The sequence below is a fragment of the Crassostrea angulata genome, unplaced genomic scaffold (assembly GCF_025612915.1).
Source record: "Crassostrea angulata isolate pt1a10 unplaced genomic scaffold, ASM2561291v2 HiC_scaffold_321, whole genome shotgun sequence".
Lineage (NCBI taxonomy): Eukaryota > Metazoa > Mollusca > Bivalvia > Ostreida > Ostreidae > Magallana > Magallana angulata.
In genome coordinates this window covers 9,372-81,460 of record NW_026441874.1, presented here as the reverse complement: position 1 = coordinate 81,460, position 72,089 = coordinate 9,372, and the positions used below count along the sequence as shown (strand labels likewise).

The 72,089-nt window shown below is 34.1% G+C and overlaps 3 protein-coding genes and 1 pseudogene across 3 annotated transcripts; 2 read left to right on the top strand and 2 right to left on the bottom strand.

The window, feature by feature from the left end:
- Positions 1–6,403: 6,403 nt before the first annotated feature.
- Positions 6,404–8,182, bottom strand: LOC128170109 (uncharacterized). The gene has a single exon (XM_052836078.1). The coding sequence runs from the start codon at positions 8,180–8,182 to the stop codon at positions 6,404–6,406; it is 1,779 nt and encodes a 592-aa protein (XP_052692038.1).
- Positions 8,183–23,645: 15,463 nt separating this feature from the next.
- LOC128170108 (mitogen-activated protein kinase kinase kinase 20-like) lies at positions 23,646–60,149 on the top strand (the record flags this gene model as incomplete). The annotated part of the gene is made up of 9 exons (XM_052836076.1): positions 23,646–23,804; positions 42,917–43,004; positions 43,612–43,710; positions 44,025–44,090; positions 44,442–44,470; positions 44,734–44,817; positions 44,976–45,029; positions 54,725–54,811; positions 60,020–60,149. Coding segments are annotated over exons 1-9 (790 nt in total), but the record flags the coding sequence as incomplete, so codon positions are not given.
- Positions 47,575–50,078, top strand: LOC128170106 (uncharacterized). The gene is made up of 6 exons (XM_052836075.1): positions 47,575–47,672; positions 47,882–48,001; positions 48,561–48,825; positions 48,979–49,118; positions 49,410–49,607; positions 49,810–50,078. Exons 2-6 carry the CDS (start codon positions 47,953–47,955, stop codon positions 50,031–50,033), a joined length of 876 nt encoding a protein of 291 aa, XP_052692035.1. The 5' UTR covers positions 47,575–47,672; positions 47,882–47,952; the 3' UTR covers positions 50,034–50,078.
- LOC128170107 (uncharacterized) lies at positions 49,979–53,511 on the bottom strand (annotated as a pseudogene).
- Positions 60,150–72,089: the final 11,940 nt, after the last annotated feature.

The window sequence follows — 72,089 nt, the reverse complement described above, 5'->3', positions numbered from 1 at the left end:
TTTCACTTCAACAGAAATCTTCACAAAGAATCTGAGGAACGTTCCTCTTTTCACTTCAACAGAAATTCTGACAATTCATCTGAGGAACGTTCCTCTTTTCACTTCAACAGAAATCTTGACAAGTCATCTGAGGAACGTTCCTCTTTTCACTTCATTATATAAACTGAAATCTTGACAAAGCATCTCATTTCTCATTTCACTTCATCAGAAAGCTACATAAAGCATCTGAGGAACGTACAATCTTTCACAAGTTGATTGTTTACTTTTTACATGAAATCTGTATAAAGCATCCGAGGAACGTTCCTCTTTTTCCTTAAATTGAAATTTTTACACTACATTCGAGGAAAGTTCCTCATTTCATTAAACAAAATGTTTACTTCTCACCCAAGGACCTCAAAACATTTCCTTTTTTAGTATTTTAATCATAACGCAAAATGTGACTAGCAACAATCCTCTTTGTAAAACTAAAAAAAGACAAATTGAAACAACGATTTTGACAAACCATAAGTAAACTAATTAATCATTCTTAAGGAATCTCGGGGGAGAATGTTTCAAACATACATTATGTACGATTTCCTGTGAAAGGTCAACTTATGAGTAAACTATGTGCAAAATATAAAGTAAATTGACCGGACAGTTTATCTGTTTACCACAATCAAATTTTGGTCGTATGTCCGAATCATCCCCAACATTTTATATGGGATTATATAGGAAAAAGGGGGTTATCATTTTCAATTTCATATGTAAGAAAATACAAACACACGATTTTCTTTTAATTTTCAGCAACGGAAGGTTAACACATAGTTAAATTTTTTGCCAAATTAAAATGAAATGGACCGGATACTTTTTATGCTATCCGCCCTCATATTTTGTTCCTATATTAAACGTGCCTTGGCAGCCATTTTACATAGGCTATAGGATTGTATAGAATAAAATGATGTTAAAGGATCAAATTTAATTTTAATTGTAATAGATAAAAAGATACCTTTCCCCTAACACAAAATATGAAAGGATTGCGTATATGTGTTTACTTTTGCAAAATATAATTTCAGTCGCAGCTAGGTTAAGGACGCCCATGGATTACCGTATGAAATAAATACACTAAAAACGGACTTTATTCCAGACAAAGTATACAAACTCATGCAAATATGGCAATGATAAAGTTTATACATCATTATGTTACTACCGATCTCCCCTACTTTTTTCACCGGAACACAGCCACCGCATCAGCTGTTTATCACGTGATACGCTAAAAATAGAGCAGCTACATATGACTTCATTTATTGCAAAAGTTCGACGATATACGAATAAAATATTAAATTGTTGTTTATAGCACTTAAAAGAAAATTAATTCCTTAATCTAAAAAGTGCTGGGAGCAACTATAGCAGTACCAGCAACATGCTTAACTTTAGCATTGATCGTTCAAGTTTAATAAAAATTTTCGATAACCGAGTTAATTCACGTGTCAAATAAATGTTTCGTTTCAAGCAACAACTTGCTCCCAGCACTTTTTACAATCACTGGTATTTGATAAAAATAAAAAAGTTAAACACAATCCTTAAAATTGACGGGATATCGTTGAACTTTTGCAATTTTAGACAAATGTATATGATTTTATGCAAATTAGCCGATTTTCAAACGCACTGATGATCAGGATCAAGGGCAGATAATCTGGCGTTGTGAAGCGCGGAAAATTTAAAGATTTACATTGTTAATCGTTGGTTATTCCTTACCTGCACATTTCATTAACCTTTTAAACCTTACAATTCGTAAAATACACAGGAATATTACCAATTTATTATTTTTTGTTCAGTTTAAACTGAATAGAGTGATAGATTCCTCAATGCACCAGAACAGAATCAGATAACCCCATGCGCGGATCTAAGGTCTGGGGTGGGTGCTAGTTTTCTATAAATGTCTTCCTTATAATTTTAGACTAATTAAAGTGTATATATAACAGGCTAAAGAAAAAAATAAGAAGCCAGATCCACGCGTATGTAGGATCGTTTTTGAAAGGGGGGGCCAGACTCATCCAAAAAACCTTGAAAGGGAGGGCCAGACTCATCCAAAAAACCTTGACAGGCAAAGAAAAAAAATCAATATTTCTTTACATACTCTCAAAACAGTTGGGGGCCAACTCCATGCATATTAATTTCTAATATGTAAATTAAAAAAAAAAAAATTCAGCAATAAAAAGCGGGGGGGGGGGGGGGAGGAACCCCCCCCCCTCCCCCCATCTTAAGCTACGTACCTGCTTCAATCTACCCCTGTTTATTAAATATGTAATTTGATATTGTTATCAAGTGTGTCCATGCGCGGATCTAAAGGAGGGGTAAGAGGAGTCCCAACCCCCCTGGAAAATGAAAAATTATTAAATTTACATACGTCTAGTAAAATCATCGCAAATATGCCTCGGGCACGACCATCCCCCCCCCCCCCCCCCCCCCTTCATCCTTCAGACACCCCCACCCCCCCCTGGAATTTTTTTTGGATCCGCGCATGGTGTCTCTGCCACGATATAAGTTAATCTTGCTTATAACTATAAGAGTATCTCTACCATAAAATCAGAATATTTTTTTCATCATATTAAGATACAGAATTCTTTTAAGGACACACTGAACCTCATATTTGTCAAGATTTTCATAAATAATTGTATATAAAAAATAGTGCATATGATATCAAATGAATTATACAAAATAAAGGCATCAATTTATACTTTTATTAAAAAGCAAAATTTCAAAACTCACAATTGTAATTTTTTTAAACAGCTTAAATTTTGTTTTTAATAATGTCTTCACACATTCAAAATACACCAAAGCATGATGATGAACACCTTTTTATCCATCATGTTTATGCATTATCAGGTTATTTTTTTTATTAAATAGTCTGTAGAACACAGGGAATATGTGGGTAGGGAAGACAGGGTAACCTCAAGAGTTGAAACCACAAGAATCGACCCGCAAAACCCATGTCGCCAGGTGGTAGCAGAAGTCCATGTTGGGCTGAAATGTGGGTTTTTAAATGTAAAACCCCTGTTTATAAGATATCCATACTTACCTGCATCAACTATTTGCAATGTGCCCGGGCTCCTACGATCATGCTCGAACATTAAAAACATTAGAGTTATCTGCCCCTACTTGGAACTCTCCTTTACTACTTCCGTTCAGTTTATGTGAGGGACGACACCCTAATTTATCCACCTCCATATAACCTTAGAAGGGGAGGTGGGCGGGGATGCAGGTAAGTATGGATATCTTATAAACAGGGGTTTTACATTTAAAAACCCACAGTTTATTTCAATATCCATACTTACCTGCATCAACTATTTGCAATAAATAGAATTTGTAGAACACAAGACAAGGGAGGAGGGAAGGTTATACAAGTAATTAAATTAATTACTCACCAACTGCTTATTTCCTCCTCTTTTTCTTCGCCCAATGAGCTGTCTCCAACACTGATGCTCTGGCGAAGCTGTCCTCTGAGCCCACATCCTTCAGATAAAAGGTAGTGAAAGTTGTCTCTGAGGCCCAATGTGCTGCTTGAATAATCTCTTGAAGAGAGGCACCATTAAACAAGGCCCATGAGGTAGCAAGACGTCGAGTGTCATGAGCCCTAACATCACCCAATGTCAAATCTGGTGAGTCATTGTAAACCTGCTGAATCAGGGACACAATCCATCTGGAAAGTGTAGACTTAGCTGCCGCTTTGTGCATACCCGATTGGTATGTAATAAAGAGATTTTCAGTCATCTGACGTAAATCTTTAGTCCTCTTTAAATATTCCTCCAAACATCTGCATGGACACAACAACAAGTCCTTCTCATCTGTGGCTAAACGGTTAAATCTAGGAATGAACATAGGCTTCCAAGCCTTGTTTGCCCTCTGAGTCTTTGCTAAAAACTGTAAATCTGGAAGGAGACGTATCCCTGCTCTTTCAATTCGCAAATTATTGGTATTAACTGAAAGAGCCTGAAGTTCACTAACTCTACCTGCTGTTGCCATTGCAAGTAAGAAAACTGTTTTCCAGGTAAGATATTTCAAATTACATGCTGCTAATGGCTCGAATGGAGATTCGCATAAAGCTAACAAGACGGACGGCAAGTCCCAGTTAGGTAATAAAGGTTTAACACATGGGTTACTATTAAAAATGCCTTTTATCAAGCTTGAAAGGTCTGTGTTAGAACTGACTGATCTTCCTCTCCATCCTGCATGAACAGTAGCTATGGCTGCTCTATACCCGGCTACAGTATTTGCCTTGCAACCTCTCTCTTCATGCAAATAAATGAAAAAATTAGCTAACTCTTCTACAGAGGCTGAATATGGACAAATATGCCGTCTATTACACCAGCTTCTGTAAATTGCAATTCTTGCTTGGTACATCCTCTGTGTTGAGGCTCTTCTTGCCTGTTTAATGTACTCCTTAGCTTTTGAAGAAAACTTTCTCTTACTGGAGGAAGACTGGAAATTTTCCATACCACCAGATTTAGAGACTCGGGATCGGCATGCCTTATCTGACCCTTCTTTTGAGTCAGCATGTCTTCCGTGATTGGTAGTTTTCTTGGAATGTCTACCAGAAGATCCAACAGGATTGGATACCATGACTGTCTTGGAGAGTGTGGAGCAACCAACACCAGCAAACATGGCTCCTTCCGCACTTTCTGTAATACCTGGGGTATCAATACTGGCGGGGGAAACGCATATGCAAACATTCCTTTCCAAGGTACACTGAGTGCATCTACTGCCCAAGCCAACTGATCCGGAAAGGGGGAGCAGAACACTGGCAACTTCTTGTTCTCCCTCGTTGCAAACAGGTCTATGTTCGGAGTGGAGAACCTCAGAAAAATCTGGTTCACTAACTCTTGTTTCAGACTCCACTCTGTTATCCGAACTCCCTGTCGACCCCTTGACAGATCGTCTGCTAACACATTCTTTTTCCCTGGTATGTGAGCAGCTCGTATTACAATCTTCCTGATTTTGCACCAGTTGAATAGCTCCCAAACCAGGCAACACAGTTGAAAGGGCTTTGTTCCCCCTTCCCTGTTGACATATGACACGACTGTCGAGTTGTCGCATCTCAACAAAACTCTCTTGTTCAGTAGTATGCTTTCGAAATGAATCAGAGCTAATTGAACTGCTCGCATTTCTAACCAGTTTATGTGGCAATCTCTCTCCCTGGTACTCCAGACACCCGAGATCTGATGATCTTCCAGGTGAGCTCCCCAGCCTTGTGTTGAAGCATCTGTCCACAATGTCACACTGTGTGGCTGCTTCTCTTGTAGGGACACTCCCTGAAAAATGTTCTCTGCTTGTCTCCACCATTCCAGATGGTGCAGTAATGTATCCTTCACTGGTATAGACTGCATTAAACTGTCTTTGTGTGGGCGCCAAAAAGACAACAGGTAAAACTGTATTGGGCGCATATGTAATCTGGCAAAAGGGGTCAAATCGATGACTGATGCCATTAACCCCAGTAGTCGTAAAACCTTCTGAGCTACCACACACTTCATTTCTGAAATAGTAGCTATCTCCTCTACTATTTTCTGAAACCTCTCCTCTGAAGGAAGGACCAGACCCCTTCTTGTGTTGAACACTGACCCCAGATAAAGTACAACTTGTGACGGGTTCATGTTCGACTTCTGTACATTGACAATAAGACCCAAATTCTGGATTAACTGAAGGGTCTCTTCTAATTGCCTCAACAGTAATGTCCTGTCTTGACTCTTGATCAGCCAATCGTCCAAGTACATGAAAACTTGAATCTGCCTCTTTCTGAGGTAACTCCCAATAACTGCCATCAGTTTGGTAAAAATTCTCGGCGCTATTGCCAACCCGAATGGCATTGCCTTGAATTGGTAATGCTGACCCTGCCAACAGAATCTCAGAAATTTGCGATCTGCTGGAAACATGGCTACGTGAAGGTAAGCATCCTTTAGATCTAGAGATAGTGCCCAATCTCCGGGGTCTATGGCTCTCACTATGCTTCTTAATATCTCCATTTTGAAATGAGGTACTTTTAGGTATGTATTCAGAACTCTGAGATTCAGAATAGGTCGAAATCCTCCGTCCTTCTTTGGGACTAGGAAGAAAGTGCTGTAAAATCCCTGGCCTATCTGGTCTGACGGGACTGGTTCTATTGCATTTTTTTCTAATAAGCTTAGAACCTCTTCTGATATAAATTGTTGCTTCTTTGCATCTATTATAACTGTAGTTCTTGTTCCGCTTTCTGCCGGTAACTCTTTGAACTGAAGACGAAGTCCTTCCTGGACAATGTTCAATACCCATTTGTCGTTGGTAATCATTTTCCAACTGTCCACAACATTTGGTAATCTTGCCCCTACCTGGGGAGAAACCCTGGCTAACTTCCTGGTTTGCCTGCAAAGTTCTACTGGCAGTGATTCCGTACTTAATACTTGGGGGCTCGAAACCCCAACTGATTATTATCAGACTTCTTCGGAGCTGCTGCTGACTTGTCATGATAATTATTTCTCTTCTTAAAGTTCCTGTTTTCAGTACCCTTACTGCCTGTTCTCTTAGGAACCTTAGATGCACTTGCTTCATTCAGTCTTGCATCTCCTCTCTGATCAAACTTGCGCTTCTTGGAAGCTGCATAATTATCCTTACCCCTTAAATGTTGGGTCTCTTTCGCATCTCTTATGTTTTCTGCACTAGAATGCAATACATCAAAATACTTTCCGAGGAAAAGATCAGAGCCAATTGTTGACAAATTCTGTAACTTTGACTCAGTAGCCTTATTCTTGAAGGCCATGTCCTGCAAATACAGACTTCGTCTGGCTCCTACGGCTGTTACAATAACTCTCGATGTTACATCAGCCATTGAATTAAACAACTGCACAAGAGCTTGCAAAGCCTCAGTCTTATCTTCATCAGACTGAACTGTATCCAAGTAAGACGTAATCATTGATCCGTAAGATATTTGTCTTAACAACAGTCTCGCACTCATATCTACCTTGCGAAACTCTGAATTATAAGCAGCATTATGCTTGTCGCTAAATCTGAAACGACCCTTGGCATTTCCTGTCTGACCCTTACCCGACTGAGTCTTGCCATCTGTAATGCCCTCTTCAATATTAGAGTCGAGACTTGGCACTTTACAGAATTTTGCAAAATGATCAGCTGCTACGGCATATTTTTCATCATCTCTAGCTCTGAAAGCACGGATTTTGCCTCTAGTCTGCCCTTCTTTATCTACATTCATGAAGGCTTGAATAGAAGATCCCTCCAACGGAGGCCTAATCTTAGAAGACTCCTTGTTGCACTGTAAATGTTGCGATACATACGAGGCGTACTCCTGTTCTGGCTTATCGGCCTCTAAAGGAACTTTCAGATCTGATGCCATTTTTGTTATAAAGTTCTTCCAAGAACCTGAGCCTTCTACAGATGCAATTGTAGATTCGGTCTCATCACACTTTTCATTCGACTGAGATCTCGAATCATCCAAGGACTGATCATCATCATCTACAAACTGATCGTCTCTGGCATCTGCAAGATCCAGAACGTCAGGGCTAACTGACCTCGTTTCTCTCTCAAATCTGTTAAACCGTCTGTTACTTGCATTTCTATTTGTATCTGCATTCACAGACTCACCTGTGGTTTTAGAACCAGTAGAAGTCACGCCAGGAGAAACGTTCTGTTGAGTCATGAGCTTTATTCTGCTGTCAATAAAAGCATTAAATGCTTGCTCTGACCAATTCATAAAATTCGGTTGTGCACTCGGAGGTGCTACCGGAACGAATGGCATCTGCGCTTGGCCGTTCAGAGACGTCAATTGAGCAGGATTAATGGACACAAAAGCTGTGTGCGGGTTCCATTGTCCGCTCGGAGGCAAGGACTGAACTTGTGAGGCCCTTATTTGTCCGCTCGGAGGCGGTGTTGGCCGAGTTCTGTCTCCCATGCCGCTCGGAGACGGCGACGACATAATATTCTCACCAACCGTCGGCTGTTCTCTCATCTCGCTAGATGCCGCGGTTTCTCCAGGCTTGTTTGCCTTCGCTAAGGCCTTATCCACCATCTTGGTATACGCGGTCCATCGCCCCGGCGTCCAGGCCTTACAAATTTCACAAGTAAATACTTCGGTACACAATCTGTGACGAAAACACTCTGGGTGATCGTCTATAACGTTCATTTCCCGCGAACACTGTGAACACTTCTTGTAATTATCCATATTTAATACTTTACACGACCGTAGGTTACGAAAAGAACAATAAATAAAATTTATTGTCTGACCACGCAACAAAAAACCGCCAAACATGGCGGTGCCCGAACATAAACTGAACGGAAGTAGTAAAGGAGAGTTCCAAGTAGGGGCAGATAACTCTAATGTTTTTAATGTTCGAGCATGATCGTAGGAGCCCGGGCACATTGCAAATAGTTGATGCAGGTAAGTATGGATATTGAAATAAACTAAAAATTTTAAAAAATCAATTACCGGTAGCTGGGGGAACATATGCATAGCAAATACATGAATATTTGTTACCAAAAAAATACACTGACCATGCAGTGTCATATGTATGAAAACATGCGCGGATCTAGAATGGAGGAAGATTTTACATTGTAAAATTATCGCAAATATGCCTCAGACCACATGAAAGAAAACAATTACCCTTCGGACCTCCTCCCTCCCCCCCCCCCCCTCCCCTTCCTGGAAAAAAATTTCTGGATCTATGCATATGACAAGATGGCAGTACAAAAACCAAACCAAATAGCTTAGGTCTAAACTATTAACAAATATCAAATTGAGAGAGAGAGAGAGAGAGAGAGAGAGAGAGAGTCTGCTTTACTCAAAGCGTGATACATGTAGTAAATATTTAATTTCTTTTGATATACAGTACTATATATCTCTTCTCGAAATAATCTTTGACATTATAATTCCATTAGTTTCATTTTTTTTTTCTATCAATGAATTGTCCATAATGTCACACATAAGCTGATGTATCTGAGCACAGTAACAATTAATCCAACATACACATGTATTTGTTATCTCAAAATTGTTTGTACACAATGTACATGTGCTATGCATGAACACTTTACCGAGAAGTGAATCAATATGTATTTACATAAAGATAAACCATAACTCAAAACAAATAACAATGATTCTGTAAAAAAAAATCCAGAAAAGACTGTATTATGAATATCAGGGAATATAAATACCCAAAAATTCTGACCTTAGGGTAATATATATACATATTAAGTTCTTTTCAATTTAAAAATTTAAAATCTTCTTTTAAGAAAAATACATAAATGAATTCTAGAATAGCATATAAGTTTAATTTACATTGGTTAATTTTTTAAAAAAAGTCTGCTATTGAGGAAATGTATATGTTATTGTATGCATATACATGTGGATAAGGTAGTGAATAATAATAACAAACCAGGTCAGTTTAAAGCTTGTGCCCCTCGAATATTATCTAGCCACTATGCAACCTGGTCTCAAGCGGCCGAGTCTGACCACCACATATGTTAGATTTTACTGGTTGGGGTTTATTATCAGATTATTATGAAGCATAACTGCACATATTTAACACATCAAATATATTAATCATATATTTTTAATGCAGCACATACAAATTGAATATGTAGTACAAATCTTTCTGAACATTTGAATTCATAAATGAAGCTGTGGATGGCAATATGATACAGTATTGTTTTATTAAAATAAAGTAAAGAAATCATGATGCATACATGCACTTGATGATTACATCATTCTACACTTGTGTACCATGGGACCCCACATGTTTATACAGTGTATGCTAGCCTACATGTATTATGGTGTGTATATACAATTATTTCAATACAAACCGGAACTAAGACACACATGTACATACAGTATGTATATATAGCATAATAAAAAATAAGAATTCAAAACAGTTTTACAGATATCTACTGTAAACTATACCAGCAAAATGAATTATATCATCTAAGATCCAAAAATTTACTGAAGTGCAGAACATATGTATAATCACCATGCAAACATGCATATGCACTTTATAGGCCCTAATGAATTCTATGATTGTGTACCCTGGGAACCCCACCTATTTCAAGTGCAATGTTTACAGTGTCTGGTGTGTAGTTCGATACACAAAATAATAGCCTAATAAGAAATAATAATTCAAAACAGCGATGATGTGCAAAACAACACGTGTGTAACGTACATGTATGTACACTGCATGGACTGAAAAGTGCAAATGATTTGAAAAGAAAAGGTCAACACTACCTATTCTGTATTAAAACATACCTTTATTATCTCTCAAACGATGGTTGAGCTGCATTTTCCACTCTCGGCGTCTTGCAGGCCATGCATCTTATGAAAATGTTGACACACCGCTGTCAGCTGTTCGCAACCAAACAAGGCGAGTGAAAGCGCTGTATTGACGCGGATGGTAAGCATTTTAAGAAATAAACACCTTCAGTCACATATTTTCGATACAATATTCTTTAAAATAAAATTCAAAATGATTATTTAAAGCAGTCAATTGATAAATTTTTACAGCGATCGCTTTACTATATCGAAAGTAGGAAAAAGATGAAAACATGAATAATGGGCGGAGCTAACGTCATGAAATGTCACGTGATATTCATGAGGTGAAATCTATGGGAGGCCTTAACCTAGCTGCGGTCTTAATTATTGACGCTGCAATAATTTAATTCCGGTTGTAACACGCTTTCTGATTGGCTAACAGATTATTTTATATTGTATAAAGAATGTTGCCTACGTCATAGTAAAACTAACGTCAAAAACGTATCAATACGCCTGACATTACGTTTGAATTTAGTACAATTCTACGTCATTTTAAAGGTCAAATGGCCGTTTTTATTAACAATGAAGAGTAAAAAATCAAATTATAAGCAATGAATTCAATATTTATTAGTTTTATACGATCATATAAAATGGTTTCAAACAGTTTACGCTGTTTTATAAACCGCTTCGAGGTGGATAACATAGATTTTGAAGATCTAGAACAGGCGAATGATTAAAATACTTCTGAACATTTTTCTAAGGATTCATTTTTCTAAAAATAATTTTTATAAGTAAATTTTAAAAAATAAAAACGTTACAGTGCAGTGATAACCTGAATATTTGAACATTTTACTCTGCATTTGTGGTTTACGACATTAAAACTATTTCCTTTAAGTATTGTGAAATACCCTGTGCAGAGGGCGCAAAATTGTAAACCTGCGACTGACCTTAAGTTTATTGTTTCTATACCCCCCGCAAACAAAGTTTGGGGGGTATATAAGAATCACCTTGTCTGTCCGTCCGACTATCCGTCTGTTCGTCTTCTGTGCAATTGGACTTTAAAAGGTTTTGCTTAAATTAATTGTAAATAATTGATGTGTGATTGTCAACATTTTACTGGAAAATCCTGATTTTATTTTTAATATCTATCATGATGCAAATTGATATGATACATTGCGGTTATTATTATTGCAGGGATGATTTTCACTAAAACCCCTATTGCACATGTAGCTAATAAGCACAATTGAAATTTAGAAAACATGCTAATTATGTCACTTATTAAATAACTTGTTTAACAAGTGTGCAAAACTACTCCTGATGATAGCGGGTTTGCAGCTCATAATTTAACAATTTTAAATATAAAATCAAAAACTTTGTGTCAAGCCGCTGAAACAAAAATATGATGTTGGTTGAGTAATATAAGGTCTAATGAAAAAGGGTGCACACACACACACACATGCCGTAAACTTGAGGTCACAACTCTAAGCACATTATGAGCACTCAGTTGGAGCGCACTCATTTGTTAGTAAAAGTTGTAGGAATGCAGTTACACGCTGCAGGAGCTGAGTAGAAATCCCTTGGTCAACTGTCAAATTTTCACCTTGTAAAAATTTAAAATACAACAGTACAATGTTTTTGAATTTCCCCGCGAACCCACAGCAATTCCAGAAATATAACAGTATCGTGAAACTCTGGGGAATGCAATCTGGTGTGACAGGATATATACATGTACTAGTATTAGTTTGTGTTTTGTTCTATACTATTCATGTTCATGACTGTAGTATGGCTTAGTCTTATTTTAAATTACATCAAAAAATTGTCAAATATTGGAACCCCAACCCCCAAACAAACTCAAATATAAACTGGCCCTCCCCCTCCCCCTTTTACTGTTGAATGATCTATTAAATCAAAATATAATTTGGGTGTCTAAAAACTTTTATAAACTGGTAAAAATGTTATTCTTTAAAAAAAATTACATTACACCTTGCATAATTGACAAATGATCTATTGAGATATGATCAGAGGTCATATTTCTACCTTGGGATCAATAACTAGTATTCATTGACAAGTTAAAATTAATAACAATAAATGATTCAAATTGTAAATGTTTATACTCCACATTCACCCCCCCCCCCCCCCCAATCTAACCTGGTTCTTAAGATTCAGTCTTCTGAATACATTCTTACATGTTTGCAGTAGCAAATTTTGAATCATTTCTTGATTGCTTTTTCTCTCCTGATTCACATTAACATTTTGAGATTGCTTAATTCAATTTTTAGGATTTATAAACAAAATGTTATATGCATGTGTATTCGCCTATTTGGGGCAATTGTAAAGTCTCCTAAACAAAGCAGTGACATCATTAGGCTAGGAACTACCCACATGGATCAAACACTACTGTAACATATGAATAAGATAAAATACTTTATTGGGAGTTGATTATAATCAACTCTCCTATGCACTTACTCAGACAAAGCGAATTAAAGACAACACCTGGGGGTCATTAATGTACTTTACACCATTTGATGCATCATAGTGACATTAGAAGATATTTTGTATTTTCCTGTTTCGTGGGGTCAGAACAGCTAGTCCCATAAGGTCATGACCTACATTGTATTTGATGCATTATAATACATTAAGAAAGAAATACTCCTCCCTTCCTATTATAACTCATATAAACATGATAATTATGTGTCTAGTACACTTACTTACATGTAATACACAAATTTAATAAGAAATTGTTTATACAGGGTCAAGATGGGGTCAACTCAATAGTGCAAGTCTGACAAATGAAAAAAATAACTTTTGCAACTAAAATGACAGAAACTTTACAAATGCGATAGGATAGGTAACGATGATAAGCTTATTTAAATATTAAAGATGATGATACAGTATGCTGTCAAAGGGAGATCACATTTAGAAAGTGAAAGTAGAACTTATGTATGCTAGCATCTCATTATATTGTGCTACTGCTACTACATGTATTATGCTTACCTATATTGGTCAGCATCATAATGATAATCCAATTAAAACACAATAATGAATTCCTTTAGCTGATCTTAACTAATCCTTTTGTGCATATGGAAAACACAGACATGTATGTATACACGCGAACCCATCTAATCGAAGAGCTGGGTAAAACTAGTACCCGCTAATGATACCTGCAGACCTGTGTTGTGTACGTAACTTCAGACAAAGATCAGTTATTTGTAACATGCATGTATTTTTATGACCTATTCTTCAAATCCATTGCACCATTTTATTATGTAAATAACAGCATTAATGTGGTGCAGGGCACCTGCATATTGTGATGTATTACTTCCTATTGAGATAAACAATAAAGTATATTAAATATTAATGAAATATTAACCCCCCCTCCCCCCAAATAATGTTACCTAACATTGAAGCGCAGTGGGTTAGAACGTTTACATGTCTGTAAGAGCATTGGGGTCCAAAGTGTATTTTTGGTAATTTTACAATTGATATAAATGAATTTTCATGGGGGGGGGGGGGGGGGGGTCTGGACCTCTCAATCCCATCTTTTCTCTAAATCTGTGCACACGATGATGTTCATATGTATGCAAACGGAAGCAAATCGAAAACCGGCAACCGCCACGGGGAGGGGGCATAATTTAATTTTTAATTTTGTTTGTAATAATTATATACTAGACCGTTATACTTTCTATGACATGAAATGTTAAGATTATTGATTAACTAAAAATTCACTGCAAACAGTTCAACCCCAAATTGCAAATAAAGTGCTGCTCATGTGTATTATCATATGGGAAGGGATGTCATCCTTCAGTTATGAAAATTATAATTTTTAAATGTATTACCGGAGTTTGCATGTGGTCTTCATTTTTAATTAAACTGGTCCAAAACAGTGTTATTTAGGGGCAAACACTTGGTGCGGGTATTACTGTCTAATGACAGCATCTAGTTTATTTTGTGTTTCTTTTCTTTTCAAGGGTTTTTTGGGGAGGGGTAGGGGTGGTCAGAACACCGACGCCATGTAGCTCCATCTATAACCCCTCACCAAGATCTGAGTGCCCTTCACCAGGGTCTTATACCCAGAACCAGGGTCAGAGAACATTTTACCAGAGTCAGAGTACATATTACCAGGGTCAGAGTAAGTATCACCAGGGTCTGTATACGCATAACCAGATTCAGTATACCCATCACCAGGACACCAGGGTCTTAGAAACTATCACGAGGGTCAATGTATCTTTGTGCTAATCACCAGGGTCTGTTTATCCATTGCCAGAAATCCACGTAACCATCACCAGAGTCGCAATGCGGGTGAGTGTACGTTTCACCAGGGTCTATATGCTATTACCAAGGTCTGTATATTAGTATCTATTAATAGGGTCAGAGGCACATCACCAGCGTCTGTATACCCATATCCAGAATCAGTATACCAATCAACCCGGTCAGTTTACCTATGACCAAGGTTAGTGTAACTGTTACAAGCGTCGGTACATGTATGCGCATAACTAGAGTCAGTATACCCATCACCTGAGTCTCAATACGTATCACAATACAGGTTTTGAGACCCTGGTAAAGGGTACACAGACCCTAGTGATATGTATAATGACTTTGTGATATGCATTAAGACACTGGTGATGGGTCTACTGACTTGGTGATGGGCACACAGACCCTGGTGATACGTACACTGAATCGGTAATAGATATAGACATCCTGATAATCGTAATATTGACCAAGGTTATGGGTATACAGACAATGTTGATACGAACACTGACCCTGATGATACGTACACTGACCCAGGTTATTTGTATGCAGACCCGGGTGTTGGGCACACAGACACTGGTGATACGTACAGTGACCCTGGTGATAGGAAGAGAGACCCTGGCGATGGGAATACTGATCCTGGTTATTGGTGTACAGACCCTGATGTTAGGTACTAAGACCCTGCTGGAAGATTTACAAACATTGGTAATACATATGATACATATTCAGACCCTGATGAAGGGGAAACAGTCATTAAAGATTGGTATAATGACCCTGCTGATAGATTTACAGACCCTGGTGATGGGTACACAGATCTTGTTGATATGTACTCTGATGATAGATTTACAAACTCTGGTAAAACGTACTCTGACCTTGGTGATAGATTAACAGACCCTGACGATCGGTATAACCGTCCAATTTATGGGTGTACAGACCCTGGTGAGGGACACACAGACTCTTTTAGTGGGGATAATGACGCTGGTGATATTTGTTCAGACCCTGATGATAGGTAGTGAGACTCTGGCGATGGGAATACTGATCATGGTTATTGGTGTTCAGACCCTGGTATTCGAAAGCTTTTTAGAGGAACTTCGAACTTATATGTGTGCAATACAAAGGAAAAAGAAAATGAAAGTTTTAAATCATATAGTATAGTAAATAAAAGTGATTAAAATGTTATGTATATTTGGTTTTACACTTAAATATTTAAGCGGACAATAAAAGCAATGCTTCAGGAAAACAACAAGCCCATAGCATCAGAGGGAAAGGTAAGCTCACCCCCCCCCCCCCCCAAACTTGTTCTTGCAGCAAACATTTTTCCTCAATTTACATATGAAAAGTGAACTAACATAACCTTAAAGTTTGTTAGGAGCACATCAAAAATTGAACTGTAAGGGTGGAAATTATCAGTGAAATTGAAGATAAAGGTACACTTAGTCCTCCTACCCCCACTAATTAGGATTTTCAAATTTTTGAGAAGTATATATTTTTTTTGCATGTCAAGAGTTTTTGGATTGGTTTGGCCCCAACCCCCACTTTGCTACAATGATACGCGCCAGAACAAAATATCATGGTTTAATTACAAACCGTATACCAGTAATACAGACTTGGGTTTATATATAAACCAATACTATTTCGTGCATTCTGTGTCGCTCACCAGGTTTTATAGACACCTAAGCTCCGATTCAATTATAAATTCAAGGCTCGGAGGGTGAGTTGATTAATTCATTTTGTCTTTCTTTTTAATTTCTTATCAGGGTCAACTAGATGGATGGGTTGGATTGTCAGGATTCCGACCCCTTGTGGATCCATAATGACCCATCACCAGGGTCTGTATGTTCACAGGTCTTTCTTTTTTTTTTTTTACACATAAGGGTCATTATACGTATCACATCGGTTTTTAAACCTATCACCAGGATCAGTATATCTATCACCAGTGTCATTACGTATCTCCAGGGTCTATGTGCCTATCACCAGAGTCAGTATATCCATCACCAGAGCCTCAATACCTATCAGCAGGGTTAGTGTACGTATCACCTTGGTCTATTTGGCCATCACTAGGGTCTCAATACCTATTACCAGGGTCAGAGTACGTATCACCCGGGTTTGTTTGCCCACCACCAGGGTCTGTATGGCTACATGTACATGTATAACCTTTGTTAGTATACGGATAACCAAGATTTCAATATCTATCATTAGGGTCAGTTTACCTATCACAAGAGTCTGTGTGGCAATTACCAGGGTCAGTAGACCCATCATCAGGGTCTCAATACATATGATCAGGGTCTGTGTGCGTATCCCCAAGGTCTGTTTGGCCATCACTAGGGTTATAACATAACATCCAAGTTATATTGCCTTGTTACGATATATTATACATACATTACATGGCTTCGAGAGCGATGTACCAGAATATTTGCCCCGAGTTGAGAAGAAAACCCTGGAGTGTTATGTCGCCCGATGCCGGAGGCAGAGGGCGACATAACACTTCAGGACTCTCTTGTCACCGAGCGACAAATATTCTGGTATTGTCGACCGAAAAGACATGTAATATCTGTTTAAGAATACATTTACCTCATTAACAAGTGTATTATAGTTATTAATGTATCTTCATATCTTACAACTCAATTATCGTGTAAAATGTCGATCGATGTTTTCAAAAAGATAAATTTTCAAATTAAAAAATTAAGTAAGTTTCTATGAATAGCAGACACTGTCACGACATTAATGTTTTTTTAACTATTGAGGAAATGTTTACGTTTGCTTAGCTAAATTTCGAACTCGACGTAATTAATATGCTAATTATTGCACGCGATGGTTATATAACAGTTTCAAGAGGGCAATATAACCATTTCCTGTGAAATATAACTTTTTACGGGAGGGCAAACTAATTATTTCCTGTGTGATTCAGCAATTTTCAGGGCATAGTAAAAAGTTATCTTATTTATGACTTAACGAGAAAACTTATTCAAAAAAATTATATAAAATATTTTCAATTCTATACCAGACCGGCGTGGAATTTACCGATTTTTTAAATATGACGTAATCTTAAATTTGAAAATAAATCAGCATGTTCTTTATATTAAAGGCATTGATTTTACAAATTTTGCGCAGAAACCCGTACAAATCTGTATTTTCTGGTACTTTTGATGAACTTGCATTGTTATATACTCCTAAAAAAATAAACGCATATAGTTTGTTTGGTAGATACTAATGCAAACAAGATAAAAGCGGTTTTGAGCAGCAGTGGTGACCCTTGGTCGGCCTGACCATGGAAGGTCACGGGTTGACCCATGCTGCCGAAACCTATTCTAAAGATGAGAAATGGTATTCTGGTTTACATTAAAGACCCTCGCTAGAGCTGTCTGATATTCACCTGCCTCTATTCTACTAATAGCATTGTTGTGCTGGGCTTCATTTAGACGTGGCATAATGTGTAAATCCACGGTCAAAAGAAAGAACCGATTGTCACATCGAAAACCCCCGATTTTTAAATGTCCATAGATGCGATTTAACATAAAAAGCATGCGTTGTCGATTTAAATTTGCTTTCCGTGAAAAGTGAGTGAGTACAAATTGGACCAAAATTCAGGACAGTCCTTTTAAATGACCTTTAATCAAAACAATCAGTTTGAATTCTAAAGAGTCTTTTATTATCAATTTTCGGAAAATATGATTTAAACTGCACAGTGTTTAAAAACCATTTTTCAAGAAAAAAAAATAATGCTATGCGTTTCTTTTTTTTGCTTATAAGTCAATACTTGAAAATCAAATTTTGACATAATTATATTAAAAATACCCACAAGAACCAATCTAAACATTATAATAAAAAAAAATTAAAAATGTTTGTGCTCAAATTGTGTTCCTTTAAATATAACGACTTTATACCTCGTAACGTTAATACGACGTTTTTTCTCGTAATAACAACTTTTTATCTCTTTCTATTAACGACTTAATTTTTTAGCATTCCGATTTGACCTCACTAGGATTTCGTACTTAACCCTTAGAGAGGTTCCATTAAACAGGTCAGGTACACTACCTAATATGGATAGCATTATTTAACACCTGACAGTATTTTCGTCAAACATATTCTCCAATCCAGTGAATGAGTTGCAATGCATGACGGTCTACAACGTGTTTACGATTCAACAGACGCACGTGGTTTTTGTCTGTTTTATTCACAATATTTAATTGCTTGCCGGAATTTTTGTACATCTTGATTTTTACTTTAGAAGGCAAAAAAGGAAAGATTACGTACCATTAACTTTGTTCCATGCTCACATTGAAAAATACTGTTGTTTTAGTTGATCAATTGTTGCTTCAAAATGATCAGTATCAAACGACTGACAAATATACACATACAAGTACAAACAGGTTTTGATACATGTAAGAAAAAACTGCACAGTTGTGTATTGGTGACTTTATCATTGTGCACTAGAAATAAATACAGGTAACTGTACATTTTTAACATACGTGAATAGCCACGGTAGTAGAAATGCACAAATATACAAACGCAGAAGCGCAAGCTGTGCAGCATATAGTATTTTGGCCGTTAAACATTCTGATGAATATCCCTGAAGAAAATCCACATACTCGTAAAATTCTCTGAGGAAAGTTGAAAAACCGAACTGATTTCGACTTAATAGACTTAAATGTCATCAATTGTTAGAAAAAATATACATGTCATCACACTTTTTGAGATGCCAGATAAACATAAACTAAAGCATATTTTAGCATTAGAAAAATGTATTTTTTTCTGTTAAAAGTAAAATCTTGTAGGCAGAAATTTGTTTTTCTTGTTTAATTTTAATGTCAACTTTATCAGAAACTAAAATTACAAAAATATTTTAAAATTAATCGTTGGAATAAGAAAAACTATAGCATTTAGACATACAACTGAGAGAAAAGTCAGAAAAAGAGTTATTTCCCCTTTGCATAGATAAAATATATAAAAATTTGGAAATTTAGTATAAAATTAAGTGCGAAAATATCTTTAACCTACCAATATTTCTAATTACATCCATGTGATTATATTCACAAAAAATAAATAAAACTATCTTGCACAATTTTTAAAGAATTCAAAGTTTTACAAAAAAGTGTGACGTCACAGAACACTGGATCTACTTGGGATATCAAGTGAAAAAACGGTACTCGCTGATTCTAATTCTATAGGACGTACCTCTCTTTTGAACAGTGACAATGGGGTATTTAAATAGGTTGATATCAGTAAGTCCTCATATGCAATATTTTTTAAAAGTGAGCATAGAAATTGAAGTTCAGACATAACTCTCCATAATAATTTCATAAATTCTGAAAAATCATTCAAAATGAGTTTCCAAAGGACAATTCAAAATGGTATATTTTTCAATACGCTTTGTAAACACTGAAACTTGTAGTAGCCCACAATGCCTTGCAACTCATTCAACTGATTGGTTTGTCGATAAAAGTAAACAGATGGCTAATTTAGTATGCAAATTTATGCCGACGTCACAAGATATAATGGTCTCGACCTGTTAAACGTAAAGTGATCCCGATCATCAAGCGTCTGAACAATAAAGAGTATCGAAAGTGGAAAACCCTGACTGCAATCCAACTTTAAAGAACTTGAGCCATTAAGTGAAATATATCATCCAAGAGGTAAAGGTTTTTTTTTACTTAATACTTACTTAGTTAACTTATTTTCTTACTCTTCGTAGTAGTGTATATGATTGACAAAATATATTTGGAACATGTACCATGCAGATTTTTGTAACAGTGTTTTTAATTTGAAATGTACACTTTCTCTTTTGACAAATTTTAATGGTTTGAACGAGAGAAGTAAGGGTGTTTGGAATGATATATATATATTACATTTATATATTACATGTAGTGAAAAGGTTTGAACAACAACACCCGTTTGGTGGTTGGTCTACCATTTGCTGGTTAAATGCCTGAATGGTATATCAATTTTACCTACCAAATGGGACACATTTTCCATTCAACTCGGATTAAGTTTTTCTGGAGAAAAAGCGTATCATGTTTACTAAGGTGGCGAGTATACTCTGACATGTTTGCTTCCTTATTACACACACACAAAAAAATTGGCATGTTTTTTTTTTAAAAAAAAAAAAGGCCGAATTGAAATGCAACCCGGAAGTCGATTTCATTCAAGATACAAAATGGCCTCATTCCTCGAACTCTTTTCTTTCGATTTCTATCATCCGGGCAAGTGGAAAACAATTGCAACCAATGAAATCAGTGACCTTACATGGTGTGCGCTCAATATAGGTATGGAGGCCTAATCGTACTTTTATCCAGTAAACTCGCGACAAAAGTAAAGTCGGATTGTGAAAGCAATACCGAAAGTAAAAGGTTTAAAATCATTTTATAGGTTATAGGCAAATCGAATTTCGATATTTAAAATTTTAAGCAAGTTTCTTTGTGAAAAATGATGGGTAGTTGTAATGTAGTCCGGGATATATGTCCCGGAGTTATGTCCCTAGATGTCCCAAATTACTGTTTTGGCAATATTTATTAAACTATTAGGTATTATGAGATTTCTTATATCGGGTATGTAAAGTAACTAGTTAAAAGTATTTTATACGAATTTGGTATTATAAGACATCGTTGTTTGTCTATTATCGCTATTTAGTTTTGCCCAGAGTGTAAATGTAGTCCCGAGAATTCGGCAATAAATTTTGGTTTCCTGTTTTTTTAGCCCGTGTTAACATTACAAAGTAATAAATATTTACAATGAATTTTACTAGTCTATCTTTTAACATAGCTTTTTCATATGAACATATTCATTTTTATCGATAATTTAGATTTTAACTCCTTTTGTACGGTTATCATAGTTTAATCGCAGAACCTTATTTATAAATTCTTCATATATAATTATATATGTGTGTGTGTATGTGTGTGTTCAATCCCGAAGTAAACATAGAAAATCAAACCCAAACAAGTTATGTCATCATTTATCTATTACAGTGAACAGATGGAATATTAGTCCTTGAAAGTTTGATTAAAATTATATCTGTATTACGTGATATTTTTATTCGAGGCGCAGCCAGGTCACATGTTGGTATTTACCGCAAAAGTGGAAATGTATTAAGCTGTCGATTATGATCATTAATTCGACATAATATTATGATATAAGTATTTCCTTGTAATGTATACATTAAGAAACGAACTAGTCAGTATAATTCTATTGTTTCAACTCGCAGTATTAGTTTTTATGCGGTTCGAATTTCCGGTTTGCATTATAATGTAAACATTTTTAGAACGTGTTGCAATTTGTAATTGGAAAAATCATAGTAACATTACACCATTATAACATCACGTTTATTTAATTACCTGTGAACTTTCTTGACAACATTACTATGTTGTTTACCCCTAGACAAGTTAATATTGAGCCAATGTTTTGTAATGTTTACATATTATTATTCTAATAATATGTGTGCCTGCTAAATAAACATGCCGAGCCTCTCCTCTGATCTTTTTTGGGATAACTATATATATATATATATATATATATATATATATATATATATATATATATATATATATATATATATATATATATATATATATATATATATATATATATAAAAGAAAAAAAAGCAACACTAACTGCAAAACAATAATTTGTAAAACGTCTGAAGATTTTTAACAATGAAAGCGCTTATGTTTTGCAGTAAGTGTTGCTTTTTTTCTTATATATATATATATATATATATATATATATATATATATATATATATATATATATATATATATATATATATATGTTATTTTCATTTTCTTACTGTTTTTTTTTTATTTTGTACCAGTCGGTATTGAATAAAGTTGAGTTTTGTTAATTGAAAAAATCTATAAGAAAATATATGAAATTTGCATATAAAAATAAAATAAATTTAACAACAACGAGATTAACCATATTAGATGAGCTTAAAATTATTTATTTAATTGTACTCTGATGTTCCTTGATGTCCCAGTTTAATGTTATAATGTTTATAAATATTAATGTAATTATTCATTCTGTCATTTAAGAAATACATATAATATATCTAAAATTACTGATTTCTAGTAAATGACAGACAAACAAAGCTTAATTATAATTGCTGTAGTTTATTTTGCCTGTCAGTGAATAATTTGTAAATGTACGTAGTCCCGAGAAATCGATCAGCAATAAATTGGATTACTAACAGTTTACCCGGTTTGGATTCTTTTTTGCTTTGCCCCTTATTTCAATATAAACTTCGATGTCCCACAGAAAACGGAGTAAAAGTTGCTTTATCGGTAAATTAAAAAAATTAATCCACGTTAAATGAAAAACAATATTTAAAGAAAATCGTCAGTAAAAAAGTTTTTAATTTTTATGGTTTTTTAATGTTTAGATTGACGACAAATATAAACCGGAAACCGAATATCATTGCTGGTTTCTCGGAACTACATTTACACTCTGAGCGAGAGATATTTTGCGATTAAAAACCAAATAGGCGTTATTACAATGCAGATTTTATGCGGCGTACTTATAATAAATGACCTTACAAAATCCTTGAGAGATATCTCTAATAGCCGATTTTATAGTAAACTATCGGTGATAAAAGTAAAACGGGACATCACGGGACATACCTATATCCTGGACTTCTTTTACACCTACCCAAATAAAATAGAGCGCGAATAGGCCCCCATACCTAAATAAGCGTTTGACGCACACTTGGAGATCAGTTTTGATTAGCTGCAATCGTTTTTCACTTGCCTGGATTTGAGGAATGAGACCATGTCGTACTCAAATGAAATCGATCTTTTTGAAGACATAAACACTTTGTTTATACGCAACTTCCGGGGTGCATTTAATTTCGGCCTTTTTTTAAACGCATGTGCGGAAAAATCGACACATATACTTTTTATAACGAATGTTTAATTATGAAGTAAACATGTCAGAGTATACTCGCCCCAGTAGTAGACATGATGCGCTTTTTCTCCAGAAAAAAACTTTATCCGAGTTGAACTGATATTGAGTCCCATTTGGTATGTAAAATAGGTATACATATACCATTCACTGACAGGCATTTAACCACCAAATGGGACTCAAATCACCAAACGGTGGTCGGTGCTCAACCTGTGAACAATGAACATTAGTTAATGTAACTGTCTAGGTATAAGACAGCATGACTTCAGCTACGTTCTTTGAAATTGCCTTTGATGACCTGGAGTTCTATGAGAGATGTGGAAGGGGGTCATTTGGAAGTGTGAACAGAGCAAAATGGAAGTCAAAAAACATCATCGTGGCTGTGAAAAAGTTACATGTATTAGACAAAGAGGTAAAGTACTTTCGTGTTGTCATGTGATGTCAATAGTCTTGTGTTTCCGATAGTCTTTTTTTGTCGCGCGAATTTACCCCAAAATAACGTATTTTTTAATTACTTACGACATTGGACTAACGGAACCTAGCTTCTTTCATCTTCTTAATCGTTGCAAAGCATGTCTTAAATTCAGAGGTGCTTGAATAAAAGTTCACGAGATTTCCCAGTGATTTGTTCAGTTTTTGTGAAATTTCGAGCGGAAGTATAATTAAGTGTTCGGATGATATTCTCAAAATACGCAAGTACTGGTCGTTTTTAGCTCACCTGAACCGAAGGTTCAAGTGAGCTTTTCTGATCACCCGTGTCCGTCGTCCGTCCGTCCGTCCGTCTGTCTGTCTGTCCGTCCGTCTGTAAACTTTTCACATTTTCGACTTCTTCTCAAAAACCACTGAACCAAATTTAACCAAATTTGGTACAAAGCATCTTATAGAAAGGGGATTATAAATTTCTAAAAATAAAGGGCAAAGCCCCTTTTCAAAAGGGAGATAATTGCGAAACAGTGAGTATAGGGTGCGTGTCGTTAAAAATCTTCTTCTCAAAAACCACTGCACCAGAAATGCCAATTTTTACACAAAAGCTTGTATATATAGTGAAAATTCTAAGTTGTAAAAATCTTGACCCTCGGATTAAAACTGGGGCCCCAGGCGGGGTTCAAAGTTTAACACAGAAATACATAGGAAAATGTTTAAAAAATCTTCTTCTCAAGAACCACTGCACCAGAAATGCCAATAATAACACATAAGCTTGTATAGATAGTGAAAATTCTAAATTGTAAAATTCGTGGCCCCCGGACCAGAATTGGGGCCCCAGACGGGGTTCAAAGTTTAACATGGAAATACATAGGAAAAATGTTTACATGACTTTTGTTCCATTTATTTAACTGCATTGTGCACCAAAAAAACCCAACTAGGTCTCCCTGATTATAGACACTCACTGCATAAGTATATAAGGTTGTTTCATCAAGAAATGACGGATGAATGCGATAAGGTATAAAAATTCACTATATATTATTTTAGTTCATCGCTTACATTTTATTTGGATACCGTGCCCGATGAAAATAAAAATTAATATATAAATTTATTTGTTATCGGGCACGGTCTCAAAGCTAAATATAAGCGATAAATTTATCTTGTGATTTTGTTGCAAGATTGCAGCTAGTTTGGTTGAGCAATATAGATACGGCAGATCAACGCACGTGGTGTGGATTTATTTGTAAACACCCATACCATAGATAATCTTGTTTCACACGGGAAATAAATTTAAAAACAAGTATGTTTTATTATAATTAGTGAAACACTGTTTATGCATTACAAATGATGAACCCGTAAAATATGTTTGAAGAGTGTTAAAAGCAGAAAGAAGATAATTTATTTATGAACTTTGAAATTTCTCCGATTTTTGTAACCATGATGAGTTATGATTCATTGTATTACAAATGCATCACTACGTATTTTATAAGGAAATATACTGAGTATACAATCACATGGTGATGTTGAAATTGCATTTAAAAATATAGTTGCATATTGTGGTATTTATGGACTAATTGTACGTACTACCTAACTCAGACAGCGCGTACAGGTGTCAAATAACAGTATTTCACTGAAGGTTTACGTCAAAGCATGGCTGAGGCAAAATAATTCCCGAATTTTCCTTTGAATTCGGGGCGTTTCCGCACGCGGCAGGAGCTGAATTTTTTATGAGATAAAAAACAATTTGTAAGAGGTCTAACTATTTCAGTTTTGTAATAATGCGAGGTCATTTAAATGTTTGATGCGTGTTGTTTCCGGAAGGGGGGGGGGGTGGGGGTTAAAGGCCCGTTCTTCATTTTCAGGCACATGTGTAACTTGGAGGTAAACAAAGTCTTACGCCTTGCTGGATGCACGTGTGTATTTTGCTAGAAATTTGTAAATGAAGCGTTGTTTAAAAAGATGTCAAGAGGATTTTTTTCCAGAAGTTCGTTTTGAATTTTTAATCTGTATGTAAAGTTGTGCAATTTTGGTTAGAAAATATAGTAAAATTTAATGCTGTAGTGACACCTGCACGGATCTCCGCGGGCTACCTGGGCGAGGACAGATGTGTCCCGGTGCACGGCGAGGGCTATAGTGACCTCTTGTTGATGAACCCATGTTTTATGTGTATTTGTATGTTGTCTGCTTGGCAATAAATACTATAATATGTACGAACTTAGTTGCACAAAATATTTTTATTCTGATATTATATGATATACGACTATTGGTACAGCAATTTGAATTAATGAAACCTATCATAAAGAAAATGTCAGCTCGAGGCCTTTGTGGGCGTTCCGGCATTTGGTATGAATAGTAAAGACTCTAAATTGTAGAAATCATGACCCTCGGACCAAAACTGGAGCCCCAGGCGGGGTTCAAAGTTTAACATAGAACTACATAGGAAAAATGTTTTAAAAATTTCTTCTCAAGAACTACTGCACCAAAAAATGCCAATATTTACACAAAAGGTTGTATCAATAGTGAAGATTCTAAATTGTAAAAATCGTGACCCCCGGACAAAAAGTGGGGCCCCAGGAGGGGTTTAAATTTTAACATATATAGGAAAATGTTTTAAAATCTTCTTCTCAAGAACTATAAATAGTTTGGTATATTACTATGCATACATGTACATCCTTAAAAAATGTAGATTCTAATTTGTAAAAATCGTGACTCCCGGACAAATAATGGGGCACCTAGAGGGGTTCAAAATTTAAACATTTTAAAAAATATAAAGAAAACGTTTAAAAATGTTATTGTTTGTGGAATTACTATGCATGCATCCCTGGCTTATGTAGATTCTTAATTGGTAAAATCGTGACCCCCAGACCCATACTGGGGCCCCAAGAGGGTGTCAAAGTTTATTATAAAAATATATAGGTAACGTTAAGAAATCTTCTTCTCAAGAATTACAGTGCTTCAATTTGTGAGATTACTAGCATGCATAAAACCTTGGATAATGTAGGTTTGATAGTTTTAAAATAGTGACCCTTGGACTAATACTGGGGACCCAAGCTGGATTAAAAATTAAATGTAGAAGTATATATGGAAAATGTTTTAAAATCTTCTTCTCGAGAACTACAATGCTTCAATTTGTCAGATAACTATGTAAGCATTCTCAAATAGTGTAGGTTCGAAATTATAAAAGCCGTGACCCTCGATCTAATACTGGGCCTCAAGAGGTGTTCAAAGTTTAGCATAGAAATATAGAGGGAAAATGTTCAAAAATCTTTTTCTAGGGAACTATAATGCTTCAGCTTGTAAGATTACTATGCAAGCATCCTTAAAGAATGTAGATTCCAAACAAATAAAGCTTTGGCACTGGACTAATACTGGGGCCACAAAAGGGGTTCAAAGTTTAACATAAAAAGATATATTGAAAATGTTTTTAAAAAGTTTTTCTCGAGAACTATAATGCTACAGTTTGTGAGATTACTATGCAAGGATCCTCAAATTGTGTAAACTCTAATGTAGTGGAACCAAGAGTTATCTTTCTTGATGTTGTTCTGTACAGTCTGGAACAAAGAATTATCTTTCTTGATGGTGTTCTGTACAGTCTGAGAGTAATTCCTCTTGATGTGGAACTTTTCTACGTTCTGTTTTTCAGGCTGTGTTCGTGCGGTCCCACCGCATTGCTTCACATTTTCATTCCTATGTTACTATTTATGTCGTTAAAGCCAACTATTAACCTCGGATTAATACTGGGGCCCCAGAAAGGGGTTCAATGTTTAAAATAGAAATAGCATAGTCTACGAAATAGAATGTCACAAGGAACTGCTGTTCAGGTGAGCGATGTGGCCCATGGGCCTCTTGTTCATGTCACATCCTACTTTGACATAAAACATGAAAATCTATTAAGATATATGTCTAATTTCATCATCTAGTGGTTATTTAAAGTAAACAATTATATTTAGAACACAGTTATCGTTCGTGTTCAGCTATACTAGGGGTTGAAAATAAAAACATCGGGTTGGTTAAAAAATCATAGCTATGTTTGATGCTTTTAATTTGCAATTCCATGTTTTTAAAAATTAAATGGGTGTCTGTTTTGTATTAAAACTGCGTATATAGAGCCATTTTTAAGGAACATTCTGCATACAATAGTACTGTAACAGTCTTTTTCACTATTTATGCTATTACGAGGTCAGGGACCCGTTTCACTAAAAGGCGTAAGATACGTCGAAACTTAAGTTAGAGTTCAGGGCGTACGCCAAAATTTAGCCTGATGTAAACTGCGTTTCACAAAGAGGCGTACGCCTGGTCGTAAATAATAGTATGGGACTAAGTTAAGGCCAGACTTACGTCCTTGACAACGAGCTTATGCACATGCGCATACAAATGATAAACATGATGGATACAGGATAGAGAGATACCTGTATCTAGTTGGATAAAAGATAGAACTTGACGTTTGATTATTGTGATTGTTGTGTGTGTGTGAGAGAGAGAGAGAGAGAGAGAGAGAGAGAGAGAGAGAGACTATCGACTGTTTTTCTTAATATACCGTTCTAACGTGTACTAGGCAAGTACAAATATAAATAATGTGTATAAATCATAGTAAGAAAGTTTCTATGCGGGAATTGATACCACTTATCATCTTATTTTATATGAATTTAATCAAATTTACATGACAGATTGTACAATTAAACGTTATGGTCAGCAACGATATTCCCAGCAACATAATTAGCAATCATTTTATGTTTACGCCGAAAGTTACGACTACCCTTGGCTAGGCGTAGATTTTGGCTTAACTTGACGCAAAGTTACGCCTTTTAGTGAAACGGACTTTAGTCCAAATATTTGACTTAAGTCCGGATTTACACCAGGATTAAGGCTACGCCGGATGTCTGCCTTTAAGTGAAACGGGCCCAGGCGCGGATCGAAAATTAATCCTCAGGGAGGATCGCTTCTAAGCATGTTATCTGTTGCAACAGCAGAAAAAAAATTATATTTTCAATTGTCACGTTAATTTCTAGAACTCGTTTTTTCACCAGTTAATAAAGATAAAGTTGAAAATCAATAAACGTCTAGATTTCATTTTTGACTACAAGTACTTAGATTCAAAAAGAAAGGGTCAAATAAAACATTGTGGTCTAAATGTACATGACAATAACATTCGCAGGGGTGTTTTTTTTATTGTAATAAATAACCTAAAAATTTTATTATGATATCACAATATCTGAATTTACTAATTGTCCGGTGAAAAATACCTGTGATGATGTATTTTCATAAAAAAAAATGTCATGACTTTGTACCGTTTTTCTTATTATCGAAGCCGAAGAGCGCTTTAAATTAAGCCTCATCTAAAATTAAGAACATACATGTAAATTATAATTATACAGATACATGTAATTAAGGTTTTCTGTTTCCAAAGGAAGATCTTATAGTTTTCGCACGATTTTTTATTATTAAGATGTTCCATTTCCAACGGAAGACCTCAGTGTTTTGGTACTGTTTCTTATTATTAAGGTCTTCCGTTGAAAACGGAAGACCTTATTGTTTTCGTACTGTTTCTTCTTATTAAAATTATTGCTTTGTTTCTATTCCTCTATTAAGGTCTTCCATTTCCAACGGAAGACCTTATTGTAATTGCTTTGTTTCTTTTCTCCTATCACTATCATTTTTAAGGCGTCGATCTAATGCTCGGCAGCCTTCTAGCGATCGTCTGGATTGGCAATCGTCCAAAAATTCATGCTCTGCACCGCCTTTTTAATGCGCATAAAAATAAGTTCCTTGAAGTATTAAACGTATTACAAGATTTGTATTCCTTATATTCAACTATATAACCCAACTTTGCCTCCCTGGTTATTGACAAATCATTGCATTAGTATACATTTGCTTAATTAAGAAATGGCGGATGAATACAATGAGGTGCAATGTAAACATTCACTAAAATATTATTTAAGTTTATCGCTTACATTTTGAATGGAGACCGTGCCCGATAGAAAGAAAATTTGATATGTAAATTTATTTGTTATCGGCATTGTCTCCAAAATAATTGTAAGCCATACACTTATCTATAGATTTTGTTGCAATTAATAAAAACACGATAATGCAGTTGGTTTGGTCGAGCATTTTAGATAGCACGTGTTGTGGATTTGTTTGTAAACAACCACAGCATAGGTAATCTTGTTTCAAACGGGAATTGAAATAAATAAAAGTATGTTTTATTATTATAATTAGGGACACACTGTTAATGTATTCAAATTGTGAGCCTGACAAAATTGCAAAGACTTTTTAAAGCAGAAAGAAAATAATTTTTTTTTTAACTTTGAAATTTCTTCGATTTTTGTAACCATGATGAGTTATTGTATTATAAACGCATCACTACCTTTTTTATAACGAAATATACTGATTATTGTTTTTGAAACAGCACAAAACGTAATTTATTTCTTTTTTTTATTCTAATATTATTTGATATACGACCATTAGTACAGAAATTCAAATTATTGATATCATTCTATATTATAAAAGAAAATGTCAGCTCGACGCCTTTGTGGCCGTTCCGGCCTTTAATTTTTCTTTGACGATTCAACCGATTTTGGTGAAACATTCAGATCACTGTGAACACAAAATTTGTAAGAAATTTATCGATCAATTTTTTGTCTTCACTTCCGGTCCAGAGATATATTTTATCGTATCAAATAGGACATAAGACCTACTCGTTACTCGTAACGAGACCCGTGTGAGGTCTTCCGTCTTCCAACGGAGGACCTTATTGTTTTCGTACTGTTTCTTCTTATTTTTTCCTCAAATTTTGTGCACGCGATATCTCATAAACTATTCGGCCGAATTTGACTACGAAAATTAGGTACTAATTTTTTATGAAAATCTTCATACGATTTGATCTGAATTTTTATATCAGCTGATATTTTGTTAAGACATATATAACATAAGTAGTAGATAATCAAATTTAGGGGCCAAGAGACACGTCTATTACAAATAACTAAAAAACGATCAATATTTTGTAATGCATTATAGAGGCAAAGTTGTTGATCGTAGCAATATCTGTTTGGAAAAGTCATTACCACACCCATTTATGACATATTCAGGGGTTTTAGGGGTCAGTGTTCGTTCTCAAACTTTGACCCTATATATCTAGAGAAGGAGACATATTTTGTTAAGCATTGTAGAAAAGAAAATGCTTGTAACAATGATTTTTAACGATGCCATTAATCAAAGCACCAATGTCTGTCCCCATTGAGGAACTACAGGGCTAGCCCCTAAAATATTAAATCATTTGTATCTCACAAATGAACAACAATTTTAGGTGGGTGTAGGAACAAGAAATATTAGTATTCTTTAGAGCTGTCGAATAAATCTAGAAAAAGGGGCTCATCTCTTAAGTTAGGGGCCTAGATACTTGTTAAGTATATTACAGTACTAAAAAACGATCAAGATTTTGTAATGCATTATATAAGCAATGTTGTTGATCGTAGCAAAATCTGTTTAAAAAAATAATTGCCACAACCATTTATGACGTACCGTAGAAGCACTTTTTTTCGTAGGGTCAAAATTACATTGTTTTTATAGCAAATACCATTTCGTTGACATTTATTTTCGTCATATCGTTATCTCTTTTATTCTTTAATACTTGGGTTAAAAATTCGTCATGAATTTAAATCTGTTAATTTATACTGCTAACAAAAAATCAAAATTAATTCATCAATGAATATATCTGCTTCTGTAATTATGGAGTTGAGGAGGACTGAAAGCTGTGATCCTCAATGTAAAAAAAAATGTTGGGCATTGTTAGAAATTTTGGCAATCCTATACTTTATCTGAAAAGAGGTGGGTGGTATGAAGTTTTATCGACATTTCATCGTATTGTTTCAAAATATCAACCGGAAGACCTACTCGTTAATAGCTACGAAATCGTATCTAGTTATTAATTTTATTTTTTTTCCAAATTTGTGCACGAGATATTTCAAAATCTATTTTTTTTTTACAGATGTTTGGATGTGATCTAAATTCATACATTTTTGTTATTTTTTTTTCGTAGTCACTTCCGGTACCGAATTATGGGCCTATTTGTAGTTTTTGATGACCCATGTTGTGCGGCTATAAACTCGGACACCATTAAAGATATGAATATGAAATGTTTAAGATAGGTAGACTATAGTTTGAAGTTGTGCAGCATGAAGTTGTTTAATGCCTGTTGCGCCATTTTTTGGATCTCGCACAGGCACAAAAAGGTACGAATTTTCATTCAAAATTTTCATACGTTTGATCTGTATCTTTTTATCAGTTGATAATTTGTTAAGACATATAACAAAAGTAGTAGATAATTTTAAGTTCTTTTCAACAAAATGAATAAAAAGGGGCTCACCCCTTTAAAAAGAGGCCAAGACAATCGTAGACTCTATTACAAATAACATATAAACGATAAAGATATTGTAATGCAATATAGAAGCAAAGTTGTTGAGTGTACCAATATCTATCAGATAAAAAATCATTGCCACGCCCATTCATAACGTAATTAGGGATTTTTAGGGAGCAAAAGTATTTAAACTCTGACGCAATATATTTAGAGAAGGAGACATGTTTTGTTAAGCATTATAGAAGAGAAAATGTTTGCATTAATGATTTAAATCGCTTCAACTAATCAAAACACGAATGTCTGTCCCCATTAGGATCTAGAGGGCTGTTGTAACCACTATTGAAATTAAGCCACTATTGAAATAAATTATTTCAGTAGTGGTTGGGAATGTATTTCATTAGAAAATTCACCTTGCAACCACTATTGAAATAAAACCACTATTGAAATAAATTATTTCAATACTGGTTGGGGACGTATTTCATTAGAAGAATCACTTTGCAACCACCATTGAAATACAACTACTACTGAAGTAATCATTTTAATAGAAGTTGGGGATGTATTTCATAATAAGAACTATTTTACAGACACCATTAAAGTTCAACTTCTATTAAATTTATATTTTCAATCGTAGGTGGGAATGAATTACTTTATAAATATAACTATGTAATCACTATTGTAACACATTTTGAAAGAGAAAAGTTGTATATCATATTTGCAAACTATTTTGAAATGCAAGAAATCTAACGAATAACTTCAAATACACAATTATGTTACAATTTTCACTGCTGAGTAGAAATAAATAACCAATTCTCGCAAATAAACATACATACATTCGTTTATATCTAACAAACAATTTCAAATACACAATGAAGGTACTAACTATGAAGACTTGCATATTTTTGCGGTAATAATAATCAAGACTATGAAATGAATGTACTTATTTTAGGATTTTCACTCTTGTGCAGAAATAGCCAATCCTCGCAGATAAACATAAGGAGTTGTTTTCATATTTTTTCTTTACCTTTCTCTTTCTATAGATATATCATGTTTTATGAAAATTGTAAATTATTTGTACTAGAAGACAACGTTGTAAATTGCCAGAACTTCTATTTAAAACCCCTGAATATTAAAAAAAAAAATTTATAGCTTATATATCGTTATAGATATATGTTATAATGAATATCACTATTGAGATAAATAATTTCAATAGTGGTTGGGGATGTACTTCATTATCACCAATATTGAATGAAATAAATTATTTCAATAGTGGTTGGGTATGCGTTTCATTATAACCACTATTGAAAGAAATTATTTCAATAGTAGTTAGGTATGCATTTCATTACAACCACTATTGAAATAAATTATTTCAATTATGGTTAAGGATGCGGTTCACTACAACCATTATTGAAATAAAATATATCAATAGTGGTAGGGATGCATGTCATTTTAATGCTTATTATTCCGACTGTGCATAACACTTTCGGTTCCAGATGACAGGTGGTATGGGGAACATGACCATATAGAGGTAAATCAAAGAACATCATAATCAAAAAGGAATTCATTATCTCATAAAACACACTTCTTATCTTAAAAAACTCCCCTAGCAGAAAGAAAAGTGTTACAAACAGACATAATAATAGACATAAAACTGAAATGCATCATCAACCACTATTGAAATACTTTATTTCAATAGTGGTTGAAATGAAAGGTATCCCTAACCACTATTGAAATAATTTATTTCAATAGTGGTTGAAATGAAACGCATCCTTTACTACTATTGAAATAATATATCTCAATAGTGGTCATAATGAAGTACACCCCAACCACTATTGAAATAATTTATCTCAATAGTGATATTTATAATAATATTAATCAATAAATAATTATTCAATATACAGGGGGTTTAAAAAAAAGTTCTGGCAATTTACAAGATGTTCACTATTGTGCAAATGATATACACTATTCATAGGACATAATATGTCTGTAGAAAGAGAAATGTAAAGAAAAAAATACAAAATTTCAAAGTAATATTTATAAAGAGGTACGACTGAAAAAATAATTTAAATAGTAGTTGTACTTCAGCAGTGTCTGTAAATTGCTTTTAAATATGGAATACATCCCGGAACACTATTTAAATAATTTATTTCAATAGTGGTTGTATTTCAATAGTGGTTGCAAAGTGATTCTTCGAATGAAATACATTCCCAATCACTATTGAAATAATTTATTTCAATAGTGGTTTTATTTCAATAGTGGTTGCAAAGTGATATTTTTTATGAAATGCATTCTCAACCACTATTGAAATAATTTATTTCAATAGTGGTTATATTTCAATAGTGGTTGCAACACCTGTGTATGTAAATGTGTCTAAGCTATTTTGTTTTATTCGTCGTAACTTCCGGTCGTCACTGGAAGCTCTTCAAAAATAATTATTGTTACGCATTAAATTCTTTTTCCATAAAATAATTTTATAAGTATTAATCTATAAATAGGTTAACTATGTTATGTCAAATCAACAAAACAGAATCTACTTCCGGTGAGATATCTCAATTATCTCAGGTAGCTTTTTTAAAACGCAATTTGTACCCGTGCGATCTCAGAAACTATATGCGATCAAGACACGAAACTTTAATGGATGATAGACACTTGATTGAAAATGTGTTTAACTGGTTTCATTTTGTCTTCAGTCACTTCCGGTCCACACCGGAAGAGTTCAAACAAATCGAGCTGTTTATCAGTTTAACTGTTTTTCTTTGTTATTTTTAGTTAGATAAATGAACAAGAATGTGTATTAAGCAAGTATACAGGAATTATTTAATACAATTTACATTGAGCACTTCCGTTTGTCCATTTCCTGTACCGAGACAAAAAACCTTATTCCAAAGAGATCTCAAAAACGGTAACGACTTGAACAATCAAACTTTGTGGGATGATAGACCTATGTATGTACATGTGTTACCACTATTTTGTTTTATACAGCGTGACTTCCGCTCGTCACAGGAAGAACATCCAATTTTGTCTTTTTATTATATTTTGGTTATTTAGCATGGAAGTAATATTTAAGCAATAGAAATACAAAAAAAGTCATTTACACATGGTAAAAAACCAAAAAAAGTTTTACTTCCGTTGAGACATCTCAAAAATCTCAGGTAGCTTTCTTTTATAAAAACAAAGTACCAACAAGATCTCAGAAACTGTGAGAGATCAAGACACACAATTTATATGGATGATGGACATTTGATTGAACATGTCTTTTTAGGATTTTACATGTATTTGGTCGTACGTCACTTCCGGTTCTCCCTCGAAGCGTTCAAGCAATAAAAGTTTTCATTCTTTATCTTTACATTTTTTAAACATTTTTTTCTCAATTTGATGAACAGTAACGTACCGTAGGTAAATGCACTTAAATATCTACTTTTAATTTCTTAAATCACTTCCGTTTGTTCGTTTCCGGTCCCGAGACAAAAACCTTCAAAAACATTGTCTCAACGAGATAATATGTTTTACGGTGCTACCGTTCTGGCGAGCACAGCAAGAAATACACATTCCTTGCATCATTGTCAATCTAGTGTTATTTAAGTATCAACGAACGTCAAAGAATTTTTGAGAGAGTATTGCTCTACAATAAGTATGCCAAAGGTACTAATTTTAATGGTTATGATACATACAACGCAACCCCCTACCCCTCTCCCGAGAGAGAGAGAGAGAGAGAGAGAGAGAGAGAGAGAGAGAGAGAGAGAGAGAGTGCCCGGTCCATGTTTGTAGGTGTGTAATTTCCCACTTTTAAATTTATTAAATGGTTTGACTATATGCAATATCTGCATAAATTTTTTAACTGTTTATTTTTTCTCTTTATTCCTTTTTATTTACTTCAAAATGTCCTATTGTTTATTTCCTCCCTACTCATATACTTACCTGCCTACTGTACATGCATGCACAATTAGCTTAAAAATGGGTCGATTTGACAGTAACGTATGACTTTTGCTGTATATATCTAAATAATCTCTATATTAAAAAAAATTAAAAACAAATCATACAATGTCAATGAGGCAGGTATCGCAGTCTATACTGAAATAGCTAGTACACGCATTACAGATGTTTGATCCACCTGTAAATTTATCGCGGGAAATATAGCGCGAGAGCACTGTGACGTCATCCATGACTTTGTTCGTCTTTGTTTACGTATCAAGACTCAATATCACATATATCACAAAAAGGAGAAATAGTTTGGAAAGCAGTATAGAGTAAAAGATGCTTAGAATGCTTATCTAAACGGTATTCAACCATCAAAATTTTGTTAAACGGCCCCAATAAGGAGATAAGAGGTCGGCCCCTAAAACGTTCTTTTCCATATAGCTCAAAAACGGTAACGAATTTCTAAACAGTTGTTGAACAAAATATGTTTAATTGTAAGAGAACTTTCATTTGACATCAAGAAAAAGGGGCTGGCCTCTCAAATTAGGGGCTAAAAGGTCTCTGAAATCTTTTATCCATAGCACTTTACTGAAAAATATTTTGTAATATGTTAAGAAGCAAAAGTGTTAATCTTCCAGTTATGCATCCATTTATTATAAAAGTTTTCTCATGTTACGTAATTAGGGATTTTAATGGGGCTAGAAATCTTTTGATAAGAACTTTTAATTGTGAAATATTTTGTAATACATAGAAACAATTATGCTCATCGAAACATTATAAACCTATAAATTGTTTACTCCTTTGTTACTTAATTGGAGATTTTAAGGGGCCAGAAGTCAGAAATTTTGATCTTCAGTATCTCAAATTGGAGACAAATTTTGAAAAGTAAAATTAATCAAAACATTCTTTAGAATAATGTGCTTAACAATATGTAACCATCATTTTTTTGTTAACCGGTCCCTTAAAGGAGTTATAGGGTTGGCTCCTAAAATGATCTTTTCCAGATATTTCGAGAACGGTATATAATTTCTAAAAACTTGTTGAGCAAAATGTGTTTGACATGACATGAGCTTCTTTTGACATCAAGAAAAAGGGGCTGCCCCTTCAAATTCAAGATCCAAAGGGGTGTATAATCCTTCATCCATCGCACTTTAGATCCCCCCTCCGCTTTCCTGATATGTTTCGTTAATGAAGATCAAAGGCAATTTCATTTCCTCTTCTTAAAAATCGGACGGAAGACCTCCTCGTTGCTCGCAACGACATCGTGTCTAGTTATTATTATCCCCCCCCCCCCTTTTTGTCTCGTTCATTTCTCAGAGATGTCTTGATATATTTTCATGACATTTTCAGGGATGATTGGAAATAAAAAGATCTAGAGGTATTTAATTAGAGTTTTTCTAAATTCACTTCCTTTCGTCTGTTTCATGTCCCGTGACGAAAAGCTTGTCACCTCGAGATCTCAAAAACGGTAAAGACTTGAACATTTCAGGAGACCGATTTGGGTTTTTTCGCGGAAAAACTACAATAGCATAACTCTTTATTTTTTAACCATATGTAATTTAAACCAACTCTAGTTTATTTGCGAAAGTTCATGAAAATCGACCGTCTTGTTCTTTTTAGGGACCATCTCAAAATAGAGGTACATTTGATATAGGAATATATAGGAAACTGTCATTTTCCGCACATCATAGCAGTTTAAAAAAAATACTGCAATAGCCTTTTTTCTCAAATTGTTATCTATGATTAGTAATATCATTTCCTACCTTATATGTAAAAAACACAAAATTCTACCGTCTGGTTTTTAGTGGGGGCCATCTCAAAATATTAAAATGCACCAAATCTTGCTATATATTTGGATCATCACGGATGATGATTGGTATAATGGATTCATTCCAAAAATTAGAAAAATGTCGTCGAGGATAGCATCATTCTGTATATAAAATTTCAACGGCGTACAATTTTGACTTTTTCTTTTATGTTATTTCTTATAACGTACTGCTACAAAGCTTCATTTTATCATAACGTCATAAAAGCGCAATCGCAATGCTCCCCTACTGCACAACGTAAAAATCGTGTTAAAAATAAAAATTTCCTTTAAAAATCTAAATATTTTTATCTGTATTTTGTTTATTTATTGTGTTCAATTTTATAAATGATATCGAAAAAAAAATCATAAGAAGTATAAATCAACTGTATTATATTAGAATGCACAAAAACATGTGCAATGCAAACTAAAGTCGGCCTCCTTAAACTTTGTGGGATAATAGACCTACAGCTGTAGATGTGTTTAATCTATTTTGTTTTGTTCGTCGTAACTTCCGGTCGTCACCGGAAGTACTTCAAAAATTATTATTTTTACGTTTTTAATTTATTTTCCAAAAAATAAAAATGTAAGTATAAATCCTTACATATATCATCTATGCGATATTAAATTAACAAAAATATTTTACTTCCGGTTAGATATCTCAATTATCTCATATAGCTTTTTAAAAACACATTTTTTACCCGCGAGATCTCAGAAACTGTAAGTAATCAAGACAAAAAACTTTCACTGATGATAGACATTTGATTGAAGATATGTTTAAACAGTTTCATTTTGTCAGCCGTCACTTCCGGTCCACACCGGTAGAGTTCAAATAAATCAAGCTGTTTATCCATTTAACTGTTTTTATTTGATCGTTTTAGTTACTTTGATGAATAATAATGTAGACAATAAAAAATAAATTATATATTCATTGAGCACTTCCGTTTGTCCGTTTCCTGACCCGAGACAAAAAACTTTATTTCGACGAGATCTCAAAAACAGTAACGACTTTAACAACTAAACTTTGTTGGATGATAGAACAATGTTAGTACATGTGTTTACATTATTTTGTTTTATACGGCGTAACTTCCGGTTGTCACAGGAAGTTCACCAAAATTTGACTTCTTAAAATATTTTTATTATTTAGAATGGAAGTAACATTTAAGCAATAGAAATACAAAAGGTAATCTACTCATAGTTAAAATCAAAGTACTAGAAGTACTGATAGACGGAGTTATCATTTCTGAGGAAATTAAACTAATGACAATTTATGATGTTTTTTTCATTTAAGAAAAAACAGCGCGCTTACCTCTTATCATGTTAGAATATACGCAAAGCGGTTTAGTATTACGGCAATTTAAGGTCGCGAGGATATTTTTCAGGTTGACACTAGAGTAAGGTAGATAATATTAAAATAATTAGTGTTGTTCTCTTATTTAAACCTTATAAGCTTGTTATATTACTACTTAAAGGTGTTTATTATTTACCAAAAAAGGAAGGAGGAAAATATTTTGCATCACAAAACAACATGGGAAACTGCACATGTTATTAAATGCATACAACTCGAATTACTCGAAAAATATAATGCAAACTATTTATGTACACATGTCTTTTCTTGCGTATATTTAGTTTAAGTCGATATTATTTCCTGTGTTTAGTGATTTGCAAACCCAAGGTAGAAAACGGCATGTCCAAGAAGTTTTCACACCGTTCAAGACAAAAGATAAACTCTAAATTGCAAACTACTTCGTCTAACCGTACAACACCCCCCTCCCCTTTCAATCTTACAGATTTGTTGATTAACGAGTGTCGTCGATCCAGATATTCATTCTCTTATTATGATCGTATGAGAGAGAGAGAGAGAGAGAGAGAGAGAGAGAGAATTATAGGCATGTAAAAACATAGTGACTTCCAAAATCACTTGCGGTGGGGGGGGGGGGTGCAGCTGTAAAGAAAGATACGTCTCCGCGGGAGATTGATTGGAAATACGCGAACAATATACGACGGAGACAAAGAAGCACACCATGTTTATTCATTAAATCTCATAATTATTCATTATTTCGTCCACCGCTAGATGGTGCTTATGGAATCCTCATTATTTGACGTCACGGGCAAGACAATCACAATATACGGAGGCTGTTATACAGCCTCGGTCTAAAAACGAAAAAATTTTACTTCCAGTGAGACATCTCAAACATCACAAGTAGCTTTCTTTTATAAAAATTTTGTACCCACGAGATCTCAAAAACTGTAAGAGATCAAGATATAAAACTTATATGGATGATAGACATTTGATTAAACATGTGTTTAACGGGTTTTTATTTGGTCGTCCGTCATTTCCGGTTCTCACTCGAAGCGTTCAAGTAAAACAAGGTTTTAAAAGTTCATATCTTTTTTAAACATTTTACTCAGTGTAATGAACAGTAACAAACCGTAAGTAAATGTACAAAAATATCTACTTTAAATTTCTTTAATCACTTCCGTTTGTCCATTTCCGGTCCCGAGACAAAACCTATTCTCAACGAGATATCATAACTAACAAAAAATTGATTATCCAAACTTTGAGGAAAGACAAAAGGATAAATATTTTGTTAAGCATTGCAGAGAAAAAAATGTTTGTATTGAAGCTTTTAATCGATTCCACTAATCAAAACACCAATGCATGTCCCCATTAAGGATCTAGAGGACTGGCCCCTAAAATATTCAATCATTTGTATCTCAAAAAAGATCAACAATTTTAGATCGGTGTAAGAACAAAAAATGTTAGCATTTGTGGGACCTTTCAAATGAACTCAAGAAAAAGGGGCTGGCACCTAAAATTAGGGGCCAAGAAACTTCGAAAGTCTTTTACACATACCTTAAAAACGATCAAGATATTGTAATGCATTATAGAAAAAAGTTGTTGATCGTAGCAATATCAGTTTGTAAAACTCATTGCAACACCCATTTATGACGTACTTAGGGATTTTTAGGGGGACGAAAATCTTAAATCTTTAATTTGCTGTATGTGAAAAAGCAAAACACTTTGTTAAGCATTCTAAATGATATTGACAATCGTATACATTATCTGAAAGGGAGGGGTTGAGGGGAAATTCTGAAATTTCATTGATATTTTAATCGTATCGTTTAAAAAATTGAACGGAAGACCTACTCGTTACTCGTAACGAGATCGTATCTAGCTATTTTTTTCCAAATTTTGTGCACGCGATTTTTCGAAAACTATTTGACCGAACTCAACAACTTTCTTACAGATGATGAGACACTATCTGAATTTTAAATGTTTTTAAATTTTTGTTGTCGTCACTTCCAGTCCTGATTTACGACCGATTTTGTATTTTTTACGACCTATTTTGTGCAGAGCTGATCTCTGATTATGATAGGTGTAAAAACAAAAATTGTTAGTATTCGTGAGACATTTCAAATGAACTCAAGTAAAAGGGGCTTGCCCCTTTAAATTAGGGGCCAAGAAACTCGAAAGTCTTTAACACATACATTAAAAACGATAAAGATTGTGTAATGCATTATAGAAACGAAGTTGTTGATCATAACAATATAAGTTTGTAAAACTCATTGCCACACCCATTGATGGCGTAATTAGGGATTTTAGGGGACTTAACTCTTAAATCTTAGATGTTCTGCATGTGAAAAAGCAAAACACTTTGTTAGGCATTTTAAAGGATATTGACAATCGTATACATTATCTGAAAGGAAGTGATTGAGAGGAATTCGGAAATTGCATTGAAAAATTTTATCGTATCGTTTAATAATTGAACGGAAGACCTACTCTTAACGAGATCGTTTTTAGTTGTATCACGTTTAAGTCATGAAATGTTTTGATGGGGTAAATTAAACCTTAATAATTGAATTATTAAGGTTGAAATAAATGGCATAAAGACTATTCAAATTATTAATAGATATATTCGTAAGGTTATGTTTCTTTTGTTTTAAGTATTTTTAAAGAAATTTGTTAATGAATCATACTATTGAAATCATGTGACGCTCGTTTTCACTGGTCAAAATCGGCACTGAATTCATTTATACATAAACACTGTATATGGTGACGTTTTTTCTTTGATATAGTATCAGCAGTATTTGATGATTTGTCTGAGGTTTAAAATGATATAGTTTCAAAATTGTTGATATAGAGTTAACCATTAGTATAAGAAGCAATATTATATATTTACATTTGCAAATATGTTTCCTTAAATGAACCTATTGAAAAGCGAAAACGTTCAATTCTGTATGAATTTGTTTCATGACGTCACAATAATCATAGCACGTGCTTATCGTCTGTGGCTTGGATAATCGTAAACTTACAATTTTGGTAATTTTAACAGCTCAGAACGATTTGTCTATTCGAAAACATAAATATAAGTAATAAACAGCAATGTTAAAATTAATGTTCACTGGGATATGAAGTTGGTTGATATGTGATCAAATCTACTGAGAAGCCCTTTGGGCTTTACAGGCTTTGATCATGTGACCAGCCAACTTCATATCCTAGTGAACATTTTTAAATTGCTGTTATTTCTAAAATAAATAGTGCCTCTTTGGGAATGTACATGTAACAGTTGAAATTGACACCCAAAACCATTGTCAGCATCCGCAAATTTGACAGTGGTTTTCGAGGGGTGTCAATTTCAACTGTTACCCTCCCAAACAGACACTATTTATTTTATTATACTGAATGTCTTCATTTTAAAGAAAACTTTCCTTATTTTACATAAAAATGACGTTAATTCTACGGTGAACCGTCTGCGCCTAATTTACACGCATGTAACAAGTCGTTGTGATACCTGTTGCCAAGTGTGTTGCTAACGCCGAGGGTAATAGAACGGTTTATAGACTGCGTCTAAACCAATCAGATTTCATTATTTAACATGAAAGTATAATGATTGATATTAAACTATAGGAAACCCATTATACAATGATTATGCAATTTGCAATGTTGATATAGCATTTTATGACTAGAGGTGTCGATTGTTGAATTTGTTAATGGTATATTTTTACTCTTGCTGTATATGTATAGGCCAATGTACTAAGCTTGCTCAGTCACAAAAACATCATACGGTTCTATGGAGCGGTTATGGAGGAACCAAACTATTGCCTTGTCACAGGTTAGAAGGCATTTGTTATTAAAATAACTACAGTGGTGTAATATAAAAATGTTGCAAATCTTGACCAATAAGTACTATATTCTCTTCCATTTGATAGTGGTTGTGAGAGAAGGGACTATCTCGTACTTTGGTATAGTATCGATCAGTGGGAGTAAAGCAATGTCAAAGGTTGATCTTTGATTATCCTAGAACAGTTTACATAAAACATGATGTTTTAATTGCTATCATAGAAAGAGATGTGTAGAATTCAAACTGGTTATATGTAAATCTGACTCATTCCTAATCAGAGCTGTGGCAACTGTCAACAGATTCCAAACAGAGATACAGAAGGGAAAAAATTGAATAAGATAGAAGAAAATTCTTTTTTGCTGAGAACATAAGAACATAAACATACATAGTCAATTTTATGCAATAAATATGAAAGGGAATTTTGTAAGAGTTTAACAGTACGTTAAAAGAAATCTTTAAAGTTCGATCCAAAACATTTTAAGTCACAGCAATTATACATTTTAATAAAAAAATGTTCACTTTTATTAAAGTGAGACACAGAAGATTTCACTATATTTATTCCAAATAGGTTTCACGCTTTTTGATTTTGACCTTTCAGAGTTTGCTGAGAAGGGATCACTATATGACTACCTCCAAAATCCCAACAATCCCATGGACTTTCAGCATATTCTGCCCTGGGCAAGGGAGATAGCTAAAGGTGAAGTTTTATTTTAAGCAATTTGAAGTAGGAATTGCTTGTTTTACATTTGTATACTAGTATAAAATTACAGATCTGAAGTTACATAACAGCTGCAATTTAAGATTAATTTAATGTTTCATTAGCAATAACAAATTTAATGAGGATTATATAATGTAGAAATGTAAGTTAAATATCTATGCCAAATTGCATTTGTTTTTCTTCTCATACATGAATGTTGATTTTTCATTGTCAGTTGACATTTTTTGTAACCCAACAAAGATGAATATACATCATTGTATTATTGATACGTGACCGTTATTTTTGACTTGTAGGCATGAATTACTTGCATAACGAGACACCGACTAAAATCATCCACAGAGATCTCAAGTCAAAAAATGGTAACCTTAATTGATACATTTGTTGCATTATGAAGTTCGTCGAGGAATCTTTTAGGTTTTGTTAAAATAATTTCAATATGAATTAATTTGCAAAAAAGTAATAATATAATTTTTACCAAAACATTAACATTACGTAAATACATTCTAAACAATATATGTCAAAGGTGGTAAAGTCCCAGCTCTTGGGGAGAAAAAATACTCCTAGCTATCTGCTAAGCACCATTGAAACTGGCTTCATGGTTTGAAAAAAAAATATAAATTTTACCAAATGTACAATGGTATAGGGCACATAAATCTTATGTTTCGTTTTACACACTTTAAAAATGATTCAGAAGTTTGTTTATATTGCAGTCGTTATTTCTGTCCAGAATGTTTGTAAGGTAAGATTGATTTTCTATCATTGATTCATCATTTTGAACATTCTTATGAAAACTGTTTAATACAAGAAAGTCAGTTTTATTAATTAAATTTCACAATTTAGTCAATTTTAAAACGTCAATCTGAAAATCTAAAGATTTTAATCTAAATGTTTTAATTTCATTATTAACTTTTTTGATATATCAAATTATGGTTTTAACAAATCAAAATTACATGTCCATGGCATTTCATTAAACATGTGCGACAGATTTCCTTTTTCCTGTAGATATGTGACTTTGGAGCATCCAGATTTATTGGGAGTACGACCAAAATGTCTCTAGCTGGGACCGTTCCATGGATGGCCCCTGAGGTAAAAAAAAATAATATCTATTTATTCTATACCTTCAGTTTTGCAATGATCATGAATTATTGTTTGGTTTGTATTGTTTGAGAATAATGCTTGACCTGTTGACTGTTTATTGGTGATGGGATAACTTGAATTGTTATTATTTGTTTGTTTTGTTCCAGGTGATACAAAGCCAGCCCGTGTCTGATGCTTGTGACACCTGGTCCTATGGAGTGGTAAGTTTATATATAGTCATTCTGCTGAGATTTGCCCATTCTATAAAATGTACTACAGCTGCATGAAAAAAGGATATTTTTATATCTGTAGAGAAAAAAAAGATAAAATTTTTACTTAATATGTCTGAGAAAAGTAGTAAGAATAACTGTAAGACAGAATTGTGAAAGCCTCCTGACTTCATTGAAAGTCATTGAGATGCAAGTCACAGTCAAGGTCAAGTTAAGTCAAGATTAAGTTAAGTCAAGTTTAGGTTTACAAGTTAAAGTTGACTCTTAAAATTGTATAACAGTCTCCTTTATAAACTTCTTGAAATTTCATATTGGAAAAATACATCAGATGTAATATTTGATATAAATATTGAATTGTAGGTTTAAATACTCCTTAAGTTGTACTTCTTATGATAACAAAGCTTATTAGCTCACCTGAGCTGAAAGCTCACGCGGGTATGATAAGGCAACTCTCAGTGATCGATTGAGTAAAAATTCTTCTGATAGGTATGACGTCACAATAAGCAGCATGATTGTATATTTTACTCCGAAACATGTGAATTTTAACTTTACGTCTGGTTTAAATTATAAAAACTACTGACATAAAATATCACTAGAAACTCATCTTATTGAATATATTTTAAAATTATCTGTATTACGTAAAATTATTATTGATAACGTCAGAAGCATGTTTAATAATGGAGATCAATGTCGGGAGACAAATCATTATAATGCAGTGTAAAAAATGCCGAAATAAGACTTATTTCATACTGATACCCAAGAGTTAGATGAGTGTCAGTTAGGATTTAATCAGAATAACAGACATGGGTATTTTGTTTATCAGCGAGTGTTATATGGTAAGCAGATATACATTTTTATGGCTTGACCGGCCTTTCCTCTGTCAGTGTGTACAAAAACGGCAGAAGTGTAACACTACCCCGGATATTATGAAAGATGGATTTGGTAAATATCAAAAGTATATGACCCAAAATACTTGAAAAGTGCTGCTAGAATCCTGTACTTCGTTGTTGTAAATGAAAAATACATAGTATCTTCTATGAAAATTAAGAAGTTGAGGGGGTTTCCTATAAATAATGACAAAATTTATTTTATGCGATTAACAATAGGATTTTAGCAGTAATACTAATAAAAATTAACTTATTGCCGACCGAAATATTATATCATACATACAACTGAACTTCGGGGTAGTGGGACACTTTCTGATTTTTTGTTAAGGTAAAAAAGTGATATATTTTTAACTGCCACGTGATACCATTGCACGGCAGCTTCTAAGATCGAGCCGATTCCGAAGAAGAAAAGTAATATCTTGGTGTACACATTCACTTGATATTAATATACAACACTGTTTTCATGAAAAATAAACAATTTTTTAATTGATGATAATATTGACGTCACTAAACTCGGAGTTGCCTTAACCTACCCACGTCAAGTGAGCGTTTCTGATCGCATTTTGTCTATCGTCCGTCTGTGTCTGTTTATCTATCTGTCTTTCTGTAAACTTTTCACATTTTCAACATCCTATACAGAATCACTAGGCCAATTTCAACCAAACTTGGCACAAAGCATCCTTAGGCAAAGGGGATTTAAAGTTGTGGTAATTAGGGAACACACCTTTTCCAAGGGGAGATAATTAGAAATTATTGAAATTTTTTGAGAAATTTCCTAAAATCTTCTCAAGAACCATTAGACCAAGAAAGCATCCCCAGGTAGTGTAAATTCAAAGTTGTGAAAATAACCCAAGAGTAGGAGTCAATCTTTACATAGGAATATAAAGAGAAAATCTTTTAAAAAATTCTCTTCTCGAGAACCATTTGGCAAGGGAAGCTGAAACTTGTGTGGAAGCATCCTCAGGTAGTGTAGATTCAAAGTTTTTAAAACATGACCCCCAGGGGTAGGTTTTGACAACAATTGGGATTCGAATTTTTACATAGGAATATATAGAGTTAATATTCTTACTATCTTCTTCTCAAGAACCATTTAGCCAGGAAAGCTTGAACTAATGTAGAAGCAATATCAGGTAGTGTAAATTCAAAGTTGTGAACATCATGACCCCAGGAATAGGGGCTGTAAGTCTCGTTTTTAGTAATTTCCGGTGAAGCGCTTCCGGTGACAAACAAATGCAGAAATGGCGATATCGATACAGTACTGGGCTAATTATACTACAGACAAACCGAAGCTTATGCGAAAATCAGAGAATGCTGTATATAGCAATCATGTTTTGAAGTTTCTCTTCGACAACGAGACGAACATAGTTAATGCAGTGGTTCAGGCGTCGATGAAGAACAAGTCATACAAAGTAACAGTAAGTAAGGAAATACATGTCTACCTTTAATTTCGTGATTTTTATGTATGATAATGTGCGTAATTATTAATGTAACGTACGTAGTGTAATTTGTGTATTGCTTCCTAAAACGTTCCAAACTTAAAAGTTCAATTTTATTTCCAATAAATTTTGTCACACTGGAGGGTATTTGGGTTTGATGGGATATTACAATTGCAAATTTTATATTACAACCCGTTTTGGACATATTTGTAGGCAGCTCTAGACGATGGCTATGCCGTATCTTCGACAAATTGTGAGTGTCCGTTAGGGAAGTTTGTCTGTCATCACGTTGCAGCAGCACTGTTGTATGGGTAAGTTCAATCAGTTGTCAATTGAAATGTACTACTGTGACTAGTTCAAGCAGGTAAATATGATGTGAAAATAGGAGGCGATGTATATATGATGCTTGACTTAGTAGTACTACATACTGATGTTCATTGAATTTAATGAAAATGTTTAATAACATGTGCCTGATTTACTATTAATTGTGAAATATTAATTCAAATACATAATTATACAGGTACAAATGTGTTAGTAAGACTGATGTGAAATGTGGATGGCTAAAGAATCCAAAGACAGCCATTAAAACAGATGTTAAGACAATGGAAGAATTATGTCCACCATCTCAACCTGATTATCAGTAAGTGTGAAATATTGGATTAACAAGTAAAAAAAAATATGGATTAATTGTTCATGCTTTAAGAAGTAATTTTCTTGAATTTTAAGTGCTCTGCGCAGGCCATTCGATGATAATGACAGAAGTTTTTTTCAACAAGAGTTAGCAAAACTAGGCAGATTTATTGGTATAAATGGTTGTTGCAAATCTGCAAACAATGTTTTACTAATCTGTATTCTGATCTATATTTTGTTATATCTTAGTGTTGATCATTTCATTTTGTTGCTTTCATTTGAATATACTTTCTTTAAATTTTAGTATTAAGTTTTTATGTTGTTTGATTGTTATGCATGTAAAATGAGAGAATAATTTGTAATATTTGATAGAATATTACAGAATTAGTGTATGTGATCACTGAGATTTTGAAATATATAAAAAATGCTGTGATGCTCACTACCTGTAGATAGGTGTAGACTTATTGTAGAAACTTCTAAATGTTTTACAATTACAAAACTTTCATAAATGTTTAGATACATATTCATATATGTACTAGAAAAACAATAACATGTTTGTATATATACAGCTATGGAATGGATTCTTCAGCCAGAACCATGTGAGCCAGGCCCTCCTGCTCCCATCATAGAAGATCTCTTGACCAGTGCAGAATTTGTTCATTCTGATATGCCCATGTTATGGTTAAGACGAGCTCTGATTTTGTCTGAAGAAGTCATAACAAATACTGCACTGGCAACCAAGGGTCAAAGAAACAATCCAATGTGGTCAATCATCAGAAAAAACAGGATAACAGCATCCAATTTTGGAGCAGTGCTCAGTACAAAGAGAAGACAGTAAACTATTATTATTATTTACTTATCCAGCATGATTCATGAATTTATGCATCATGAATATCATTTGATAATTCTAAAACTAATTATGTACAGGTTTCAATAATAACTGTGTACTGCTTATAAATGGCTAGTAATGGATGTTTTTAACTGCAGAATTACCATTTCTCTCAAGAAACGTCTCATGTCCTCATACAACTTAGAATCCATCAAAGCAGTTGCTTGGGGAATTACACATGAGGAACATGCACTGAAGAAATATGAACATGAATTTAGTGCTTCAGTGCAACAAACTGGTAATTTTTGTTCTTTAATCTTGATCATTTCCGAACAGACGGCATTGTTCTTAAATTGACCATGACTCCATTTTGAAAGGAACTTTTACCCAAATTTCTCATGAGAATTGTCCATTCTCATATAATTTTCAAGAAATGAATATATATTTTTTTTGTTTGAGGTAAAAACCTAATTTACTTTATATCGATTTATCGATTTTATAAATATTAAATGAATATGAAATATAACAACATTTTCTTTAATATACCCGTTTCAATAAAATTGCAAATTTAAAATTTATTTTGATTCAGGGATTTGGCTGCACGAGTCTGGCGTTTTAGGTGCATCTCCAGATGGTTTAGTCCTGCACCCACCAACATGTGATGTGAAATTCCAGACACCAGAGGCCCGAGATGCTGTTCCTGATATAGTTGAAGTGAAATGTCCTTACTCTGCAGCACATTTAACAATATATGAGGTAGTGCACAGTCTAAAGGAATTTTACCTTGGTAAGTACATGTATATACTGATGTATATCAATCTAAATTTATGAAAGCACTCAAACTATAGAGTTCTGTGTTATATTACTCTTTCAAAATATTTGTATATGAACCTCTATTAACTGCATTTCCCCTGCTGTTCCAGTTATTGATATAAAGTTGTAAACCGTATTTGAATATATGTTTTATGCAAACTCTTTGTTGTATTTAGAATACAGAGAGGGCTTTTTCTACCTCAAGTCCAACCATCCTTACTTTCACCAGATACAAGGCCAGCTCCATTTGTGCAATAAGAACTGCTGTGATTTGATTGTTTGGACTACTAAAGACTGCAAAATTATCCGGATCACCAAGGACTCTGAGTGGACAAAGAACATTGCACAATTAATAGAATTTTATTTTAACACTTTCATTCCAGAACTAATTAAAAATTAACAAGATGTATTGAAATAACACATCTAATAAAACAAAAGAAATCAGTGCAGTCCACTTATTTATCATTTGATTTCATATACAAAACATAGATCAACAGCAATGCTAATTAAGTCTCATAATAGCATAAAAATGTTAACATGCATCCCATTCTACTTTAAAAGTGAACAATGTTGCATGAATAATTTGTTTCGGAAAAAATAAAAAATCAGATGGATTCATAATTGTAAATGCTCTATGAAATTTCTTTCAAAAGAGGTGCTTGCAAGTTGACCAAGGAGGAACAAAGTTGAAATATCTTGGTTGATAATGGCCTGTAGGTTGCTGGTATGTGGCGAAGTATTTCAAAGTTCTTTATCCTCTCATTAGCCCGTTCCACGTGAAATCTTGCTCTGGCTATTTTGTAACACAGTTCTGCTTCTTTCTTGGTAAACTGCCCTCTTGAGGATAAAAATGCTGGAATGTTCAAGCACACACCTTGGGGTAATTGATCATGGATTGTGAATCCCTTGTCAGCTAAAATCAGGTCTCCAGGTTTGAATTTCTCAAGAACTTTGCTGTGACGCACAATCGCAACATCTGATGTTGATCCTGGATATAAAGGAGAACAGTAAGTGATGGCACCATTTGGGGCGACACAAATCACTGCTTTAACAGTGTGACGGCTCTTATATAAACTGTATGCCATGGCCTGTGTATCCAGGTGTCCAGGAATATCTTGGGTTGTCTCAATGGCATCCATGGAAGCCCTTGCAGAGGAAAACTCTGCAAATGACTTAGGCATAGAGCCTAAATGAAAATGGGGGAAAATCAATTAATTCAACAGTACTTTAAGTAAGATGTAAAGTTGGCTAAATATTTTCTGAATTATAGGGAAATAATTTAAGTCTACAATATAGCAACATTCTATAATTATTACATGTATATTATGTCAAAGCAGTCTGCATGATTAGATAGCAAATCAATGTTTGCAATATAGATAAAGAGTATAATGCATCAATATTTGCTTCATTATAGGATTTTCTATTCATGTGAATGTAAATCATCATACAAACCTTTGCATTTAAGCTGACTGGGGAAACATGTGTCAACAACACCCACATACAACATTTCATGGAGGGCATGAACCAATGTGTTAAAAATGTTGGAAATTGTAGATCTGCTTACACAAAACCTGCGAATTGAGAGATAAAATGTATATTGTTATCAAAATATTACCATCCAAGAAAATAAGTACAAAAGGTCCAAGGGTCACATTGCTCACCTGAGCACTCTGCTTCATAGAGATGATCAGAGGTTTGGGATTAACAATGTGTATATTTTGAAGGGTATGGACAAAAGTAAACCTTTGTCATCTTCCAATATCCATGAATGAACATTCATCAATAGGAAAATAAGATTTAGATCTTGATACAAAAAAATATGGTTTGAGGGCGGGGATCTCAATAGCCAATGACAGACAACAGACAAATTTTGATCAGAAAAGCTCAATTGAGCCTTTGGCTCAGGTGAACTAATATTTATATACTGAATATAATTTATTATTTATTTCACATTCAAAAATTCATTAAATTAATGTAAGTTATTATACCTGTGAGCCAAGTCTATGTCTCTTAGGTTGAGCTTCAGCTTCATCAAAACAATCAGAAGCTGATTTTCAATATTTAGTGATGGTGACCAACCATTAAAGTAATTTAATTCAAAGCGACCAAGCAGTCCCACAAGCACTTCAAAGACATCATATTGTATTGATGTGTAAAGCAGCATCTGCAAAATAAGTCATAAATTTCACAAGAAAGAACCTTTGATAATTTTTTTTTATAGTATGTAAATTTCATTTTACCCCATCAACAATAATATATATTAACCTTTTCTTCGCTGTCCCTAATTTCCGCTACAGTCATGGGTTTTCTTTTATTGCTGTTGATCTTTAGAGCAACTAACTCTTCTTCCAACTTTTTAATCTCTGAACAGAGTTGTTGCATTTCTATTGAACAGTTTCTTGAGCAAGATACTGTGTAGCTGTGATCTACATCAACCTTAAGATAAATATATTTTCATTTCACTATAAGTATGGATATTGTATCTACTTATTTTGTAATATAAAACACCATTTTAAAAAAGACGATTTAAAATATTTGCAAAATGATTGAGGAAGTTACATGTTCTACATCTTCACAATCAACGGCATCTTGTATCTGCTCTTTCTCACAGGATGGACGCTGGGTTATTGTTTTAGCTTCACAGGACTGGGACTGACACGTCTTCCTCCTTTTCCTGGAAGCATTTTTAATTAATATATTAATATATAAATATTAATTAATTGTATCTAAATAGCATAACTTTGTACATAATGTTTATTTTGTAATATCAACCACATCTAGCATTCAATATTTGACAAATTAATTAAATACTTCCATGAAAAAATTTCTCTCACCTCTCCGATTTTTCTGGATCAGGAAAATCCATGTACTTTTTGTCGTTCCATGCAAAGTAGACAGGATCTCCTTCCTTTTTCCCCTCTTTGAAATGGCAGGAACAAATCCTGTCATTTTGATTTTCTGGTTGTCGATCAGCTCTTCTAAATAAAGAAAAGTCAGTTGTCAGTATAGTTTCAAAGCAACAGCATATACTGCAACTGTTATCTCTCATTGTATACACGAAATAGAGGTGCAATTCAATATACATGTATTGAATTTGACGGACAAAATTTATATGTACATCAGTATTACTAGTAGACTATGTACATCATGATGTGTATCAGTATATTTCAACAAGTGTTTAATTGATTTTAATCATGATAATAGACTATGGGCTCCGCAATTTACAACATGAATTCTCTTTATAACAGCTGAATAATGACTACTTAGACTGTTACGAGTACATGTATTAACAATTCTATTTGTACTATATTAGGCATAAAAATATAGCAGTATTATGATTTACTAAATTAATTTTAATTTTTCATCGACAGTATCACTATGCTTATTGAACTTCGCAGGTGATGACACATGCACTTGTAATGGTCCAGTCTGTTTAAAATCAAACCTTCTACTATAGCTCCTTTATTTTGATGGTCGTATTGGAAGGTTTGATTTTAATCAGATTGGTACGTAATGGTCCACATAAGATGTACATGTGGTTCGTGAATAATGAATATATCAACAGACTAACGCAAATCTATAAATTGATGTATAACGCATTAAAAATAAAGTCTCACTATTCGTCCTCAGGTATCGCCTTGCTTATTAATGAAATAAGTTGTATGATTAGATGTCATGTCCTGAAATCCGGTCAAGATCGCTTATATATTTCATTCAACAGCTGTTCAAAACATGCTGAATACATTTAGATGCATTAATACTGACCTGCATATCTTTCCCCATAACGTCCTTTTCTTTGTGTCAGTCGGAAAACGATAGAACTAGCAACTATTTGCGCCACTTCTATGTTTGCATGCGAACGCAAAGCAGATCACCATGTTTGTTTGTCACCGGAAGTATTTAAATCTCGCGCGCTCTCGTTTGCGAACTTACAGCCCCTATTAGGGTGGGTCACAATCGAGGGGAGGGGGTTGTCGAATTTTTACAAAGGAATTTTAGTATTTGTAAATCTTTCAAAATATTCTTCTCAAGAACCATTTGGACAGGAAGGCTGAAACTTATGAGGAAGCATCTTCAGGTGGTGTTGAATAAAAAGTTGTGAAAACATGACCCCCAGGTGTAGAATTGGACAACAAAGGGGATTCGAATATTAACACAGGAATATTTAGAGTAAATCTTTTAAACATCTTCCTCTCAAGAATTATTTGGCCAGAAAAGCTGAAATTAATTTGGAAGCATTCCAAGGTAGTGTAAATTCAAAAATGTGAAAACCATGACCTTTGGGTTTAGGGTGTGGCTATAATGAGGGGTCGAATATTTAAATAGGAATATACAAAGAAAAGTCTTTAAAAATCTTCTGGTCAGAAACTAATCACCTAGGAAAGCTGAAACTTGTGTGGAAGCAACATCCTGTATTGCAGATTCAAGTTTCTTTGAATCATGATCCTTGGGCGTATAGGATGTGGTCACATGGCGGGGGGGGGGGGCAAATTTTTTCATTAAAATATATACATGTAGACAATCTTAAAATCTTGTTCAAAAAACTGTATGCCTAGGAAAGCTGAAACTTTAATTAAAGCAGCTTCAGATAGTGTAGATTGAAATTTGTTAAAGTCAAAATCTTGATAAGTAAGGTGGGGCCACATTGGGGATCCGGTTGTACAAAGAAAAAACATTTTGATTTTGCACTGAAGTGTTATCATATATGGTTTTACCTATATGCAAACATTTGACATAGTGCTGATTCTTAAGAATTGTTTAGAATTTGGACCTTGGACGATTCTTGGGCCTCACAAGGTGTTCAGAGTTTGATTTAGGTTTAAATGCCATATATAAACAATTGTTTGGGATCTTTTGGAGAACTCAATGCTCAGCATGTGATATAACTATAAAATCATCCTGTTAGAAAAGGGACTTGATTATAAATGTAAGAATATTCAGGAGGAAAATGGATATTTATTTATACAGGATCTACATATATTATGCCACATTGTCCAGATATTTTGTATTAAGACTCTATTAGGCTGATTTTATCATGCCTATTGGTGCTCAGATGAGCGATGTGGCCCACGGGCCTCTTGTCTGTTTTAGGTTTTGTGGGAGTTGCTAACCCATGAAGTGCCTTACAGGGGGATAGAGGGCTTCCAAGTGGCTTGGAATGTTGTAATGAAAGGGGAGGTAAGTCCTTACAACACTCAAAGAGAAAAAGGGAGAGTTATCTGATACAAGCCCGAGCTCAATATACCATCTTCTCTGGATGGAATTAAATGACTCAAATTATAATTAAAAGCTGTGCACTTGATATTTGATAAGTAAGGCCTTAGGGTGGATTTATATACCACTTTTTGATGACGCAGTACGCAAAAAAGTAAATCTGGGAGCATGCAATTCCGGTACTGGCTGATTTAAACCGAGGTGAATTGTGTGGGGACTGTTCTTTTTAAAAATGTTTTAAATGAATAGATTGAATTTCATAATTGGAAAATTCATTACTTACAAGTAATGTTGTATGTGACACCTTCACGTTGTGTCGTATTATTTATCGAATTAACAATGATGTACAGACCCTGAAACGTACTACTACACCACACGCTCGCTGCACGCTCGCTTCACGCTCGCTAAACGGTTCACACGAAACGCTGAACGGTTTACACGAAACGCTGCACGCTTTGCCCGAAACTCTAATTTGGTACTTATATTTAAAGCAAAATATTATTTATTCACAGAATTAGCCAAAAATATTACTTCTATAAATATATTTATTGCTCAAAAGAAATATCCATGATTCTTATTAGTCCCGTAAATAATAAAAATTCCAGAGAAAAAAGTTACCGTAACACAATATTCAATACCAAAAATAAAATCCGTATGATTACAAACTGAAATCGAATTTTCAGTATTCGGCGGGATTTGTTTTTTTCTTCTCACATTATTTATTGGTTTCAGAGAATGCGATGTAAAAATACTACATGTAACTGTAAATAAACCTGTAATTATTTACATTGATAATTTGGTATTTCAGTATTCGGCGGGATTTGTTTTTTCTTCTCACATTAATATTTTTATTGTTTTCATAGAAAACGATGTAAAAATACTAACTGTAAATAAACCTGCAATTATTTACATTGATAATTTTGAAAGTTATGTAAAATAAAATTAGTCACATAAGTTAGAACAATGCTATAAAAAAGCCGATTAATTTTTTTTATGTCGAATCATTCGCATAAATAAATGTTCCGTACATAACATCACAGAGAAAAATCAATGGATTAAACAATAAAGAAAGTTGTCATTACTATTTTGGATTTCGGAAAGAACTAAAAATAAAATATGATTTAGATTTTTGTCTCAATATTCGTATACATAACCGGCGCTCCGCATAACGGCGTACAATATATCTATCATAATATATTCGAATTAAGTACCATGCATATAGATTCCCATAATAATTAATTGCATGTGTACATTTTAGGAAAATTTCAGTGTGTTAATTACTTGTTGTTTTCCGTTATCAGTGTTTAAATAATTAAAATAATAACTTGTAGAAATATTTTTAATCGGGATTCAGAAGAATTTACTTCCCGCATTTCATAGAAATGAACAGAATATTTTCTTTCTATGTTTACATTTAATTTTGTTCAAATTAATGTTAAATCATCTATCATTGAAATTGTAGGCATCATCAAATACTGATATCGACTACCTTGAAGTCATTAAATTTCTATTGGCTATTGACAAAAAAAAGAGACGCGTGACCTTCCAATGAAAACGAATACACAGAGTTTGATTGACAGGTTCAGCCAGGTGCAGGTCTTACCCGATGTCCGAGGTTATATGTTTTGCCTCGGACTAGAATGTCGCGACGTCATTGGATGAAACGCGTCACGTGGCTGCCTTACACATTTCTTTAAAAGGCAAGCGTCAAAATTTATAGCGCAACATGGCGGACGTAACGTTATTTGAACTGATTTTCTACACAAACGTTTGTTTACATATCAAACTTTAGGCCCTCGACAAAACAAAACACTTATTAGGTTTGTTACTGACTGTTTAAAGAAATTTGTGGGGTCGGTAAAGTCCATAGAAGGCGAGGCGGTGTTTAAACAGTCAGTAACAAACCTTATAAGTAATAGTGTACTGGTTGTACACAGCCGAATAGTCTCAGTAACTAGTCTTCTTTCAATACGCGTACTTTCTTCTGTTTGTTAAAAATTAATTCAATTTTGTAAAAAGATAAGTATATCATTTCTTATGGATTTTTTTCACGAGAATATCTCAAAGGAGTTTTGCCAATCAGTTTAAAGTAATGTTTAACACGAGCGCTATTTTTAAACAATTAAATTGTCAGAGAGTTCCGAATGAAATCTGATGAACGTTTCACACGGTTCTCGCACGCTTTGCCCGAAACGCTGCACGCTTTGCCCGAAACGCTAAACGGTTTACACGAAACGCTTCACTATTCACACGAAACGCTAAACGGTTTACACGAAACGCTAAACGGTTTACACGAAACGTTTCTCGCACGAAAGTCACACGCTTATTTGGTGTAGTAGTACATTTCAGGGTCTGTAGTATATTTTTTAAAATAGTTTCTTTCCCATTGTGGACATATACTTGTGCAGCGTAGCGCATCGGTTTAGTGGATTCCCTTCAAATCTGTAGGTCATGAGTTCGAATCCCGTTGTGGACGAAAAATATTTAACTCTGCAAAATTTTCTAAAACGTATTATTTGGTTGAAAATACTGTGAAAGAAAATTCGAAACCGGTGAAAGTATTTCAATTATGATATACTTTAATCCACATATGTTCCTTACCACCTCAAGGGGACGGAATGGTGGCTTTGAATTTCTCTTAGGTTGGGATACATAAATCCTATTAGTTAATATTCCCCTTTATTTATTTGACTTAGTTTTGCATTTAAGCTAATGTATTCACTTATATAGACCTTTAATGAAATATGTATGTATTTATAATTCCAACATGATATTTAGGAAATTTTCTTCATCCCAGAAATGAACAGTCCCAAAGTGTTTGGGCCTTGGTACTTTAGAACAATAACTCTTACATGAGGAACTTTCATACCAAATAAAATTTAAATTTTTTTTTGTGTTTATTTGCAATTATTTTCATTCAATTTTTATGTCACATTTATTCAAATACATTTTCTTATAACATAAAGCAGCCTTTTCAGATGATTTGTGAACAGAGTAAGAAAATATCAAATATTATGTTTTGAGGAAATACTAAATAAAATGCAATAATAATATTTTTGAATGTTAAGAAATGTTATATTTTTAGGTGTCTAAAGGAAATATCAATCAGATGACAAACAAATTCTCTCAATTTGTTCATAGTTAACTTTTTAAATATTATTTTACAAAAACACGAAAAAAAACGTTAAAAATTCTTTAAAAATACGTATAGTGTCCCTTTCATCTTTTTATTATTTGATAAGTATATGTTTTGTGGTCTTCTATTGAAAATTGAAATAAATTGTGGGTGTATAGAGCCACCTTAAAAATAATGTTTTGTCTCCGCTTTCATGCTGAAAAAAGAAGGGTCGGTAGGTTAGAATTTTTTCAGGTATTTTTTTCTTATATTCCAGTATGTATCGAGCAGTATCAATATGGCACTGCTGAATGGTATAAAGTGAGAAATACTTTTTATCTTATAAAACGCTGAACAACACCTGAATTCTTTTATATTCATTTTTATAACGATACATGCTACATTATACAACAAACACTGGCATGGTCGGTCTAAAGAAGTTTATCACGGGAAGCCATTGTTTTCATTTTACTTTAGAATTAACCAAAGTTATCTCGCTTAAAAGGGTCCTTCTATGCGTGGTGTTTTGCGGATTTATAAAAACCGTGACATGTGGTCCTTGATAATAGCAGAAGGGTTAAAGGGGCATGGTCACGATTTTGGTCAAATTTTATTTTTCTGTTTTTATTATTTACAATGCTTCAGAAATGCATTCCTAATAATCAAATGAAATTTGGGTGCCAGTCGATGCGTTTTAAGCAAGATACAGGGCTCACAATTTTTCGTCATGTAAACAAGGCTCGTGCCCTGTTTTGTTTACATAGGTTTAATATACCAGTAAAATTCTTTTTCAAACTGATTTGTCTATTTTCTTATTCATTTTAAGCATAAATAAGCATAAATAAACAGTTCCTAACCATGCACACATTCACTGTATGTCCAAAACGGGAATTTTCACCTCAACATTTAAAATGTAAACAAAACCGTTGTTTACACAGCAAAGAATTGTAAGCTCTGTAACTCCCTTATAACTCAACAAATGACACTCAAATTTTGGTTGCCTATTCAAAATACCTTACTGAAGCATGATACACATTCAAATCGGAAAAATAATTTTTGACCAAAATCGTGACCATGCCCCTTTAATGCAAGTGACCATTAATTGGTTGAGAGTTGGCAGAAGTGTATGCTGAGAGTCGGATATGCAAGACACGTTATTTATAAATATCTTCTCATAGATGTCACCTGACTATTAAGCTGGGCTAACAAAATAAAAGAATGCTTATACGTTGGAATCATTAAAATTCGAGGTGGCTCAATTTTCGTGGTGTTCGTGGGTAGCCCTCACCGACGAATTTACATCCTCCACGAAAACTAATTATTAAAGATTTAGTTTAACTACTGAAACTGAAAACCGACGCATCCACGAAATTACATTCCCATGAATAAGCTTAAATCCCACAATCCACGAAAATTGGCCCCCATAAAATTAAATGATTCCACAGTAAAAGATTTTTTCTCTGCCATTGATGAGAGCATTTTTGATCTATAACTCATTGAAACATACAGCCATTTTTAAACAAAACGTTTGAGTTATACTTATTTGAAAGGAGAAACTGCAACAAGCGTTTTTGTGAACAATATTTTCGGTCAAAGATCCTTTCCAAAAAACTTGTGAGTCGGTAGTGAAACTAGGTACGCTCGGGAAAGCGGTAACAAAACATTTTTCTTAGGCCCTAGATCAAAAGTTTTGGGTAGAATGAACAATCATATTTTTTAGATTAATTTTGAAACTCTGAAAACCTGAACAAATTTTATTTGATGAAAACTTATCATCTATGATCATTATAGTGTGACCCATCTTCCTCCCCTCCTGCATAAATAAGAATAAATGTAAATGAATATGCAGAAGGATAAGGAAAACAAATGTATTTTCCTTTCTCTGGAATTTATACAGTCATGTACATTATGTATAGATTCCTTTATTTATATACTGTAGAATGTCAATGATTATCTAACTCTATGATGATAACCAGGTTACCCTTTCAGCCCAAGGGCTTCTTGTTTTAAAGTAAAAGCCTTTTTATACATAATTATTTAAGACATTGCACTTTCAGAGGTTAACCATACCCAGCACTTGTCCGCCATGTTTTGCCGAATTGATGCAGCGGTGCTGGCATACCAACCCCAAACTACGACCAAACTTCAAGGACATCATACAGACCTTAGATATCATGCTGAGTGATGGTTGGTAGAAACAGTTGTTGAATTAACACGATCTAAACGGAGTTTTAAGGCAATAAAAAACGTGTTTTGGTTTCTCAGGCCAAAAAATTCAAAATATTTTATGGCAAGCAGATGTGTTATTTTTCTACGTAGGATTGCAAAGTGGAATAACTGAGAATTTTCTATACTAACTTAAATGATCTATTGCGAATTACAATTGAATTGGCGTATACAGCCATTTTCAGTTTCTATCTTTACAAAAAATATATCGATTTCAATTCCACATCTTGATTATTGACCATACACAATTAACTTTTAGGTTCTAATTCTCATAATGTATAGTGATTGAAAAGAAAGTTTCGCAGTTGTTGTCTAAGCAGTATGAATTGTGTTTTTTTTTATTTTATATAAATTTTATGAGCTCACCTTAGCTGAAAAGTCAAGTGAGCTTTTCTGATCACATTTTGTCCGTCGTCCGTCGTCCGTCTGTCCGTCCGTCCGTCTTTAAACGTTTTACATTCTCAACTTCTTATCTGAAACTGCTTACAAATTTCAGACTTTGGCACAAATCATCCTAATGGAAAGGCAAATATAGTTTGCAGTAATAAAAAGTCAAAATGCATTCATAACGGAGAAAACCTCAAATTTTGAAAAAGGGGTGCACTTTTAAAAATCTTTTTCTCAAAAACTGTTGAATCAAATTCAACGTTATTTAGCAGAAATCGCCCTTATGGAAAGAAAAATTTAATTTGCAAATATTAAGGGATAATTTTGTTTTAAATTTTAGGTATTACGAAAATAATAATAAAGGAAAGAAATCAGTGTCTAACTTCGGGTTTGGTGTTCCATCTTTCGCAAACTAGGCTCTAAAGCAGCCTTGTTGGACGTATGATAAACGGGTTGGTCTGACAAAGATGAATTTGTTTTTTTTGGGCAACAGTTCGCATGCGAAGAAAATCTTTAAAATATGCAAGATACATTGGGACGATTTTGTGAAGTAAATTGAGGTTATATATTTCAAATTGGACAAATATGCGTTAACAGTTTTCACTTTTGACGGTGGTGTTAGCTTGTTTTAATTATCGTTTCATTTTCATTATTTATGCTAAGTAACTTGGAAACTATCGCCTGTATTTTGTAATATTTACGTATCAAATCAAACACAGACTTCGGTAAATCCGACAGTTCACTGTGTACCTGCGCAAAATAAGCAAAATCTCAACATACTAAAATACAATTCATTATGTCGGTAATTCAGTATGATTTTTTGCGCAATGGTTGATTAATGTAATGTGTTTGTTGAGATGCTCAGCATTCTCCCAAGTCTAGTCAGTAAAAACAGAGATTAATATCGCTGATGGAAATATGTACGTTTATATATATATATTTTTTTTCAAAAATAAATTGTGCCCTTTATTTGTTTTAGTGCATGTTTCTTCTATTTTAATAATTGTTTCCAGTTTTCTATTTATTAACCATATTTGAGTATCAAGCTTCAAATTCTAAGCAAGATACAGGGCTTTGCTCATAATTTTATCTTTGTACACAGAGCTACGGCATTCTTTTTTGTTTACATTTTTACAAAAATGACCCAAACCTAGCAGAATTGTAAGCTCTGAATCTTGCTTATAATTCTACGAATAACGCTGAAATTTTAGTTGGTTATTAGAAATGTTTCGCTAAATGTTAACTACAAGTTAAAAGTTAAAAGGATGATAGGTTGTAACTACTTTCTGGGGTTCTCTCCTTTTACAAGGAATTATATAAATTCCACATCAGTTTTAATAGTTTTTCAGACACAAGTAAAAGAAAACGACACCGTTAAAACAGTTTTTGCTTACCTGAGCTGAAAGCTCAAGTGAGCTAATCTGATCACATTTTGTCCTTCGTCCGTATGTCCGTCTGTAAACTTTTTACAGTTTGAACTTCTTCTCTAAATCTGTTTGGCCAATTTCAACCAAATTTTGCACAAAGCATCCTTATGGAAAGACAAATATAAATTGCAGAATCGATAGACCGATCGTCATTCAAAGCGGAGAAAACCTCGAAACTGTAGAAGAAGGGAGGTGCATTTTTAAAAATCTTTTTAATCAATATGAAAGTAATTGGTGGGCCTTAGTGAAATAGATTGATATGCCTGTCAATTCATTGGTTTTTAGCCAGGCTCTGCTAAGAGCAGAGTCCTGGCTTTAAGCAGACAAATCGCCAATGTTAATATAAATAGCACAACTTCAAAAGTAAACAAAACACCAAAACAGCGTCAAAGTAAATGGTTCCGCGATACCAAATAGTTACAAAAAGAGCAACGTTTTGTCAAATGTGTTAGCATTTTTTTCTCTTTTTTTTTAAATTTTGAGAGAATCGTCTATCTTTTTTTGTTTTCTAATTAATAACGTGTTTTAAACACAAGACCATGCATTTTTGACACATACAATGCGCATGAATTTTCATGAACTACTTTGCTGCGCGTTGAAGAAATGGGGATTGAATATATAACGCTTGTTGCAAAATGCAAAATTCAAGGCAGCAACTGTTGAACTTTTTTCTACAAGACAGACACATTTTTCTTTATAGCCGCTCACAAATTGGTCGCTCTTTGACGCTTTGCCGACATTAAAAGCGTGCGAGAGAGAGAGAGAGAGAGAGAGAGAGAGAGAGAGAGAGATATTAAGTCTTTACTACGCATTATGCATAAAGGCACATCAAAAGAGCCCAGCTTTCAGTACTTTAGTACTTTGATGATATCTCTTTAACATGTCACGTTACAACATTTTTTATTCCAGTGTATTCATCATTAAGTGTGAGTAAGGTTATAAAAGTCACACGAGTATACGCCAGGTAAACAATAGTCGTTTAATGATAATGTAGGAGACAAATTAAATTTGTGTATGTTTTCAATTTGAGAAATTGAGCGCATTGGGGTAATAGTTTTCTTGTTTTCATCTATAGAGTTTTTTTTTAAAAATGAAATACAATAACTATTATAATATAGTTTAAGCTCATCTCATCTGATAATTAGGAAGTATTGAACATTTTCGAGAAATTTTCAAAAAATTTCTTCTCACGATTTTTTAGGCCAGAAAAGCTATAACTTGTGTGGAAGCATCCTTAGGTTGTGTAGATTCAAAGTTGTGAAAATCACAGGGATGGGTGGGGCCACAATGGGGGGGGGGGTGTCGACTTTTTACATATGAATATATTGAGTAAATCTTTCAAAAAATCTTTTCAAGAACCATTTGGCAAGGAAAGTTCAAACTTATCTGGAAGCATCCTTATCTGGTGCAAATTCAAGGATGGAGGGACAAATTTTTACATCAGAATATATAGAGTAAATCTTTAAAAATCTTGGCCAGGAAAGCTGAAACTTATATGGAAGCATCCTCAGGTAATGTAGATTCAAGATTGAGAAAATCATAACTCCAAGGGGTAGGATGTAGCCATAATTGGGGAGGGAAGTGAATTTTTACATAGGAAAATATAGAGTAAATCTTTAAAAATCTTCTTCTCAAAATAATTAGGCCAGGGAAGCTGAAGCTTGTGTAGAAGCATTCTCAGGTAGATTAAATTCAAAGTTGTGAAAAGCATGACCGTTGGGGGTAGGATGGGGCCACAATGGCGGGGGGCGAATTTTTAAATAGGAATGTATTTAGTAAATCTTTAAAAATCTTATCTCAAAAAACCATTATGCCAGGAAAGCTGAAACTTGTATAGAAGTATGCTCAAGTAGTGAAAATTCAAAGTTATGAAAATCATGACCATCAGGGGTTCGGTGGGGCCACAATGGGGGTCGAATTTTTACATTAGAAAATATAGGGTAAATCTTTTAAAATCTTCTTCTCAAGAACCGTTTGGGCAGGAAAGCTGATACTTGGTTGGAATCATCATCAGGTAGTGAGATCTCACGTTTATTCAAATCATGATTCCCAGGAGGGAAGGATGGGTTGACAAGGGGGAGGGAAGACAAATTTTTACATAGGAATACATAGAAAAATATCTTTAAATCTTTTTCGAAAAAACATTTTCCCAGAAAAGCTTGATTTAGATTTATATCCTGTATATAAACAATTGTTAAGGGTCTTTCTGAGAACTGCAATGCTGATTGTGATCTGATTATAAAATTATCCTGTTAGAAAATGGATTCGATTATAAAGATAAGATTTTTGTATCGGATCTACATGTATTATACTACATTGTCTAGATATTTTGTATTATGACTCCATGATTTTATCAGGCCCATAGTTGCTCAGGTGAAAGATGTGGCCTCTTTTGTTTGAAAAAATACGATAACTAGTACGTAGTTAAAGGAGAAAATGTACCTATATGCTCTCATATATTTTTATCGCTGTATAAAGTGGGGGAGAAGGTGGGGCAGGACGAAAATATAGGGAACTGAAAGTTAACAGCGTACCCTTACCAAATAATTAGTTTTTTATCTAGCGTAGGATTTTTTTTATTCTCGGTAAAAATAGTATTCCATAAAGGTACAATGTGAAAGATTTCGTCTATTCAAGTGTAAGATTCGAATACTATACCTTATTTAGTTTTTGTTATTCTACCGAGAGGCCATATGGAACAGTATCTTTTGAACGCCCATTTAAAATATTGTTGCTCAGGTGAGCGAACCAAAGGTTCAAGTGATTCTTTTCTCATCACTCGTTGTCCGCCGTTCGTCCGTCTGTAAACTTCTCACATTCTCGACTTCTGCTCTTAAACCACTGGGCCGAACTTGGTATATAGCATCTTTATGGGAAGGGGATTCTTAATTGTCAAAATGAAAGACACAACCGTTTTTAAAAGGCAGATAATTGCAAAACTTTGAAAATTGGGTGGGTGTAAAAAAAAGTCTTCTTTTTAAAACCCACTGCACCAGAAATGCCAATATTTACGTGTACAACAAAGCTTGTTTAGATAGTGAAGATTCTGAATTTTAAAAATCGTGATCACCGGACCAATACTTGGACCCCAAGAGGGGTTCAAAGTTTAACATAGAATTTAAATGGGAACATGTTCAAAAATATTTTTCTCAAGGACTGCAATGCTACAGTTAGTAAGATTATCCTACAAGTACCATTAAAAAGAGTTTTAATTGTTCAAACCGTGGCCCCGAAATATAATAATGAGGTACCAAATATATGTTTAAAGTTTATAACATAACAAATATATATAGGGAAAATGTTTAAAAATATTCTTTCCAAGAATTACTATGAAATCATTTTAAGATAATGTAGATTCTACATTGATAAAATAAATTTTTACTCAATTAAGTCTTCAAAAATAATAATAAAAAGAAATTTCGGTAATAAGTTTAACATAGTTAAATTACCTTTAAATAAGTTTATCGACTATTTTTTCTTTCATTTCGATCCCTATATCGATCGGTTACACTTATCAGGGTCAAAGTAATCGGGATCAAAGATCACTAAATTCAAACATCTTCAATGGTGTGGATCTTCGTTCTTACGAAGTTTTGATTCACAAACACAAAGTAAGGAAAGGAACAAAATATAGTAAAGGTGATAGAAAAAGGTAAGAAGGAAGTATTGATAGACTATATCAACTATATATATAGGCTTTTCATGTTCAGTTCAGTTTATAAAACATATGAGAATGCAACATCTAATATTTTCAACATACCAAATATTTAATTCAGGCTCCGATTTCACAAAAAAAAATTAAGTTGTTACCTAAGTTTAATCGCAAATCCTGAAAAATTACTCATCTGATATTTTTCTCAAATTTCATTTCACAAATCAAACTTAGTCATTTCTCAGCTGAGTTGAATTTTTTACTTAGTTGAGTCAAGAATTTTTCATTGTCAGAAGTGGCCCCTTATAACTTCTCCTGTTTTTTACTTTATTCTTAATGAAAACAATCGTCTGCTTATGTTTTCAACAAAGGAAAATCGGATTAAAATAACAAGAGTCATAAAATTTTAAACAGTCATGAAATGTACTTTTTGTTATGCTAAGTATAGATGGCATATCTACATGATCGTATATATTATATAGCAAACAAAAGACCACATTAAATACATGATGGTTACCTTAAAATCATTAGAAAGTAGAATCACTGCACAGTTATTCCATTTAACACAAACTAATGAATTACTTCCCTTTGTTTACATTTTTGTCAAGGGAGATAACTCTGCCAAAATTATTATTTTTTAATGAAAAAAAATATTTATCAAACCTGCATGAAATATTGCATATACGCTGATTATTGAGTGGAGTAGATCTAAGAAATGAACATTACAGACAATATAATACTGTATTAATGATGTTAATGACATTCATATTTGAGATTTGACTTAAGTCTGCTATGGAGGTAACTTAAGTTTTCTCTCAAATTGAGTAAAAAACACGACTAGGATTTTTTTGTGAAATGCAGAGATTTGAGTTTTCTCAAATTTGAGAAAAAACTCAAATATTTGAGAAAAGACTCAGACTTTAATCTGAGATTTGACTAAAGTTTTTTTTTGTGAAATCGGAGCCTGAAATACAGTAGCCAATATCGTTTTTCAATTATTTTATGATTTTTTTCTTCTTTTTTTTAAAGAAATGAGAAAAACTACTTTTTAGAGCAAAAGAACCGTGTCATTTGATGTATAATATAATAGTTAATAGAAACATGCCAAAGATCTTCAATCTTTTACGTAAAAAAAAATTCTCTGAAAATTTATATTGTTATTCTTTTCAATTCTTAAATCTATTGATAAATCCAAAGAGTAACAAATTGTCACATATGTTATTTTTCGCACGCGAATAAATGTTGGTTTACAGTATTCGTTTTGGCTTGACTGGATATGATCACGCCCCGAACAAAATTAACACCTCAAAATACCCAAAGAATGATTCCATATTCCTTGTATTAACCCTTTCAAAATATTTTGATACAATAACTATTGTTCAGGTGAGCGATATGTGGCCCATAGGCCTCTTGTTAACAGAATTTGACTCCAGAACCAGGGTGCCCTTAAAAATTATCTCTCAATTTATTCCTTTGAGCAAAAATTATCAAAATATCTTAAATTTTTATGGGGCAGGCCGGTCCTGAAAGATTTTTAGGCCAAAACAATGCAGAAATATACCCTTTTACTGAGAAAATTAGGAATATGTACGATAGAAATTAACAAAAAGAAACTTTGATTTTCAAAAGAAATCCATTTTCCCTATAGGTCAATTTAATTGTTATTCGCAATTGAGTCTTTTTTAAAATTACATGTAAGTTCTTCCCCTTCTCACTAATGATTATGGCAGAATTAGATCTTAATTTCAGCACTCAGAATATATGTATTCACTGTATTTTTAGGTCAACTGAGTCATTGAGGTGACCTATTGCAATTGGTCTTCGTCCATCGTCGTGCGTCATGCTCAAACGTTTTACGTTAACAATTTTAAATTTTTAACTTTTTGAAAACTACCTGGCAAATTTCTACCATTTTTGTGTGAAGCATTTCTATGGTAAGAAATATCTAAATTGTAAAGTTCATGGCTCTTCTACCCCCGGGGCGCCACGGGTTGGGCCAAATATGGAAAAAAAGCTAAATTTTCAAAAATATTCTTCTCTAATTGCACACACATGAGGAAAAAATATGAATGCATGGTTATCATGTCCATGAAGCACTCTACCAAAATAATGAAATTCATGGCCCTGGATTTGGGTTCAGGATCAAGGGTGGGGCCAATATAAACATATAGTAAAAACGTATTTAATCTTACAACATTTCTTCTCTACTCCAATATGTGCTTGTTAAAAACTAAATGCATGGTTATGAGGTCCATGAAAACTTCTACCTAAATTGTGAAATTCATTACCACTGTGTTATAAGATATAATATAATTTTCAAAATCCTCTTCTCTACTATTACCTATCTGTAACAAAAAACTGACTACATATTTTCATGCCCCCTCGAGTATGGGTGCTGACTCTAGGGCGGGGCTAAAATGGATGTATTGTGTTAATGCATATAATTTTTCAAAATTGTCTTCTCTACTCCCATACACCTGTAGAGAAAACTGAATTCATAATTTTGAAGACCAGGAAGCCCCTCTACCAAACTGTTAACTTTCATGTCCCCCAAGGTAGGGGTTCCGACACTAGGGCGGGGCCAAAACACTAATATAGTGTATAGGGTAGGGAATCTTTATGCAGCGTATGGCCAAATGCATGGTTATTTGGTGTAAATGTATATAGAATCTTTAAAGAAAGGTCTACTGAAAATGAATAAAAAAATATTTAAAAAAGAACATGAAGCAGTAATTTTATAATATTTCATGTCACCTACACGTATGGCCAGTGTTATGGCTAAGAGGTGGGTATTGTTGATATTTTGTGGTACATGTAATTCAGAGAGATAACACTGTAGGTCTAAATATGATAAAAGCTCTTCTACAAAGGAGGTAGTTGTAAAGTGTACTGTGTTATAAGTTGATGTGACTGTGCACATGGCATTGGAATAAAATGTGAAGTCAATGTGTGTATCCTAGATTTAATTAGCGTTAACAAGTGGTAGCAGAGCGTGAACCTAACTGTAAGACTGAAGTGTAAGTCTGAAAACTGTGTGAAAGAAAGTACATGGACTGGATTGAGTGACACTCTTGAAAAAAAAGAGGAAAAATATCCAATATGGCAACAGAGATAAACCCACTAGTGTTCAATTCCAAATCTGAGCAAAATGAATTATACAAACATGAATTACTGGATTTGAGTGAAAAGAAAAGAGCTTGCAAAAGTGAAGAAAGATATTGCTGTTGCACCTACTTTAGGTGGCACGGGACAGTTTTTGATACAATTCTTTGTAGCCAGTGGATGTGTGTCTTCGAAACTCTGTAACTAGAATTTCCTCATTCCCATTCAGTACAAATACCTTTAATTTATTCCGCTTGAGGCCAAAAAAACAATATCTGAAAAAGTCAAAATTTTAAAATTTCATACGTTCTGGATTTTATGAGATTTTTACCATTTCATAGTTTGCTAATTTTTCATGATTTTTCAGCTTTTTGGACCTCCCCCAGCTAATTCCTTGCAAAGGGTTGACCTTCCGTACCGTGTGCATGTTGCACCATCACATGTAAGAAACTTACCGGAGTATAGTTTACAATATCCCGTCCACATAATTTTCATGTTATTTTACCTCCCGTCTGTAACTTACAATTTCCTGCAATTTCACGATGTAAAGTCAACACTAAAGTCATAGCCGCAGGTTTTACATTTTACTTCTGATTCTCATGTACCTACACCTGGGGCCTACATATTGCATATTATACTGAACAAAAAAAGAAAGGTATATATGAAAGTGTACAATTTTATTTCACTTTCGTTCAAACAAACATTTTGACAATAAATGTCCTATATAACAGAGTTAAACTATATTCTATTGTAATGAAAAAAATCCTCATTATTCAACCGTAACGCCCTTTAACTGACGGTGAGTACAATGGGTAGAAGCCCGTACTACACACAGTTTGACCACATGTAGCCGCAAAAATCTTTGCAAAGAAAATATTTGCTGTCTGTCGAAAAAGAAAATCAAAATTAAAGTGAATTAATTTTGATATTTGAAATGCCCCGATTGTCTCAAGAAATCCGTGAACACTGCGTTGTTATGTTCAAAGCAGGCATGTCCCAAAACGCCGCAGCCACAGTCGGAACGTCTCAGAAGACGATCAGCCTTCTTTGGAGACGTTTCCAGACCACTGGATCTACCGATGACCGGCCCCGCATTGAAGGACCTATAGTTACCACTCCTAGAAAGGACCGTAAAATCCGGTTGCTTCATCTAAGAAACAGATTTTTAACGACCGGAGATTCAGCTCAAAATGCTTAAGGGAGGAGGATTAACTCTCAGACAGAACGAAACAGACTGAAGCGTTGCGGTTTGAAAGCCCGTACACCGTACAAAAGAACAGAGGTGACAGATCGACACAAGACCTCGCGACGGAACTGGGCGCGACACTATTTGCGCTTTCGGGTGCAAGACTGGTCCAGAGTTCTCTTTAGTGACGAGTCTCGTTTAAGTTTGAAGTTTGCCGATGGAAGAACCCGTGTTTGGAGGAGACGTGAAAAGCGTTCTGCTGGTTGCTCTGTGACAGATGTAGACAGATTTGGGGGTGGTAGTGTAATGGTTTGGGGGAGGAATTTGTGGTGGAAACCGAACTAGACATGTTGTAGTGAACTGTACCTTCACATCCCAAAGATATAGAGATGAAATTCTCTCCCCCGTTGTTCTGCCATACCTGCGCACCAATGGCCTCGGTCTAACATTTTAACAGGACAACGCAGCAGCTCACACGGCGCGAGCAACAAGAGAATTCCTAAACCAGAACAACGTTGACATGCTAGACTGGCCCTCAAAATCTCCGGATCTCTCGCCAATCGAACACGTTTGGGGCGCGTTAGGTAGGAGAGAAAGGATGCGAAGACCCAAGCCTCAGAATCTCTTGCAACTGGCAATAGTACTAGAGGAGGAATGGAATAATATCCCGGGGCATGTAATTCAACGATATGTGTCCTTTATGCGTAGAAGATGTGTCGCAGTATTGAAAGCAGGTGGTGACCACACACGGTACTGACTTGTGAAATTACATTCTGACCCCAGGATAAATCAGAAGAGTGTTCAAAGCCCGTGTGTTTCTAAAAGTGACTTTTTACAAAAGAATATTGTCAAACATTGGTGCCTTAATATCATAACAAAACACTGTTCTGATCCTTTGATTTTAAATAAATTGACAGCAAATTATTTATGCTATACCTTTCTTTTTTTGTTTAGTATATTTGCAGGAGACATCCCTAAAACTAATGATAATCATTCAAAATAATTTCATAAACTTTAGCAACACTCATAAGTCTTCAAGTAAAGCAACTCTCAATTTTACAAAAAAACTATCCAAAACTGTCCCTTGCTACGTTACCTGAAGAGGATATCACAAATATTCGATAGACAGTTTTTGAACAAACCAAGCTCGTAGATCTAAAAAAGGAAAGTCGATTCAAAAATCTACTTGAATTTTGGGATAAACATCTTGCTAAAAGCCATACCCAATAGTTTGGAAATATTTGAAGAGTTCGAGGATCTCAAAAGAAGCGAAGGACTGTCAATGCATGGATTCATTGCAATATTTGACAGTAATTACCAAACAATTGAGAAAACGAAAATGACACTACCATCAGAATTATTCGCATTTAAACTGTGAAGAAAAAGCTAACGTCACTAAGAAACCGAAAATGCTTGTTCTAACTGGGATGAATTACGAAAACAAAGCAACGCTATTTGAAGAAGCAGAAAAGTCCCTGAAGAAATTTAAGGGTGAGGTAAGAGTAAGAGTATAAAACAAGAACCCGCCTATTTAGCAGAAAATGAAGATACCCTAATAGTTGCAGGTTATTTGCGAGGAGGAGGCAGCAGCGAATATTGTATGCGTGGTAGGATCTCATTACAACGAGGAACTTAAAATCTTAACACACTAGGTGCTGATGAAAAAATTTTGACTTGTAGATCTTGTGGATCTTTTCGACATCTTGTACATGTAGCTAAATGTCCAGATAGTTGGGAAAACCTGTCCAAAGTGCATATAACAGAGGGAGAACCTTAAGAAGAACATGCTGTTTTGTTCACTTGATTCCATAAAAAAGTATTAAGCCTACTTGGAACAGAGGCGCAGAACTGTGCTGTTTCTGATGATGCTTAGAGTAGCACTGTTTGCGGAAAAGCATGTTTAGAGAGTTTCCTACGCTCACTGAAGGAGAGTGAATGAAAGGGAAGTGTTGGGCCTGAAGGACATAAAATTTTGAAGTTTGAAGGTCGAATATGATTAAAATCTGAATGAGAGTATGAACTACCCGTGTGCTTAGTTGGTAAACCTGCTATTGTCAAAACAGATGTAGTTGATTCAAATATCCCCTTACTACTTTCTTGAACAACAGTGAAAAAAAGAAGGGGTAAAATTTGATTTGGAGAAGGAC

Coding starts and splice junctions, on each gene's coding strand:
- LOC128170109 (XM_052836078.1), bottom strand. CDS start 8,182: ATGGATAATTACAAGAAGTGTTCACAGTGTTCGCGGGAAATGAACGTT.
- LOC128170106 (XM_052836075.1), top strand. CDS start 47,953: ATGTTAAGACAATGGAAGAATTATGTCCACCATCTCAACCTGATTATC. Junction 49,119..49,409: donor TGCTTCAGTGCAACAAACTG/GTAATTTTTGTT, acceptor ATTTTGATTCAG/GGATTTGGCTGCACGAGTCT. Junction 49,608..49,809: donor TCTAAAGGAATTTTACCTTG/GTAAGTACATGT, acceptor TGTTGTATTTAG/AATACAGAGAGGGCTTTTTC.